This window comes from Strongylocentrotus purpuratus, unplaced genomic scaffold (assembly GCF_000002235.5).
Source record: "Strongylocentrotus purpuratus isolate Spur 01 unplaced genomic scaffold, Spur_5.0 spur5_scaffold_11, whole genome shotgun sequence".
Classification (NCBI taxonomy): Eukaryota; Metazoa; Echinodermata; class Echinoidea; order Camarodonta; family Strongylocentrotidae; genus Strongylocentrotus; species Strongylocentrotus purpuratus.
In genome coordinates this window covers 23,356,593-23,423,320 of record NW_022145596.1, presented here as the reverse complement: position 1 = coordinate 23,423,320, position 66,728 = coordinate 23,356,593, and the positions used below count along the sequence as shown (strand labels likewise).

At 39.0% G+C, this 66,728-nt stretch overlaps 5 protein-coding genes across 5 annotated transcripts; 4 read left to right on the top strand and 1 right to left on the bottom strand.

Moving 5' to 3' along the window:
• Nucleotides 1-8,358: 8,358 nt before the first annotated feature.
• Nucleotides 8,359-19,150, top strand: LOC115922119. The gene is made up of 11 exons (XM_030980203.1): nt 8,359-8,506; nt 9,237-9,371; nt 10,053-10,190; nt 11,243-11,410; nt 12,182-12,892; nt 13,294-13,425; nt 14,932-15,051; nt 15,675-15,854; nt 16,239-16,425; nt 17,442-17,686; nt 18,001-19,150. The coding sequence occupies exons 1-11, from the start codon at nt 8,473-8,475 to the stop codon at nt 18,315-18,317; spliced, it is 2,367 nt and encodes a 788-aa protein (XP_030836063.1). The 5' UTR covers nt 8,359-8,472; the 3' UTR covers nt 18,318-19,150.
• Nucleotides 19,151-22,434: 3,284 nt separating this feature from the next.
• On the top strand, nt 22,435-25,000 carry LOC115922118. The gene is made up of 5 exons (XM_030980202.1): nt 22,435-22,780; nt 23,233-23,364; nt 23,850-23,969; nt 24,509-24,688; nt 24,885-25,000. The coding sequence occupies exons 1-5, from the start codon at nt 22,435-22,437 to the stop codon at nt 24,998-25,000; spliced, it is 894 nt and encodes a 297-aa protein (XP_030836062.1).
• Nucleotides 25,001-25,015: 15 nt separating this feature from the next.
• On the top strand, nt 25,016-29,067 carry LOC115922117 (mucin-6-like). The gene is made up of 7 exons (XM_030980201.1): nt 25,016-25,071; nt 25,620-25,864; nt 26,530-27,102; nt 27,796-27,927; nt 28,239-28,358; nt 28,899-28,981; nt 29,017-29,067. Exons 2-7 carry the CDS (start codon nt 25,696-25,698, stop codon nt 29,065-29,067), a joined length of 1,128 nt encoding a protein of 375 aa, XP_030836061.1. The 5' UTR covers nt 25,016-25,071; nt 25,620-25,695.
• On the top strand, nt 29,022-33,985 carry LOC115922296 (sushi, von Willebrand factor type A, EGF and pentraxin domain-containing protein 1-like). Its single transcript, XM_030980924.1, has 4 exons — nt 29,022-29,078; nt 31,409-31,592; nt 32,073-32,311; nt 33,421-33,985. The coding sequence occupies exons 1-4, from the start codon at nt 29,072-29,074 to the stop codon at nt 33,600-33,602; spliced, it is 612 nt and encodes a 203-aa protein (XP_030836784.1). The 5' UTR covers nt 29,022-29,071; the 3' UTR covers nt 33,603-33,985.
• Nucleotides 33,986-42,982: 8,997 nt separating this feature from the next.
• Nucleotides 42,983-61,517, bottom strand: LOC594830 (carbohydrate sulfotransferase 14). The gene is made up of 2 exons (XM_794252.5): nt 60,115-61,517; nt 42,983-44,941 (listed from the first exon to the last, which is right to left on the bottom strand). Exons 1-2 carry the CDS (start codon nt 60,739-60,741, stop codon nt 44,111-44,113), a joined length of 1,458 nt encoding a protein of 485 aa, XP_799345.2. The 5' UTR covers nt 60,742-61,517; the 3' UTR covers nt 42,983-44,110.
• Nucleotides 61,518-66,728: the final 5,211 nt, after the last annotated feature.

Below are 66,728 nucleotides of genomic sequence, written 5' to 3'. Positions count from 1 at the left end.
GTCTGTTTCAATTTTTTCTTGTCGACGCTTTGCTATGTCATGTAACATAATTTAGATCTGCATTTAATGTGACCTCTAAGTTTGGTGATAAAGCCACTTACAGATAATTACATCTTCACAATATAAAACTTTCAAAGGGTTGTATAAAGTGGTGATAATCATTGGATCTACTTTCCGTAAATGCAGATATAACTGAATTGGAATGTATTGTGCCTTTAAGGTTGTTCATCGCTTAAAGATGAAGTTGAGTTCTGGTCATGCGATTGCATTGTGAAAGAAACGATGTGGAATCGACCAGAAAAGGTTGATCATCTAGCATATAAGAATTTGTGTGTATTGCAAGGTTCTGGAATCATCAAAATGATAAGAAAATCGGCCAAGTCTTGGTAAAGTTACAAACACTGTACACAGAAAGATGTATATGGGACTACACGAACACGTGGCGTAAAAATCCCACCCCGAGTTTTACGATGGTACATGATATATTTCGAATATGAAGGCATTTGAAGAGCCATGCTTTTCAGGGAACATGTCTTATCTGATGTTCTTCCACACTTGCATAATAAGAATGGTAACGCTCACAAAAAAACTTCACCTCTTCCCAGAACTCGACTTTCTCTTTAATGCACGGATTCTAGATTCCATATCCGTCATGGATTCTTATGTTGTTGGCATCGCGAACAAAGCAACCGTGGTGTATCTCAAAGTAAAATGTTACCCCCGGGCACAATCAGACCATGTTCATATCACATGAATGACAGTTATTATGCTATGTACGTCATATTATAAGAATACAATGTATTGTCACAGATCTCATTCACCCGTCCATAGGTGCAGGGACATCATTAGGCCATTGCGGATGGGAGCGGGAACGGTTTTATCGGACCAGACACCCGAACTCAATATTTAACGGGTATTCAGAGTTTAATGATAATTGATAATAATTGGGTCTTACTTAGCAAGGATAACCGCATCATTATTGATACATCTCTTCCTCTTGGCCTTGCAATTATGATTACCCCAGCTATTATTGCCAGGTACTTTTACACCTGGATGGAAAGTGACAAATGTGGATTAATTCCTTGCCAAATGACATTATTTCCGGGCTTGGACTCGAACCCCGAGCCCTTGGATTGATAGTCAAGTGAATAAATCATTATACCACAATACCATGACACCTTTCAAAGTTGCATTTTTTTCTCAATAAGAAAACTTCGGATGTCCGTAATACCTACAATGCATTCAGATAAGCTTAAATTAATTTCAAATCTTCCTGTTTATAAATTTGAAATGGGATCGGGGGAGGGGTGTCACCATAGGTCCATGATGTCACACACTCCCTCCAACTTCCACCACTCCTCCACTCCCCTTCCCCTTTATACATGCAGGTGCAATAGAAAATCCTGCGCGTTTACATTAAAAAAATGGTTCTCTGCTCTCGAATGCTTCACCAGTAAGCGCAGCAGAACACCGATTCTTATTCGTGTGAACACGGTACGAAACGATGCGAAGAGGAAGCCTGCCTTACTGGAGCTATTGAAAGATGGGAGCAATGGATCCATATAGATAGATGGGATACAGAGATAATCCCTTGCTCCTATCAAAACGGTGAGAACGGAGCTTCCCATCTGGATCGTTACGTGATGGAATTTGATTTTTTTTTCTTTCTCTCTCTCTTTAAAGTTTTGGGGTGAATCCTTTCTTTTCTTTCGCCATCCTTGCCATGCTCATGCAATTTTGTTGTGGTCCATGGGATGGATCATGAGTTCAGAGAGCACGTTCTTCCAAAGCAGACTTTTCATCTTTCTATGTGGTCCTATTGAGGGGTTCTTTGATGGGTATCTTACAAATACAATGTAGGTACATATATACTGCTGCCCGTTAAGTTGGAATACATTTTCGTTTACCTATTTTCCTGAAGTGATTGTGAGACTACGATTTAATATTGATGGATACGGTTTAAATCTTCCCAGAACTTTTTCAATCAATATAAAGATGCACAAAGATTGATAAACGGAAGTCATATTATCACAGTCATTTCATGACAAAAAAAAAATCATACGAACTTCACGGGCAACAGATTATTGTATTCATTAATGGACCATTCCACACATACAATTTTGCGTAGAAAAAGGGTGGGATAAGGGGCAAACACTCATATATTTTTCAGAGCTTCTGCAGGCACATTTAGGTTACTGTTCAACGTGTCATAACATTCGATTGGGTACCCTTTATTACTGGGGATAAGCAGGTATAGCAAGGCAATTAGTACATGCGCCAACAATCCAATACAATGATTGCACGGTACATATTGGAATCACTGTTTACACGATGCCAATTTCACATGATGCGTCAAAGATCGCGCCAACTCCTGAACGCAGTCCTGCATTAAAAATTATTGACGCCACATGTGCAACATATGCTAATAAACGCGTCAGTTGATTAACGCAGTTCTACGTCAACAGACGATGCCTCATGTGCATTGTCACCATCTGACCAAGGATTGGGATCCAGGCCAACCTCTGACAATTTTCTGCACGGTTTTTTCTTCTTCTCCTACAAGAAAGAGGAAATGAGGAGCGACCATGCAAGCTGGGAGTAGATTATCATATCCTTCTCCAAAAGTAATGTCTCTCAAGGACCGCGGAGAGAGAGAGAGAGAGAGAGAGAGAGAGGAATGAGGGAGGGAGAGGGAGAGCTGAGAGAGGGACACATGTACACTTATCATCTGAACTTCAGCCAGCTTGAGAACAGTTTTTATATCTTAAAGACAACTTCGATCATATGAAAAATATCATTATCATTGTTATCAAAGAGTGGGTAGGCGTTTATGTTTTCACAGAACATCAAAGCCTGCCTGTGTTGAATATTTCAAAAGTTATTTGCATTGGACTGTTTGAGGGGGCCTTACTATAGGCATATTAGTCAGGTTTCAAAGGGAGTGGAAATAATTTTATGTCAAGAAAGAAATCGAGGAAAGAGTATCGAGAATTCTCTAGTTGTGTTTCCCTCTCTAAAAACGTCCTCGAAATGACACTCACTTAAATCATCTGAATGGCCTTCCTTTTCCTCCGATTACTAATGCTTTCGTTAGAAAACACCCAACCGAAAAAATGAATCCAAGATCTCATACCCATAACGACTATTGATAGCATCTGAGGAGAACACATTTTGAGGTCAACAAACAAATCGAGAAAAGCGCGAACCGATCACGATTCGAACTCTGCGGCCGAAACCGCCGGACGCTTCACGTCTCGACATTCTCAACTCTCTCTTTGGGTCGAGACGTCCTTTTCAATCATGGTGACTTCTTGGGCGGGTCCACTCCTCTGTCTTGAAGTTCTAAGGAATTGCTCCAAAATCTGATCCTAGTTTGAAGGTCTTCGGAGGATGTCTGGATGTCATCTTGGTGATGCTGGCTTTCCGCTCTCACGAGTGACGAGTTGGACGAAGATTAGCGCAGTACGAAATAAGACGCAATCAGAGGTCAGAGGGAAAACCGTTATCACACCCCTCTTGTGATATTATATATTGGGGTTTTCCTATTTTTGTTATTAAAGGAGAGTCTTAAGCTAATGCGTTTCTCTTGTCATAGTCACTTAAAAGTCATGTTCCTATGAATAAGAGGAGGAGGGAGAGAGAGAGAGAGAGAGAGAGAGAGAGAGAGAGAGAGAGAACAAAAGAGGGGAGGAGAACAAGAGAGGGGCCGAAGTGAATTAAGAACCACCATCGTTACCATGGTAGTTTATACCGTCCGTAATAACTAATTATCATCGTTATGACAAGAAGCAACCATTATTCCTCTTCCTATTATTCGTAAAACCACCCTTTACCATAGATTGACTGATTTTTACATTTCTTCTAAAGTTTTTTTCCTTACTCTTTTATATAGTAATCTCGTCTTTCCTCGTCCGCCTCATCCTGTCCTTCCATAGTTTCAGAAGTTAAGCCATCACGTTTTGCGCTCTTTCTGTTCCAAAATAACTTTTATTTCTAAAGCTCGAAGATACGGGAAGAACTGATTTTAAGATTTGACCCAGATTCCATTGTAGCTACCAAGAAATAATGAAAGTACTCGTAGAATTGTATCACAAACAAATTTAATGGGGAGTGGGGGGGGGGGGGGCGCAGCCGCCCCCCTTGAAACCCATTTGCCACAACATTCTTTCCGAAAATCGAGTTATCCCCTCCCTCTTATTTTTGTTGTTGCTTGTCAGAGAATTTCATGTTAAACGGCACCGACAATTTCTGATATTTTTCATTTCAACACATTGTACAAACCTTATCACTGCTTGGTCTCCCATTTCCCCGGCTGTCGTTTGATTTAACATGCTTCACACATTCATACTTTTGGGGCGGGTAGGTAACAATGTAACAATGTCTTCCGCTAAGAACCCAGTGACATTTTCTTTAGGTTTTAGTCATGTCTCCTCTCCCAATAACTTTCAACGCGTCTCAGACTAACACAAATAGCTTGTCTGACATTGCCCTGGGACACAGACAATCAAAATAACAAAAGATGATGTAATCAAGTGCGTGTTTTGTTCTGTTTTTCGGTCAAATTGATTATGCTGGAAAGTTCATTTTTGAGTCATTTTCGATTGCAAAATTAAATCAGAAAGAAGTTATCGAATCTTCATTATGCATAATGTTTTAGGAGAGCAATATGAAAATGAAATTTATTTGGTAATTCAATAGAAAATGTAATCTATTTATTAACCAGAAAAAGAGAATGAAGTGAAAAACATGTTTTCAAACTTCCCAATGCACTTCACATCCCATATTAAAGCACTTTAAGTATTTCAGAGAAGCATGCATGTACGAGTGATGTTTTCTGGAATTGACGGGAAGCCTGCTCAGTAGATGGCGCTCTTCAATGAATGTTGGCACAGTAGTTTTTATTTCTTTAAGGTAACGATATTTTATGAGGTTTCATCAGAGTAACGTTTCATGAGGTAACAACAAGATGTTCTTCATGCACATAATAATATTTTGCGTTTACTTTAACGGTCTCCAATGTTGTGAAATGATAATGTGCATGGTACCAAAACAAACTGGCCCTTAATATAAGTCGTAGTGACGTATAGGCCCTATGGAATTGATTAATATATTATCACGAACTGTACGAACCAAAAAAGAAAAGAAAAACAGGAACAGCAACGCGTTACTAATTTACATGTAAAGGTGAATATGACATAGATTTATCATCCCCTATGATTTATCATTCCACCATCACGTGCGTCATTTTTTAAAAACAAAGTCATTCAAATTGATTAATGCGTTTTGATAAAATAGCTTTCTCTTTTAACCATTTTCCTATACTCCAGGAAATCGACATGACAACATGAGAAACGTGGGCCAATGGCACAACAAAATTCCCCGGTGTAGATAATCAAGTTCTTGCCGGTATAACGTTACGTACCAAATATCATGTACCGAACATTTGTCATCATAAAACGAGTTTATGGATGTCAGAGGGTGAATTCAACCCTGATTTCGAGTTTTGGCACGATATCCCTCCCTTCCGTCCTCCTATCAACATTTGTAAACAAGCCCTCTGAGAATACTTTCACGTAGCCATCCATGACTGTGGCCTATCTCATCTGGAATTCCATCCCATTATTTACCGATTGTCATCCTGTAAAGAGAGACAGAGATGATACGCCTTCTTGGCCCGAGTGTCAATTCTCGTAGATCGCGAGAGCCTTGAGATCTCGTCACAGGTTCAAGGTTTTAAAGTGGGCGTAACCCGACATATTTCGCGGAGAAGTTGTGGAAGGATTTTGGCGCGCGATGAGGAACGTGACACCTCCATTCTATCTTGTTCAGTTGAAATCATGATTTCGTCATCTTTACATTAAAGAGGTTTCCTGCGTTGTTCAAGGTGTTGATTTTCCTCTTGTTAACCATTGGTGTAGCTGCAGGGGCATGGGACTAGTTCCCCAGCAAAACGATGACAAGAAAGGAAAAGGACGAGCAAAATAGAGAGAAAACGAAGAGGGAAAAGGTAGCATGAACAAACAAAACAGACGTTACGACCTCTTCCACATATAATTGAATGTCATTGTTATCAACAAAGTTGTATTTTTGTAATTCAAATATTTTTTGTTTGATTCACTATCAATCAAAACATGCAACCTGTAGAAGGGGAGAATGTATCAAAAGGGAATGTAAAACAACTTTCAATATACAGACCATTTCGAAGATGTGTGCATGAAAGTGCGTCCTGTCCTTATTCTGTTTCAACGAGTTGCATACCTCAAAACCCACGCAGATAAAGACAACTGTTTCTTCTAATTTCCAGGGTTTATTGATACCTTACCCAACTATTATGACAGGATCAATATGGGTGAAGGATCGCTTCTCGTGGTTATAGATCTTCAAATTGGTATGGTCATGGAACAAGAATGCGAATCATTTTCCTCGTTCAACAAACAAACACAAAATCATTTTGCGACAGGGGACAAATGAAATATTGTACTTTGTGAGGCGTAGATTCATGATGAGTAAAAAACGCCCGTCGTAATCTTGTTGAATATAAAAGATATGGTTTGAACCCTATTATTAAACTTTTTTCAATCAGTTGCAGCAATTGTACAAGCTACTACTTGTTCAGAATTAGTTCCAAGGGTGAGAATGTAAAAGAAAGCAAACGAAATCAACTAAACAACTAACCAACCAACAAAACAAACACCGAAAAACAACAACTGCTAAAAAAGAGAGCCTATATTATATAGAGCTATGTATCGAGGCAAAGATAATCACTAATGAGACAACATTGAACCAACTAAATCGTGTGAAGATCAACATCAGGAGAATAATCCGTTTACAAAAAATCATGAAATAAAATTCAAGATAAATTCGGCACATTTGTATATCTAATTGAAACGTTCATGAGTCAAATGACTTATCAATTAGGACTTTCAGAACGATGATGGTGGCAGAGAAGTAGTTGATTTGAAGAGAATTGAGAGAAAGAAGGCAGAACAAAAGATTGTTTCGATGCTCATCATGATTGTCAGCTCATTGAGGGTTGCAAATTATTGCATAGTTTTGTAACCTCTGAGTGATCTCGAATTCCATCGGGAAAACGAATGGTTCTCTCGGCGATATGTGAATAATCAACGAGTTTTAAGAAACTGTATCGACATATATTTCTTTTACAATATAAGCAGACCTGTCTTTGCACAGAAAGAAATATGTCGCCGGCGTCGAAATCGTATCACCCAAATTCGAATAATCAAACGGTAAGCGTTTACATTACTTTTTTGAATACAAATTATCGACTTTCAACTATGTCCTTGTGAACTTTTTTTTCTTTATCTGTCATTTAATTTTCAATTCCAGATGTAAACGAGTGTGCCCAACGACCTTGCCAGCATCGGTGCATGAACGTCCCCGGTAGTTATCGCTGCTATTGCGAGGCTGGGAATACCCTACTCGCGGATAACAGGACGTGTATAGGTAGGTGGTCTCTGCTCTTTCTTCAATGAGAAAGGTGTCAATGTGAACATGAATTAACATAAGCAACACTTTAGAGACGTCTTTGAATATACAATAGTATTTAAAGATCTTAAATATCATACATTTACCACTTGGAAAATCATTTCGTATCGTATCGCTTCTCCTTCCTAATGTGCGGTTAAATACTGTCCCGTCTAATTTCGTAGCATCATCCTATTTTGAAATACTAATTTGTTATGTTTATTCATATTAATGGCGGTTACATAACCTAGTTTACATCTGATACTTAGTTGACATAAAAATGTCAATTTTTTCGCCAGGTTTATAAAAATAGGCCTCCATGTATATGTAGCACCTTTCGTTAGAATATTGATGAATGCAAGTGTAAGAATTTTTTTTCTTCATTGGTATGATAATAGGCCATTTGAGTAATGTGACAACACTTTCATAAATGCCTATGACTTTATGAAGTGCCTCTGTGATACGAATTATTTGATTAACTTGTTCCGAACAATCAAATTTAAGTAGTCAGCATGCAAATCGCCGCGTACATTACTTATTTTGAGACATGACAGGTCATAATGTTTGTCTGACCTAGCAACGACTGGTGTATGTAATTTGCATTCTGACTATTGAGACACAATCAAATGGATCAGGTGGATGTAATAGATAGTGAAACACGTATAAATTTGAATACATTTTGAAAATGGATACATTCAAGTTTTTAGTAAAAGAAAATTCATTTCGCGTTACATGATTGGGGAGTATGAGACGAATCTGCCCAAACGCATTGCACGATTGCCATGTCTGTATATAAGGAATTTATCGAATTTCAGATGGTCATTTACCTTAAAAGGGCTTTCGTTTTGGACATTCTTTTTGAAGTATACTGTACAACCTGTATGTTTATTTCATTGTACAGCTGATCATTCCTGCAGTGCAAGTCGTTGTGTATATGGATGTCAGCGTTACGATCACTACAAAACTAGGTGTCTCTGTCCAGCCGGCATGCGAGTTGCAGCAGATGGCTACAACTGCGAAGGTACGTTTGTATTCACAGCAAATACTTGTAATAACCTAGGAATAACCAAGAGAATATAAGAACTAATTAGTAAAGAAATCTGAAGAGAAAGTTAGTCGTAAAGGAAATCGCTATGTTTATTTTTTTTATTACAATATTGGTACATTGAATTTCACATGTACATAGTTATGTAATTCTCATGTTGGCGTATTCGCCTCACATGAAAAGTAATAACGATGAAGGAAATTAACAAGGTAGTAAATTTATGAAACATTAAAGATTTTTTTTTTATGTTCTTGGTACTTGAATTTTTCAAGTGACAGTACTTTTTTTTAATGCTAGCGTATTTGCTTCACATGTTCCGATTTTTTTTTATGTTGAAATATTAACAAGCATTTGATAAAGCTGAATTTGAATTATACAACTGCTATCTTCTAGGAAGCTATCAAAATATAATATGCAACTATATGTGTCTGTATTTCCGTTCACTGATCATTTCGATTTCACCACTGAGTTTAAGAGAATTGAAATTATCGTACTTATCATTCATTATACTACGATGTTTTTTTTATTTAATCAAGAGTAGAGGGACTTTTCTCGGAGCTTTGGAGAGAAAAACCATTTATGAATGCCTCAGATTTAAAAAGAAGAACAAGATTCTTACATTGTCTAAGCAGATTGTGCCCTGGGTGCAGAAACCTCTGGCTACTTACGTTCGAAGGTTTTATTAATATATTCTGCTTTCTTTCAGATATCAACGAATGCACAGAGGGCCTGGTTTCATGCGGGAGAGACAGACGATGTAAAAACACATACGGGGATTTCATGTGTATCTGTCGCCATGGATACCGATTCAACTATGTCAATGGAAAGTTAAAATGCGTGGGTAAGTATTTGTTACAACAGAAGTAGAAATATAGTTACCTTGTTATTTTTAATAGTCATAGTGAGATGTTGGTTTTATATTGTTCATTTAGGTGTTGATATTACCAACTTGTTACTGCTTTGACACATTTTAGGCTGGCATCAAATATAAGTGGAGGGTACAGAGTAGTTTGTCGTTAATAACAACATGATTTTACAGCGATTATAATGCAGTAGCTTCACGTAATTAATGTGTCCTCAGGGTGCAATGAAGGAAATGAAGAAAATGAAAATGTACAAACAATGGAACAACTTACAACATTAAATTTCTTTGGAAATTATAAACAAAAGAGTTTCAGTGCAATTTAAATATATTATCTACCCCTTGATATCTTGAACATTTTGTGGCAATAGACTTTTACATTTAAAAAAGGTTGAGGTTTTGAAGAGTATTCCGGATCTTGTCATACTTGAATAATGAAATCGTTTAGTTAATTATTGAACAGATCAGTGATGAGACAAGTATTAAAGGTTGTCATTCGATATAATGGCAGAGCCTATACATATAAATACATCTTATCTTTAATAATGCAACATTCAAAACATTTTGTCTCATCTCAGGCAAACTAAGCAATGATTTCGATGGCCCTATACTATCCCCTATTTTGTTCATCATTATTTGTATCCATTGCCCCTTCCCCAGCTGAAGATATTTGTAACAGTGGAGACCATGAGTGTCACCGGCACGCCACCTGCGCCCTGACGAACTCCAAGGACGGAGGCTACAAGTGTACCTGTAAAATGGGTTTTATCGGTGATGGCAATAACTGCATCCGGTTACGTAAGTTTCCTTATTTTCTTTAACTCATCGTTGAGTTTTAGCTTGATCTAATTAAACTCGAGTTTAACCAAGGATAGTTGACCGACTTCTCGCGTCGAGTTTAAGTGAATTCGTAAATTATGGGAAATCGAGTTCTGAAGTTTGATTACACATTTTGTACGTTGTCAAGCTTGATGATTTAAACAATTAGACCCGTTTTCAAATGTATTTTAAAGTATGGTTGCTTCTTTCCCCAAGTGCCTCTGGTAAAGAACTAGTGCAATCATACAGTTATGTAAAAAAAAAAAAAAAAAAAAAAAGATTATGCACCAGTAGTTTATGTTGATGCAGAATGGATACAATATATGTTGCTATGTCCCCCAAAACCTCGGACAAACCTTTGTGTCATCATGAAAGACCATTGTAGAAATTATATTTGTGAGGTTTGAATCTATTTTTGAATTGGTTATTACTGCGTCCATCGAGTTTAAAATCATGATCAGTTCGTTGTCGACTGAAGCATTTGGACTAATGTTTGATTGTGACGTCATTTCGTCACCACGTCGGTACACAATGTAACGCTAACAGTCATTCTTCATATTAGAGATCCAATAGAAAGACTTGTGTACCAAGGTGTGTGCAAAGTTTCAATGCTTCTCTTTCTCGCATTACTTCCGTCACAACAACTGAACATTGTGCATCAGTGCTACTTCCTAAACAATAAATTATTTTATCAGCCACAAAGCAAGCTGTCATATTTTTAAAGTAATTTCCTTGCCAAAAAAGGGGGCACTTAAAATATTAATAACAATAATACCACTTGAGATGTTGGTGCGGTTCGTATCTAATATGTCTATAGTAGAAGACACTCCTATCTTTATATGATGATGTCACTGTCTTCTCTTCTTTAATTATTTCGTCTTTAGCAACATTAACATAGATTGTATGAAACTGGTCGACATTATACACACGGTTCATTGCCATAGAAACGAAGTGGTGTGCATGGTTATACATTTTCGCATCTTATTCGTTCTTTACTTTTAACTATGATATTCTAATGTTCATTTTGGCAGATCCACACACATGTGAGAACCATCCCTGTTTCGAGGGAGTGGCATGTACAGATCTCAACATCCTTCCCAGCACGCAGCTTATGGTGTTCCCCGAGAGTGGAGTGATCTACAAGTATGAATGCGGCCGGTGCCCACCTACACATTACGGCAATGGAGAATCATGTACACGTAAGTCTTCAGTATGAATGCAGCACGAGTAATTAATATGAACATGCGTGGTTGTGTAATGACAGATTGGATATTGTCTTGATATTCAACTACATAACACCAGAAGAAGAAAAAAAGAACAAAACTATCTTCGATATATGGTAAGTTTTCACAGAAACAGTATCCGTAGGTCTGTAGGAGTGTGCTGGTTAGCATTATGGTTAGAATTGTGGATCACAAGGTCCGCGGTTCAAGTCCCGCCGCAGCACTAATGTCCTTTGGCAAGACATTGATCTACATTTGCCACTCTCCACCCAGGTGTTAAATGGGTACCGGGTAGGATGCGAAAGCTAATGTGGTTAGATTAGCAAATGTGCGCTTGTAAGAATGACGCCTGGCTGGAATGCTCCCCAGGGAGTGGAGAATGTGCATACATTGTTTGCGGGTAAGCCTGAATCCAATGACCGGGGTAATAATATACTTATCTGTAAAGCGCTTTGAGAGGGCCTCTGGTCCTGAAAAGCGCTATATAAGAACGAGCTATTATTATTATTATTATTATTAGTTCACTATCTAATAAAAAAAAAGGTGATTTGATTTGGTTTGGAGTCCGAGACATCCATCTATGTCATCTACCCTATCATGCTTGTTTGATGTGTATAAGGTTTTTCTTCCTTATTGAAAGGATGTAATTTTTTGCATTGATGATTTTTTGTCATGGACCCACGTGGGTCATGTTGGTGTTCATTGAAAGTTTCATTCACCTTTAATTTTTGGTTTTTCCCCGAACAGCGTTCCCAACATCGCCACCACCTACCACAACAATACCCACAACAACGCCACCCCCGACAACGACAGTCGCAACAACAACTCCCGAGCCAACCACTACACCTGAACCAACGACAACACATGCACCCACGACCACACCGGAACCTACAACAACACCGGAACCGACAACAACACCGGAACCGACAACGACTCCCGCGCCAACCACTACACCCGAACCTACAACAACACCAGAGCCTACAACTACACCAGAACCGACAACGACTCCCACGCCTACAACTACACCAGAACCTACCACAACACCAGAGCCTACAACTACGCCAGAACCAACGACAACACCAGCGCCAACCACAACACCAGAGCCAACCACAACGCCAGAGCCAACCACAACTCCAGAGCCAACCACAACGCCAGAACCAACAACAACACCTCAACCTACCACAATCATACCCACATCTCCTCCTACCACCCCGGTGCCAACCGGTCTTACTGTGTTGACCATGGACGGTTCGGCCCAACAGGCTCTGCTCCCTGACGTCCAGGTTCGAATAATCAGACCGACCGTCCAGGACTGGCCGGTGACGACGTCAAACTCGTCGACCACCGATGACGGTCTCGTGTGGATGGACATCCCCGAAGGAGAACCCATCATCGTGGTCGCTTCCAAGAAAGGATACATGGAGACGTCCTCAACATACCGCTTCCAACCAGGAGAAAGTGAGTAAGATTGGTTAGTGCTACGGTATTGCAGCATTAATTTGCAGCGACCACATGTCTAGTTATTACTGTACATGGTGCCTCTGGCATAAATAGCCGTGATTAAATGAAACATCTAGGAATTAAACACACTTCATAAAGACGAAAATGTGATCGTTTCAAGATCAAAATTTTGCATCTTTTAGTTTCCCTTATGATTACAACGTATCTCTTGCGCCCATTACCTGCCCGTGGTGTCAAAGTGGGAACTAATGCAAGAAGAATATACATATTCATTCCAAGGACATAGCTATTGAAAGCAAGAACATGAAACAGCTGTAGGTGAATGCGATGAAAATTGAAGTCAACATTTTCTTGTAGAATAATTCTAAAGAACTCTCCATTACCCTTTTATGTTTCAGAAAACGTTTTGCCGATGCTGGTTCACAGGCATCCACTGAGGAAGGAGTTTGTCTGGATGTCTGGGATGGATCGCCTTGTAGAGTTCAGACCTAACAACGTTGGAATACCATACAGTGTCGAGATTCCAGCAGGTAAAACAAACAAAAGGCAACCTGGAACCCGTTTCACGAAGCCTTTTTTTCAATGACAAATGACAAAAATCAGTGACAAAACTGCTGATAACCAATCAAAAGCAAGGATTTCAATAGCTTATAACAAAAACTTGTCATTTGTCACTGATGACAATTGTGGTTAAACGCCCCTTGATTTCATTAATAATGGTCATAAGGATACAAAAACACGATCGAAGAGACTCTCTTAAACAAACTCAAGGCGTTTTCAGCAACCTTGTGCATCTCATATTTAATTCTGCTAACATGGAAATGACATTACGTAATCTGAACATGAAGTCTATAGAAAATGCAATAGGATATAAATGAAATCGCACTGCAGTTTATTTTTGAGAGCCTTGCGTTCATGTTCAAGGTAGATGAGCGATGAACAACATTATTTTAGTTGTTGAGATGATTATATGTAAACTTGGACTTCTGACTTGAAGTCTTATCCCAGGAAAATGCCTTACAAAAGAATGCTACGGTGCACTGACCTGGGCCCCGTTTCACAAAACTTGTCATCAGTGAAAAATGACAGTTTTTGTTATAAGCTACTGAAATACTTGCTTCTGATTGGTTATCAGCAGATTTGTCACCGATTTTTTGTTGTTGTCATTTTCATTGGAAAAAGGCTTTGTGAAACGGGTCCCTGGGCCCGGTCTACAAAGAATTGATTTGCTCCAGATTTATCACAGGCCCTCCAAACATTGTAATATTACAAACTCATATCTCTTTACTACAGAGTTGCGATTGATATCCAACAAGTCGCGACCAGTCGCAGAAATAATAGGACGGAACCCAGGTCTCCTCAAAACCGAGTTAACCTGTTTTAAGCACTATCGCTTGATCATTTCAATTGAAGCCATACATAATGAAAAGACACGCAGTACATTCGTGGCAGGGTCAAATGTTAAAACTTTAAACAAAATGATTCGATAACACTCACATAATGCTTGCCAGATCTTGAACGAAGATATGTATGATAAATAAAGTAAACTGATTAAAGAATACTCGTTTCAGATCCAAACCATGCCGAATCTTTGTCCGGTACTATGGCTAAGTTGAGTGATTATGCCGGTCATGTGTTTCAGGCAATTATGTTTCCAGGTCCTTCCTGCGGACGTTATAAACTAGTTTACACTCGACTCGAAGTTGCTACTTGTGCGATTTCTGTCTCCACCTTAATCAGCAATCAAGACCGACTTTAATAGAAAAGATTGGAGCCAGAAATCAGATCCGGTCTAACCTCATATCAACCACACTAAACATGTCTCAAGACCCACGTAGTAACGTATAGGGTTCATCTCAAATGTTTTCGTTCGTAGCTTCCTCATTAATGTTCCCGATGTCACTCATATGCAAGCCAAAATGACTGGTCAGCTGTCAGCACATTGGCAAATTGACAGTTTAACCATTTTCAAACTTTGAAACATAATTGATCAATACACTGACTAATACCAATTTTTGTGTTCATTCCAATTTTAGGTAGTCTGGATATCCCTGAGGAAAGTATCTTTGAGGTGAGGTTTTCGGGTGTGAACACGAGTAATCCATTGGAATTAAAAGAGGTGCCTGAGCTGATTGGTGCAGTAGAATCTGCAGACGGTAAGTACAATTTTCAAGAAATTATTACGTAACGTTCTTACGACGTGATATTCGTGTAACGATACCTTGACGTAGATGGATTTAGCTGTAGAATAACAGCACGGCTATCACATTAATATTTACAACTACAATTATAGGAGCTCGACGAATTCCCTTCTTTAGTTCTCAAATATTGATCACATATTGTAAAGATAAGATACCAATCTGCAATTTTTGCACTGTTAAAGTGGTTTATGTCAGAGAATTCAAAAGAAGATGGGTTAAGGATACGTGTTAATGTTCGATAAGCAACACATATTTACCATTTTGTTTTACACTTCAGGAATTAAATTAACCGGACTAGAGGCCTTTTCGATGGCCGAAGTGACGGTGGTCAACACGGAGACCAATGATCTTGTCGACGTCATGCTGCCATTCGAAGCCGAATTCCCTCTAAATAGAAAACCTTAAAAATATTGATCACATGTTGTAAAGATAAGAAACTAATTTGCAATTTTTGCAAAACTATGTTTTTCATGCCACGGGAACTAAATTGTTTATGTCAGAGAATTCAGAAGATGAAGGGTTAAGGAATACGTGTTAATGTTCCATAAGCAACACATATTTTCGATTTTGTTTTACAGGAATTAAATTGACCGGACTAGAGGCCTTTTCGATGGCCGAAGTGACGGTAGTCAACACGGAGACCAATGATCTTGTCGACGTCATGCTGCCATTTGAAGCCGAGTTCCCTCTCAATAGAAAACCACGAGGTGCTCGTCATGGAACTCGAATCCCCGCCTGGTACTTCGATAAGGCGACAGGTAAAGATTGAGAAAAAATCTTCCTCTAGCATGACCAAAAATGCATACGAATACTAGCTCTTCTGAATATGTATCAGGTTTGTTTATTTTGTGGTACCTTTTTTGCTTGATCAAATGCATTTCTAGGCCCCTTTTAACCGGTCCCAGGGGCCACGTACAGCAAAGGGGCAACAACAGACGTCCATATTTAGATATATTAGGTTTCTTCCTGAATGTTCCAATAGTTCGTTTGACCAAAGTGCAATGGGATACCGAGCTATTCCGACAAATAACGCACAATCCCTTTAGAGCTTTTAGTATTTGGTTTGGAATCATCAACGGCTTTCCTCAAAAGCACTGTAAAAAAATTGTAATGTATTTGTATGTCTTCTACTTACTCTGCAGGCGTGTGGAAAAAAAGTGGTATTGGTAAAGTGAAACGGAATCAACACGGGGAGCTTGTGTGGAGCTTTCAGGCAAGACATTTCACTTGGTGGAGTGCCATGCAGCCCTGGCCAGAGACATCCTGTATTATCATCAGAACGTGCTACGACAAGAAATGCAAACGGATCGCCAGTTACGTCCCTGTTGAGTAAGTGAACTCTCCAGCTTGTTTAGACAGTTCAAACACCAAGATCCCCCTTCTTAAGCTACAGTCCCATATACGTCCCGGACCGTCCCGGACCATCCCGGACCCCATCCGGGGTGATCCGGGATTCGGTCCGTGTTGACACCGTGTTGGCACCGGGGTGGTCCTGGATGGTCCTGGATGGTCCTGGATGGTCCTGGATGGTCCTGGATGGTCCTGGGCGGTCAATAACTCACTCCCGGACTGCCACGGATCAACACGGACCGCCCCGGCGCCACTACGGATGACCCCGGACCCAGCACGGTGGCTACACGGATCACCCCGGATCAAACTATTGTCCCGGACCGTCCCGGACCACCCCGGCAGTTTTTGACCGTCAAAAACATCCGGGGTCGACTCCCGGACCGCCCAGGACCATCCAGGACCATCCAGGACCATCCAGGACCACCCAGGACCACCCTGGTGCCAACACGGTGTCAACACGGACCGAATCCCGGATCACCCCGGATGGGGTCCGGGATGGTCCGGGACGGTCCGGGACGTATATGGGACTGTAGCTTTACAGAAATACACAAATCATGAGCAATTGCTAGGTACATTCTTCAACAATTGCTCTGGGGGAATTTGGAACGAGTGACGGTTACCTAGTCCAGAGGTTTCCACGCTCGAATGTTTTCATCTTCCAAACTAATTTGAGCCAGAGGCCTTCGAGGTTGTATTATAATGGTCCTTCCGACAACTAGTCAGTAGGTATACAAGAACGAAAATCTTCAATCTTGAGGACACTTGGTCTCACGAACCTTCGAAACCGTGTACCTTGATTAATATTTGGTTCCTTCAACTATCCGATTTCCTAGCCTACCATCCCAAAACGATATCTACCCCGACAATTGTCCTTTTGAAATGTTTATCTTCCAGATAAAAAAAATGTTCTTGGTAGTTTATAGTACATTTTGTGTACACAAGTTTTATTATTGCCAGCTCTTTTAAACGAAGGATTCGCTTTTTCTTATTTCCAGAGTGAACGGTCTTGATTTCTCCTTTTCGTCCTCGAGTGTGACCAGTGCCGAAGGACGGACGTGCGCCCAGTTTAAGATGGGCGGTCAGGTCAGGGTTTCGTCGCCCTGCTCCAAGAAGCCCAAGTTTAGGACAGGCACCCCCGGTGGCCCCTCGTATTGCCCAGCCGAGTATGATACGCAGGTCCTGAGACCGTCCGAAGGGACCGTGACACAGGAGTGTGAAGAGGTCACTATTGTAGTCAGAGGTAAGCTAATCCTCTCATTCTTATGATTCCGCATCCATAGGATTATACAGCTTCTTATCAGGAGGGTGTGCTTCAGGCCTATTATGCCTATACCATATATCAAGGCTTAAAGTAATGTTATTTCATCGTTATTTTTCCATGTGGCATTGAACATGCTGAAGATAGAGAAATATTTTACGTATTAATAACCAGATATATTGGTCATCTGGCCTTAAGATGACTCCTCTTATTTGACTCCTCTAAAATATGCCCAGTAGTCAGTTTAGTTGGAAGATAGTCATGCTAACGCTCCATCCTTCCGTCCTCCCAAACAGATGTAAGGTTGACACACTGTAACGAGCCGGACATCCCTCGCTTCGCGAAGACGTATTCCTCAGACTACAGGATCGGTGGCATGGTATCCTTCGAGTGCACGGGTGGCTACCAACTGGTTGGCGAGTCGCAGAGGGCGTGCTTACCTTGCGGTAGATGGAGCGGTAAAAACCCGGTCTGCAGACGGTCGACCGAAGAGTACACATACGAAGTCCTTAGCACGAACTATGACCCTGCGCGGGGGGTCGCCAGTAGCGTTTTTATTCGAAACCGAGGAAGCAGCAGTAGCAGTATGTATTATTCGAAACCATCGATTTGATCTTGGCTTCATAACGACCTGACTGGATTGCGATATTTCTGTTTGTTTTTCCTGTTTTATTTATTTCAAAACATATCAGTTCGTGACGATTCGACTGCGCTAAGCACATCGATGTCACCATTTATAAACAGAACTGTGATGTCGAAGGTGACACAAAATAGTGTAAGCTATTCTTTGATGTGTAGGCTATGAGGATTCGAGTGGTGGGGACATCGCAATGAAAAGAATTAACGGACGCTAGATGTAAGTGTTGTTTCGCGCTGAATCGAAAAACCCTGTTCAAGAATCTTTGATATTGACATGACTCCGTGGAGAGTGATGTTTCCAGATGTATTTGTATCATCTTGATATCGTCGAAGACAGTTCTTCCTCTGTATATTCGCTGGCTGCCTTGTCATGGACAACAACTGTGTGCTTGATTTGATGACGCAAATTCGGTTGGAACACGTATTATAAAGAACCTGACAATACACACCGAAGATGTGCGACGATCTTAATATTGGAAGGGCAGACTAATGTTAGAACCATTATCTGGTTACCAAAGCGTATTTGATGGAAAACGAAATAGTGGATAGTATGGAAAAAAAGCTGTGCATCTTTTGATTTCAAAACATTTACAGTGGTTGTAACATTTGTTTTTCAGACTTACATATTACCTCTGACAAAAAAAGCTGTCACCAGACGTTTCTTGATTGTATGAGTGTGTTTATTAGTTGATGACGTTCTGTGCATGCCTAAAATGGTGCTTATTTTATACTGCAAAGCCAAGTATTACTATTCTATATACATTCATGTATATTGTGAAATAGACGGACTAGTCTATTAGGTTTAACATTATTATTATTATACAAAATATGTACCCTGTAGCTGCAGTAGTTTTGTAAATTAGTGACCCTTCCAATTCACCTGACACACAAGTTTATTTCCTTTCGTTATATCTTTCACGTTGTCAGTCTGTCTATTCTGGTCTATAATATCTCTTCGAAAGTCTTTACAAGTCCCGTTTGTCCCCTCTTTCTATCTTTTCCAATGTAGTTTTTTTTATGGCTGAAATTAGTATCATATTCTATCCTTAATAATATCAATACAACTGATGGGGAATTTCTCCTCGTTTGGGGGAAATTATATGGTATTTAAAGAAATGTTGCATTTTGTAAATATTGAAATTGCAACGTGGTGTAATATATATATATCTTGCCTGTTTGTCATGATTATAATCTGATGGATGGACTTCTGTGATGATAAAGATGTTGATAAAGTGTTACTGAAATTGAATTATTTTAAATTTTACAAAGTGTTAAATATAAATATAATGTATGTTTTGTGTGAAACTTGTGTATAAGAGTACTCGTAAGTGCATGCTAGGAAATTAAAAAAAAAAATGCTTCTGATATGGCTATTATCGTGAGAATGGCTAACCATGAAGAAAATAATGATTATGATATATCGTCAATATTTTTGTCATTTGATCATTCTGATTTACCAATGTGTCTTAACAAAATTTCATATTTTAAACATATTGCTAAATAATCAATTCTTATAATTAACCATACTTGTCATTTTAAGAAATCATGTTCAGAATCGGTGTATCTGGTTATATTTTCTATTGGTATTCCTTGTGTTGATTTGTAGTACCTCAGTAAAACCATAGAGACCGAAACCAGGGCCCGGTTGCACAAAACTTACCATTGATGGTAACTTTGCCATCAATGGTAACTACCATGGAAACCTTGATTGTGATTGGATGTTGAGCCCTGTAAACATGGTACTTGCCATTGATTGCAAAATTACCATCAATGGTAAGTTGTATGCAACGGGGCCCTGACCGACAAAGACAGAATAAAAATGATCACAATGGCCATTTACGACTGTGGTAAATGAAGGCATTTTGTGTGTAAAACAAAGTGGTAACTTAACAACTTGTATGATAGCAAGTTTATCAATAGACCCTGCAATTGATAATAAGTAGAAATTTAATTTATGCCATGCAGAGAGAAACAATGTCATTCTGTTTCCGCCTGTTTGGAATTGGTCATTACCTATTCAAAAATGAAGAGTTCAGATCCTTTGCGAGTTGTAAAGTATTTTTTGAGAAAACAATTATTTCGAATTCTCCTATTTTGCATATAATTATATCGATTTGAATACGATTTTTATTCACCTAAGTTTGCATTCGGCAGGTTCTACCTTCAAATTAGAGATTCGTATTACACGTTTATCCCCCCAAGTCATAAAATGCAAGCAGTGAATAATTATAATTCACTGGGTATGTATCGATTGTCAAGTCCATGATATTGTATCCTTTATGTCACCGAATACATCACGATTTAAGTATTTCAGAAAATAATGATTATGAATATGATGGCCTTATTAGAGTTTGGATCATTTCAATTCAATTCAATGTATTTATTGTCCACGTCGACGGAAATGTGTTATGTTGTCATGCATAAAACACATTGCATATAAGGTGATCCATATATTTTAAAGGCTCAAGAAAAAAAATACCAATGCTAATTGTAAGATTAAGGAAATGCGAGAGGGGAAAGAAAGAAATAAGGTTGTGATCTAGATATGAATTGTGCATTTATCAAATTGATAAGCAATTAAGTACATAGTAAGAATGCAATTCGAGTTTCGTAAAGTCGAATATCAAATATCTGGTATCGAATACAACATATGAGGTATACAATTTGTTTGTGTTCGATATTCGATGTTTGATATTTTATTTTTTACGAAACTCGATTTTCAGGTGATATCAAGGACAGTGACAGCTTCCATTATTTTTGGTAACGTATGGGATAGCAAACGACCAAATAACCTGGACTTGCCTTCGTCATAAATAAATGAATTCTGTAACAAATGCACTAGTGTCATTCATAATTTGGTATATTTTTGTTGTTGATATAATGATTTGTTTACCACTGTGTCACCCGTGTTACCATACATCTGACTGTAGATTAATTATGATGATGAAATGTTAATATGTTAATCGTGTGTTTAAACTGGAAATCTATGCAATGTCTTTTCAATTGTTTCTTTAAATAAATATTGTGATCAAAATGAAAAACAAGAAAGTCTTATTTTGTCCATTATTTCAAGAGGTTAAAGAGATCTAAAGCGAAAGAAGAGAACGTTGTTGCTACATTATTACCATATATACTATTAAATCAAATGCCGTTCGGAAACATTGCCCATTAGACGAAATTCATTCTACTGGAAGCTGTGATTAATAATCGCGAGTGATGACATATTTTTCTTCTTCTGATTGGCTAATGCTTGATAGTTGATTGCAGCTTATTATTGTTATCAAATTAGAACACAGATGTGTAATGATATTGTGTCATGCTTCCTCAGCTATATGCGGAACTCCGATAAAAACATTTACACAATTTTTTTTTTATATATCTGCCCTTCACAAAAGAACAGCAAAACAAAAAATGTGAATTTTCCTTATTACAAAAACATAACATATAAACAAAAATCATTACAGTTTAACAGAGCGAAGAGGATTTTTATAAAACGATGAGACTGAGGCTTAAAAATCCATTCTTTTTTAATTTTCCAAACGCTTCTTCCCAGTAGCAATGATGATTATATATTTAAATCTCCTTGCTTATACATCTTCATTTATTGATATGATAAGTTGAGTTCTTCTTCTTCTTCAGTTGTAGTACAGGCCACCGTCAGGTGTATTGTCGTACTGTGAGTTGAGTGAAATGATGTCATATTTTTTTGAAAGATATAGGTGCAGGGCAGATGAAAGGAAATGCATGGTTTTACATTCGTGCGATTGGATAGCCATTGGTAATAGTTTAATTCATGGTTATCTATTTTCAAAACAGCATGTCCAACATCAACACAACCTACAACAGCACTGGCGGTTGCAACAACCTCGCTGCCACCTTTGCAACATGCTACAGCAACGTCGACCACGAAATCACCTTTGAAACCAGCTAACATACATGGACTTACTACAAGTAATGAAACACAAACAACCAAAGAGCTTGCATTAACTCCGAAGCCCAGGGCGTCGACAACGGTAACTTCTCAACCTTTTTCTGCAATACTCACAACTCGTTCTATCACACCGGTTCCGATTTGGTTTAATTTGCTCATCATGGACAACTTGGCACAGGACGCTCTGCTGTCTGACGTCAAGGTTCGCAAAGTCCGACAAGCTGCTCAAGAGTGGCCTTTGACGACGATGAACTCGTTGCCCACACCTTTAGGACTTACCGTGTTGACCAGGGATGGTTCGGCCTTTGAAGTCCCATTGGCTGACGTGGAAATTCGGATTATAAGACTAACTGTCCAAGACGGGTCCGTGATGATCGCAAACTCGTCGACCGACGCGAATGGTACGATGTGGGCGGACATCGCGACAGCCGAACAGCTCATCATAGTCGCTTCCAAGAAGGGATACCTGGATACGTCATCGACTTACCGTTTCAAACCTGAAGAGAGTGAGTACAATTTTATTTGCAAAACTGGTTATTCAAACACCTCTTTATTACGTCATACAAAAAGGATGAGTATCACCTTTGTCATGATTAAGGGCATGATGTTTGTATTAATGATATCTTGATGCGGATCGATCATGTTGATACTATTAGAATATAGGAATACACTTTCACTGCATGACTAGGAAAAAGAATGAAAGAAATAAGTTGTACCAAGGGTGTTTGTAAACAGAAGAAGCAGAAGAAGCGTCTTCAGTGAAGATGACTTTATTCATTATTCATTATTCATTCATCATCTTGATATCTACAAACTATACAAAATCGACAATAAAATTTGCATCAGTTTAATATGAAGGGAGGGCAACAGCTTTTACGCTGGCAGATCGTGGCTAGTGAGCCCCAATAAACTAAACCGAAAAATAAAGTTTGATGATTTCCCTGTCTGTTCGTTTCAGGAAACATTCATACCATCTCGATGCAGAAGCACTCGATGAGGAAGGAGATCACTTGGATGTCGGGGCTTGATCGTCTGGTGGAGTTCAGGCCAAGATTTAAAGGCATTCCGTACAGTTTTGAAATTCCAGCAGGTAACGAAGTCATCAAATTCTTGGAAATTCCGTAGTGACGAAATTCTATAGCAAATCTAATGCGATTAAACAAAATGTTCCGTACCACACAAAATGAAATATGGCTCATATGCCAGTCGTAATGCAAAATGTCACACCGCTAGACATATTTGGTTAATACTCAGCAAGATTAGCTCGATATCCTAAGCAGTTTCGAGTAAAGTAGTAAACATAGTTGATCATAAGTAGCCAGTCACATAATTTAGACATTTCAACGTATTTCAACATATTTGTTTATGATGTTAAATGCAGGACATAATTAACGTACGCTCTATATTACTTCAGCATGATCATCTAGAAGCATAATCATCGAGGAGAAGTGGATATGAGAACACTTGTTAGAAATGGTTCAAGTTTGCTAACATCAGTTTAATATACCTTGGTAGCATAATTTTTGTTTGATGTTGGTTTGTTTAGTTTTTTGTTTGTTTTTGTTATATTGTTAGGCAGTCTTGATACTCCGGAGCAGAGCCGTGTTGAGTTTAAGTTCCAGGATGTAGATACGAGTAATCCATCCGAACTGAGGCAGGCTCCTGAGCTCATTGGAGCTGTAGACTCATCGGAAGGTAAGCAACACTTTCACCCGACACAGAGATGGACGTTATTGAAGGACAATGGTTTTCCTTAATTATCGAGATACGTACTGCAGCACTGAACAGACTGATGGGTCCTTTAAATAAATACAGCTTGATTATATAAGACATATTTTTTCTTTCTGGCAGAACTTTTTATGAATGCTTTTTTTAATGAATAATCGTTTGTTTTATGCCGATAACGATCTGTACAGTCATTTGTATATATATATATATATACATATATATGTATTATATATATCATCGCAGGGTAGTTGAGAGGAGTATCTTTTTAATATGAAAAGTTACACTTGTAATATAGAACGGGCTATTGTTGGGGGTTACTCAATGAATGATAATGCTGATTATGATAATAATGTTGATAACAATAATTATGACGATAAAGATATAAGAACTAAAATAATATTAATCATAATAGTAATAACAACAAATAAATACCCCCCGGGGGGGGGGGGTGTTAGTGATCCCGCCCTCAAATGTAGTGACCAATATAAATTGCTCTTCAACTTTAGGAACCACACTAATAGGCTTAGCAGTCTTCTCTATGGCTGAGCTGACAGTGGTCAATATGGACAACGAACAACCAGTCGATCTTATGCTGCCATTCGAAGCCGAGTTCCCTCTTAGCCGAAAACCCCGGGGTACTCGTCAAGGGAGTCGCATACCAGCGTGGTACTTTGATAAAACGACAGGTACGAAATCATTTTTCTTCAAAGAAGGTTGACTGATCCAAATACCAATCAATAACTAGCAAAAGTTGGAAGTTTTGAACTAAATTATGATGTCCCATGCGTGTGCAGACCCATATATCAACATCATTCAAGAATAATTGAGGACTTCTGTACTTTAAAAATGTTATAAAAACAACAACCTTTGCTTGTTTTGCAGGCGTTTGGAGGAAAGGAGGCGTTGGCAAAGTGAGACTTGATCGGTTTAAAGAGCCGGTGTGGAGCTTCGAGGCAAGGCATTTTACCTGGTGGGGTGCTATGCAGCCCTGGGCGTGAACCTCTTGCATCATCGTGAAGACGTGCTACGACCAGAAATGCCTACAAATCGCCAGCTTCACCCCCGTCGAGTAGGACAATCCTCTTTTTCTCTATTTAATAAGATTGTTGAAAGATTTAGAAGAGGAGAAGATGGAATTTCAGCCAATGTCTAGGCCCTAAGTATCATTAATCAAATGTTATTTACCATGATTACTTTGGAATAGTAACATTTCTACCTTATACGTCAAAAATGTTTAATAATTTATTCTTCTCTACCGATTAAGTATTAATGTCTGTTTGTGTGCCCACAATTGCACCTAGACACAATAGGGGAAGTTTAATCATACCGGTTCAGTTAGTCTTATTACATGGCAAAATGTGAAAGAAACTGCATATTTTTGGGGATCGGGCGGCAAACTAATAACCACTCAGAATAAGAACTTTGTTCCACATATTAAAGATACACGTACTATCCTAGAAAGTGACAATGCCATAAAGAAGAACCTGTACAACTGTACTACTGATAAAAAACAAAGTTAGGTCGTCTATCAGAAAAATTATTTTTCCTTGCCAGTGCTACCCTGTGTTTGCAGGAGTAGACGAAATTTCAAGGTTGTCACTATTTCCTCCTCCCCAGGGTCGATGGCGTCGACTTCTCCTATTCGTCCTCAACTGTGTCCAGCGGAGAGGGGCGGACATGTGCCCAATTTAAAATGGGGGGCAACGTCAGGATTTCGTCCCCCTTTTCTCGGAAGACCAAGCTGGTTGCAGGTAACCCCGTAAGTGGCTCGTCCTGCCCTCTGGAGTACGATACGCTGGTGCTCAGACCGCCGGGTCAGGCTCAGATGGGGCAGTGCGAAGAGGTCGTCCTCGTGTTAAGAGGTAAAACTACGCCCAGTTTCAAAAAAGAATAGCGCTATATCTTTATCTACTTAAAACTGATTCATTAGGGCAGGGAGTGGGTGAGGGATCACGAAGTCGATTTTTGTTTATCTCGTGGAGATTTTCATGAGCGGTTGCATAATGGACCCAGAAAAGAAGATTTTAATACACAATATCCTAGGATCATCATGATCGTTGCCGATTCTTACTTAGATCAATGATACAAGAAGATTTAGCAGTTTTGTTAAACTTCCTGTGTTGAATCATAATTTCAGTGTCTGCAATCACCCAGGAATGCAGGGAACTAAATATACCTACGAAGCAAATGCTAATATCAATGTTGATTGTCTTCTTTTCTTCGTTTTGTAGAAAAAAATCACATATAAGAAATGTTAGGGTGATGCAAGAACGTACATGTATGCAATTCGAAACCTTCCATGATTTCACTTAATATTTCCCATGTTCTTCTTTTAATTCTTACTATCCCGCGCACAACATCTCCAACATCTACACCTTTGGTGTCATGTGTGGCTGCTACTACCTCTCTCTCTCGCACATGCCCTGCCTCCTACAACAATTACCTGCAACAACAATAACCCTGACGACCTCCGACCGAACGTTTAATCTTGAACCAACTACTTATCATGAAACTTAAACAACTCCAGATCCCTCGGCCACCACGGAGCCATCCAAAACCTCTAAACCAATGATTACAACACAGCCAGCTCCGACAACAACTTTAGAACCGGCGACAACCATTCCCCAGACCACACCCACCACCCTTCCCCCTACTCCCCCTCCGACCGGACTTACCGTGTTGACCATGGACGGTTCGACCCAGCAGGCTTTGCTCCCTAACGTACAGGTTCGGATAATCAGACCGGCCATCGAAATTTTCCCCGTGACGACAACGACGATCTCCCCGATTACGAATTCCTCAATGACAAACTCGTCGATGGCGAATTCCTCGATGACGATTTCCTCGATGACGAATTCCTCGATGACGAATACCTCGATGACGGACTCGTCAATGACGAATTCCTCGATGACGAACTCGTCGACAGGGAACTCATCCATGACGAACTCCTCGACGGTGAATGACTCGTTGATCACTGCTTACACCACCGGGGACGGCCTTGCTTTGCTGGATATACCCTTAGACGAGCCCGTCATCGTCGTGGCCTCCAAGGCGGGGTATCTGGAGACATCATTCACCTACTGTTTCCAACCAGGAGTGAGTAAGTATGCACTTTGATAATGAATGGAAACAAACCTTGTGTAACACTATCGTGGATTGACAATCAACGTCATTAGGCTGGTTCCACGATCAGCCAGTGCAATGAAATCTCGATTTCCTTCAAACTCTTACTGAGTGAAAATATAGTAACATTGAAGGTAGCAGAGAGTCCAAAAACCTTGTTAACTTCGCGTTGCGTCAACGGCGCTCTGTTGTCCTTATTTGCTCATGGACGGTCATGATGACTGCGTTTATCATCTAACTCTCTCATCAAAATGACGACTAATTTCTAACGGGCTCTAGCTAATACGGCGATTAGTTGTTTTCCCACTGCAGTGTTTCATACGAACACGGAATGAGAATGCACACATTATGTTGCTTTAGGGAGATGATTAGAAGGTTGTGTCGGCTAACTACGCCCCTTTGTGTCGAGGACGCAAAGAGAGTACTGTTAAAGTGATTGAGGTCGCAATAACGTCCTAATGCCAGATCCCTTAAGTGCTCTAAATAAAATACGGTTCAACAATAGGAATAAGGGATTATTATCTTTGTGGCAAGACAAGGGAAATATTTAGAACAAACCAAAACATAAATCAACAACAGGGCTGACAAAATGGAACCAAACTAACATATACGCAGTATGCCATTCCTTTGATATTAAGTCAAATATTCGATTTCATGTTCTTTCTTTCAGAAAATGTTCTTCCAATCTTGATTCATAAGCACTCGTTCACGGAGCAATTCGTCTGGATGTCTGAGGAGGACCATTCTGTAGAGTTCAGACATCCTGAACACAAAATTCCTTACAGACTCGACATCCCAGCAGGTAAAAAAAGATTCACAAACAATGTTCTAATCGAATTCCAGAAGTTGGCAATCAAATGTGTTCGTACGTCCGCTCTAAATGTAGCAATTTTGTAGCAAATTATTGTTATCGATTTTTTTTTTGTATGTTTTTTTTTTAATTTGTAAAATATTTTGTTGTTGATTATGATTGTTTAGAAATATGAAGTTAAAGAAGAAGAAAAAGATTAAAAGGAAAAAAAACAAGAACATCACACGACAAAGTATGGTATCCAGGCGGGCAAAACATATAACCTTAATATTTTTTTATTTCGCAATGTGCATAACTTACAGGGAGTTTGAACGTCACAGATGGGAGTGTCGTCGAGGTTAGATTCTCCGGTGTGCATACAAGTCATCCAACTGAATTGAAAGAAGTTCCTGAGCTGATTGGTGCAACAGAATCACCAGACGGTGAGCCATTTTTTTTTTTTTTTTTTTTTTTTTTTTTTACTGATACTTCTTTCTTTGTTGAGAAACCGAAGCGAGCGAGCATAAACCTTTGACACGATGGGGGAATCAAAGTGGCGGCGTGTTTTTGTCATCTGATTTCAAGATACACAAACAAATAAAATATACCATCTTCCGGCCGGAATATATAAATGGTGGTTGACCGAATATTGGTTATTTCCACGTAATTACGACCTTTCAGTACCCTACCGCCTCGTAAATAGTTATCAACCAATTAATTGTTGATCGTTATTGTGGTACACGAACATCCTTGCAAATTTTCACAAAAGAGGAGTGAAACAGTACAATATTAGCATTCTTCGTTCAACACGCGGTCACACAGACTGTCACAGATTAAACTCGGGGCAATTTCAATACGCATAGAAGTCATTTCAGAGTACGTAATGTGTGATGGACAGTGCTATTCAAATTGTATTTAATAGGTTTATTTTAGGAAAATCTTTTCCTGATATACCAACATATCTTTTTCTTCTCCTAATCAAGGTATGAAATTGACCGGACTAGAGGCCTTTTCGATGGCCGAAGTGACGGTGGTCAACGCGGAGACCGATGATCTCGTCGACGTCGTGCTGCCATTCAATGCCGTATTTCCTCTCGATAGGAAGCCGAGAGGCGCCCATCATGGAACCAAAATCCCAGCCTGGTACTTTGATAAAATGACAGGTAAGAGTTAAGTAGCTCTGAAAATGAAAAGACAACGCTCTCTTTAGGGGGGGGGGGGGGGGGATCTGGAAAAATATTACGTTTAAACATTTTAAATCATAAAGAAATATGTAAGAGCGCTTCTATGATCCCTATGAACAATCTTTTCAAAATTATTCAGTATCAGATTCAATAGCCAGTTATACTTTCTCAGTCTCTTTTTAAACGCATGCAGTGATTTTATCTACGACAGATCAGCATTTTCCATCCTTGTATCTACGACTACGATAGACCGACATTTTTTCTCGCAGACCTGCGCCCGTTTCATAAAACTTGTTATCAATAACAAGATACAATAATTGTTATAAGCTACTGACATCTTTGCCACAGTTAATTGGCTAAGAGCAGATGCGTCATAGAACTGTGGTACTTGTTATTGACGAAATGTTTTATGAAACAGAGCCCAGTCTATTTTAATAATAATAATAATAATAATAATAATAATAATAATGATAATAATAATAATAATAATAATTATAATAATAATAATAATAATAATAATAGCCTAATAGTCCACTCCAAATTTTATTAAACCGAAACGGAAATTCTTTTTGCCCAATTGATCGTGAGCCCGGCAGCCACTGAGCAGCGCCAGATCGACGTTGCTCTATCCCTTATTGTTGAACGCCAAACAAGGTAGCAACAACTCCCATCTTTTAACGTCTTTTGGTATGACGCGGCCGGGGTTCGAACCCATGACCTCATACATTTCTATACAGTGCGTCCCAGAAAAAACGAAACCGAGAATTATTGATGTTTTATCTTAACTTAATCGCAATCATAAATAATAAATGACACATATTTGTAAAACTTAGATCCTCCTCTTTCATTTGATGCAACTCATATGATGCATATTTCACGCATGAGTGATTAAAATCCAACCAAAAAGTCATTTAGCGGGCGGTATCTGAATTTTAAAGGGATCGTTTAACAATGTTAAATCTGAGATACACGGCCCTACGTGTTATAAGTGTCTGTGATATGGTGTAATATTGAATCCCTAAAAAAATTGCGCTTCAAAATGATCAAGAAGTGCCTCAAAAAAGTAAAAATCTTTGAGTGACCGGTTTTACCATACTCGTTTTCCCCAATAGACTGTAGTGTTATGAAAACCGTCGGGCGAACGGTTTTCAAAATTTGTAATTCCAATCATAAATATCTTGATAATCAGACGGGCGATCGGCTTGTAAAAGTCATGGGGTTCCTGACTGACCTAAAGGTTTATAATTATCATTGCATCATGAGCTAAATCCAGAATTTTGTTTCAGAATCTGAGACAAAGTTACCGGATCCCTTTAAAGTGAAAATCACGTTTCTAGAAGTTCGGTTTCTGCCCTTTCATATGACACCTCAACCAGGAAAAATAATTTTAATTAAACGGGTTCGTTTTCACCGGCTGCCTGCTGTAGCAACAAACGGAATTGACAAAAGAATTAACTCCGTTTCGTTGACGATCAGCCATAGACGAAAGACTTCATGCATGGCTGATTGTCAACGAAACGGAGTAAAGTCTTTTGTCAGTTCCGTTTGTTGCTACGACAGGCAGCCAATGAAAACGAATTCGTTTAATCAACAAAAAAAAGTGACGAGTTATTCTATTAACCTGTCATTAATGAATGAATTACAATACCTGGTCTGCATATATTATTTGTTGCTATGTCGGACAAGCTTCGGGAAAACTTTTAGGTTGGCAAGAACAACCTTTGTTTACAAAATTATATGCATACAAATTTGAATATGGGAGCAAACCGGTCCAATGTGATTCCGTTCTTTATAACGTGTTAAAGATGAAGTTGAGTTCTGGTCATGCGATTGCATTGAAATCAACGGTGTGGAACCGATCAGAAAAGGTTGATCATCTAGCATATAAGAATTTGTGTGTATTGCAAGGTTCTGGAATCATCAAAATGATAAGAAATTTGGCCAAGTCTTGGTAAAGTTACAAACACTTGCACAGAAAGATGTATATGGGACTACAGGAACACGTGGCGTAAAAAGCCGGCCCCCGATTTTTACGATGTTACATGCATATTTAGAATATGAAGGCATTTGAAGAGCCATGCTTTTCAGGGAACATGTCTTAACTGATGTTCTCCCATACTTGCATAATAAGAATGAGTAATGCTCACAAATTATTTTTCACCTCTTCCCAGAACTCAACCTTCTCTTTAACGTTCAGACTTTACTTGTACTTCTTGCACGAAGCAACGAATGACAAGTGTTCTTTGTACATGTAATTAAATCTCCTATAATATTTCCTTTTCTCATGTTTATGTATTCTTTGTATGCAGGCACTTGGAAAGAAGATGGCATCGGTAAGTTGAAGAATAAGGCCGGAGAACTGGTGTGGAGCTTCCAGGCCCGCCATTTCACATGGTGGAGCGCCATCCAACCCTGGCCAGAGACATCCTGTCTGATCATCAAGACGTGCTACGAGAAGAACTGCAAACGGGTCGCCAGTTTCGTCCCTGTCGAGTAAGATATGATGTTTATCATGATGATAATAATAATAGTATGACTTGTTTACCAAGGGTAGCTTCATCAGTATTCATACTGTTCTCATCGAGGGTCCTGCAATCATACAATTAGAAATTCTTCCTACCGGTTACCCATTTACCTCACCTGGGTGGAGTATGGCAAATGTAGATTAATGACAGGGAATAGATACCCAAATAATATTGTGCATATCTTCAAAGATATGGTATGTTTCTTTTTAACAACTTTTAACAAAAATATCTTGAAATATTCTTATGTCTATGTTGTGGTGACGACTACTGTTGACCATCAGAGAAGAAAAAGTACATAAAAGGCACCCTTTAATATCTATTTGGAATAAGTTCCTTTGTTTGTTTGTTTGTTTATGTACAATGTATGAATTGTTTAGGCCAATAATAAGAATGATACAAATATTGATGAACGATAATAGTTATGGATTCTCTTTTTCTTCCTTCCAAGGGTTCATGGCGTCGATTTCTCCTACATCTCGACGAGTGTGACCAGCGGGGAGGGGCAAACCTGCACCCATTTTAAGATGGGCGGTCAGGTCAGGGTTTCATCGCCCTGTTCTAAGAAACCAAAGTTCAGGATTGGCGAACTCGGTGGTACCACGTACTGTCCAGAAAATACTCAGGTGTTGAGGCCGCAAGACCAGACCGAGACTGGGCGATGCGAACAGGTTGTCATCGTAGTCAGAGGTAAGGTGATCCTCACATGGATTAGTCCAGGATCAGGTCGATTTCATTTTAAGCCCCTCTGCACTAGTTGGGCATAGACCTCCCTGCAAGGTCACTGACAGGTGGTTATCTCATCAAATCAGCTCTCAATTAACATAAGAAAAAGGGCATCGTGGGGGATTAACGGGTACCGTTTAGGCATTGTTTACTATATAGAGGGCGCAAGTAGCTAAAATTAGTTCAGTGGGGGACTTAAACAAAAATATACACATCACCGCAATCTCCCCGGACGTTCTGCAAGCCGAAGATGAGTCTAGAATCTGGCCTATTTGATTTTAACGATCTCCACCAACGCAATGCGATCTTTAATCATCTCTTCCTACTATACTTACTTGTTGCCAGCCGAAGATGGCGTGATCCTCGAAGTCGGGCGCCCGGTGAAAACAAATCCTGGACCTGGGCGTACGAGTTCGCTCATAACGCCATCTTTGGCTGGTTGCAGAAACGGCCAGATTCTGGACCAGCCGAAGATGTGTTGTGATCCCCGAATCTATACGCCCCGAGTTCTGTTGCTGTTGCTGTAATAAGTTAATTTGCTATGAAAGCAGAAAAAAAAAAAATAAAGTCATGAATGTTTTAAATATGAAATCACTAAGTTTATACGAATTATTAATTGGAAGTTTGATCAAGGGGTCGTGATTTTCATTCAAACTTTCATCGGTCTACTTCTCAGATTGTTCTGCTTTCCTCTAGATAAGTTTGGATTTCCCTTTAAACACATCTGATTGATACACGTATGTAAAATCGTTATAACACCACCCCCGCCCCAAACACGCACATTCTCAAACCACTAGACTAGCAAGAAGAATGTGGCTATTTATGGAACCTTCTGGTAGATTGCGTTCAATTCAATTTTTTAAAAGTATAACGAGTAGGTTATTCAGATAGAGGAAACATAAATCATCATGTATATTTTTTTCATGCGTATTGATCATCAAGGTTATTTGTAATTGATGTCGTGACTGGTGGCGGGTGTTAATTCCAGCTACTTCCATAGTAGCCCTAGTCTTGGTTGAAATGACCGTAATTGATTTTCTTGATGAAATAATTCACACTCGTTTCTCCAATAGAGGACTGGACGATGCGCTGTAGCGAGCCGGACATTCACACAAAGGCCGACTCCACACAGTTCGGGATGGGTAGCACCACGTTCTTCCAGTGCCTTGGGGGATACAACCTGGTTGGTCAGCCGCAGAGGGCGTGCCTAGCCTGTGGGAAGTGGAGCGGACCTGACCCGATCTGCACGCGCTGAATGAAAACAATTGTGTAAGATATGAGAACAAACTGAGACGTCGAATGTATCACTCTTTTTTTCCTGAGGCAATGAATCCTTAGGGTCAAAACATGTAACCAATTCAGTTCAATTCGATTCGATTCAGTTCAATTAAATTCAATTTACTTCGCTTCAAATCAATTTTATTCAAGGAGAAAAGAGTGACAATCAAACAGATCAAATTTAAACCTTGCCTGATTGTAAACTACCGACAGCTGATTACTTAACAGAAGTATTACTTTTTTCCTGTGGTGTTCGTGATGAAGCTTATGTATTGTGTAGAAGTTCGTAATTAAAGTAGATAATGCATGCTTTAAATAATTGTTGAATGTCAAGCAATGAAACTTTAGGGTCAAAACATGTAACCAATTTAGTCCGATTAAAATCAGTTCAGTCCAATTCAATTAAGTTCAGTTCAATTCAAATCAATTCAATTCTATCAAAGCAATTCAATTCAATTCAAATCAACACAATTTAATTTAATTCAATCCAATGTAATTCAATTAACAGAGTTAATAATGATAATAATAACAACATTTATAATGCGCACATATCCACCCCAAGAGATGCTCAAGGCGCCTAATAAGGTAAGTACATTGAACGAAAATAATTTAACATAATTAAATATAATTCAACAACGTTAATTACATCAGATTGTGAAATACACTACGTCTACAATACACTAAGGAGTTCAGACATTAGATAGGTTATAAGTGATTTTCATACTCTCGGTAAAGGAATATCTAGGGCATGACCCGAAAAGAGAGACACTCAAACTGATAAAATTTAAACCTTGCCTGATTGTAAATGACCGACAGCTGATTACTTTACAGAAGTATAACTATTGTTTCCCGTGATGTTCGTGATGAAACTGACTTATGTATTGTGTATACATTTTGAATTGAAGTATTATATAATGCATGCTTAAATCATTGTTAAATGTCGAGTAATGTAGCTGACTGTTCTACATGTATATATACAAAGTCGCAAGACGTTAAATTGATGCTTATTTGTGTGGTGCTGCTTCTCGTTTTCTGCTAGCGACTGATGTTTGTAGTATTTGCAAGTTGGTTATTTTTGTGTGTATTTAGTTCACTGAGGGCGCGTTCATGCTTGATTTTGACGGCCAGAATCAGGCATCTGTTACGCGTTTAGTTTAAAACACGATTGCGTTCATGCTCACTTTTGTAGAATCACCGAAAAACGGCGATCACGATCGCCGATCGTAAACTCACAAAAAGATGCGTTTACAATTTGTAAACGCGTTTAAATGGGGTCAACGCACTGACCTCTAGTGGGTCTACGTAGCATGCGCACACAGGTTTGCGAATCCAGCTGAAGGCCACCCAAGGAGAATTGCCTGGAGAAGTGAGCATGAACAGTGCACCGTGGAACTGCGATTACGATGAGCGTTTACGATGAGCGTTATAAATCGCTCATTCTGCCTTCAAAATCAAGCATGAACGCGCCCTCAGAACTAAAACAAAGTCAATTAAAGAAGGTACTAATCAAAACTATATTCATCACTAAAGTTGCAATCTAACAGTAAGGTTTTTTAAGGGCCCTTGCCCTAATATCAACTTTGCAGTGTCCAACTTCAAAGTGTAGTATTGTGAAAACTATTGTTGCCATGACAATATACTGCATGATATATTAAAGGTACTATGTCCTATTTGCAGGCCCCCAAAATGATAAGGTTAAATTCCAACGGGATTTGAAAGATAATACTAATTTAGAACTTCCCTAAAAAAAAGGGGCTTGAAAATGTCTCTAAGTGGGAAAATAACGACTATTAATTGTCAAATCTGATTTTCAGACCATTGTACCGAATGGTCGTACGTTTTATGCTGCGCAAAGATTCAATCAGTTTAATTTTGGCAATTACAAGAAGTGGGTTATTGATGTAGACAAATGCTCATGTACCCTTTACAGCTCATTATATGTATGTTAAATACCAAAGAAAAAAAAAGCCAGTCAGTCAATCAATAGTGTTTGACAGTGAAGTCTAGCAAGTAGACAGGTTTTCTTGCATAATTTGAATATTAGGACACTGCTAACGTTTAAATTTCACAGCTAGGACATATATGACATATTCTTAATTCCTGCAAAGTTCTACATAATTTGATGTTGGCTGCAAAAGGGGCATAATTTCTTTAAAACAGAGCAACCCCCCTTTCCAAATATGAGTTGACGTTGCCCGAATACCTGTAATTCAATAATTCCCGGGGTGGAGGCTGCATCCATCAGCCTCCCGACTCGTTTGTCTGTGTAGATGTATTCAGCCAAGCTCACCCTCCAAACTGATATTCGATAGACGGGAATGAGTTATCAACCATCAAATTAGTATGCACGTACATGTAGTGAGAGTGGAGGGTTTTTTAAATTGTAATTTTGTGGTGCTTTAAAAGTGAAAACAAATATGGAATGTGTTTTAGTTTTTTTTAGTTTCTCAATTGTTTCTTTGAATAAATATTGTGTGAAAAACAAAACAATATGGTTTTAATTCATTATTTGAAAGAGTTTTTCAGCAGTGTGGAAAGAACTTACAGATGGAGAGAGAGAGAGAGAGAGAAAGAGAGAGAGAGAGAGAGAGAGAGGGAGAGAGAGAGAGAGAGAGAGAGAGAGGGGGGGGGGGTACGTAACATTCATTTTTTGTTTCATGTCTATGTCATCATTAAGCCATGAAAAATTAGGCTATTTTGATAATGATACCTCATACCCGTCACGCAGTAGCATTTTCACTATCCAGGCCGACAGATTGGAAAAGAAACAGACCCGGTTGAAAATAGAATGGAAATGTTTTCATCAGTACATCAGGGTAGGATGTCCTAGTCTTGATAATTTCATCTTCTGGGATGTCAATCTCCTGGGATCATACCTTGGGGAAGGAGGAGGCAGTGAAGAAGGATATTATTCTATAATGATTGACCCAATTTAGTGCTATAAAAACCGTTGGGAAAACGGTTTTTCAAATTTCTAATTCCAATCATAAATATCTTGATAATCAGACAATCAAGTTCACCGCGAAATCATTCAAGCAACGTCACCTAAGCGGGGCACATTCAGTGTTTTGGGGTTGGTGTGATCACCACACCGTTGATTGGGATCAGCAAAATTGTTTGGGACCAGCAACCTCGATAACTTTGGCCAGTATGACGTCACATGTTGCCCCTGTTTAGGCCTAGAATTCATACATGGAATGAAAATGAAAATTTGAAGAGAATGGATACAGTGATCAGTTAGGTTATGAAAGCTAAATGCAAATAAGAGAGCAAAGAAGCAAAGTGAACGTATTTTTGTGCGAAATATAAATGGGAACGGGAAGTCTGGCCTGTTATATAATAGAAGTCTATATAGTCCACATACTTAAACAAAATTTCAAGTCGTTGCTAAGATACCGAATGTGTTAGCAAAGAGATAATACTAAGATGGAAGAATTGTTGAGTACACTTTAATTTTTAGCCTATGTATTGTTTCACTCAATCATTGAGAAATTATTGTAGATGTATTGAAATTATGGAAATAAAAACTTCGCTTGAGGATAAAAGAAACAAAAATAATACAAGTCTATATTTCCTACACTTGATTCAAGTGGCCGAAGATGGCGTTATCAACGAACTCCTACGCCCACCAGCCCTATGACCCAGGATTTTTTTTAGCCGGGCGTCCTAATTTTAGTATCACGCCACCTTCGACTGGCAGTGAGTAAGTAGGGGAGATTGCATCGCGTTGCTGTGGTGGAGATTAAAAAATTAATTCGGTCAGATTCTGGACTAGGGAACAGCCAAACCAACCTACACACCAAATTAAGACACAAGGCAGTCGAATATGTCTGCTAATACCTGCGTTTAACTTGCCAACCGGAAATAAATTGTTTTTTTTGTTTGTTTGATGTTTTTTCCTGCAATTTTCAACATCATAGAACCTTAGTAGGTCCATGATAGAACGCAAGCGCGTAGCTAGGATTTTATTTTAGGGGGCGGTAGTGAGCACGCAAAGCGTGCGAATCACTAGGGTTGGGTGCACGTGTGGGGGGGGGGGGGAGGGCAGAAGTTTTTACGTTTCATTAAATTATTAGAGAAGGAAGACGATTCGTTGTACCGTTCTTGAAACTTAATCCTTGTCTGAATTTTAACGTATATAATAAATCATATCATATAATATAAATCAATTACATAATTATACCTTTCAAAAAACACAGTTGACAAATCATTTCAAAATTGAAAAACGCAGTAGGCCGAGCTTGAACGTGATGACGTCCTCAGGTAAGGAACCTATAATGGGCGACCAATCCTATGACTAATCAAAAATAAATTAAATTATTATTATTAAATCATTATATTAGATAATCGTGTCCATTGAAACGATAACTTATCCATGATCAGACATGAATTATGAAAATGCCTTAATCCATTGCCTACGGGAAACGAGTGATTCATGTTTTTTTCCCTTTAGATAATAATGAAAATGATAATGATAATAATAATACAACTAATAATACTACTACTAATAATCATCATTATCGTCATCATAAACAACATCATCACCATCAAAATCATAATCATCAACATCATCATCATCATCAACTTATATTAATAATAATAAATTAATGATAATAATTATAATAATAATCATCATCATCATCGTTATCATAATCATCACCATTATCATCATAATCAACGCCATCATCGACTTATAATAATAATAATAATAAAATAATACGTTTATTTTGATGTTATCAAAATAAACCCAATTGTAATAGAATGCAATAGTGTAGGCCGGAAATATGCGGCAAGCCGGTGACTACACACGATAGCGCGCCTCTTTTGTAAAATGATATTGAGGTCAATAACCGAATGTTTCCCAGCAGGTCGGCAAATATCAAACATAGGCGCATCTCTTTGTAACCTACATTGAGGTCACAAAGCCGAATCTTTACCACGCGTGTTTTGTAAATATCAATGATAGGCGCGCTTTTGTAATACATATCGGGGTCGCAAGGCAAGTGTTTCCCACGACGTGTATTTTTACTAATCAATGGGTCATTCTCAGCTAATACTCCGTTTGAGTTGGTCGTGTTTTTCCCTCCCTCCCTCCCCTCAATTCCTTGCTGACTTGTGGACGGGCAGGATTAGGCTCATGATTATTGGGTAGGAGGTTGTCAGGGGGAGGGGGCGGTCCTTTATTGAGAGAATGTATATAGGGAGACCGGAGTGGTACTTGCCCGGACTGGTAGTTCTGCGTATGTCATTGCCTTAGAGTTTGGGCTTGAATAAGTGACACGATGGGGCTGTAGTAGTGGACAAGGTTGATGGTTAATTGGGCTTGTTTTATGATATTGACATCATGTTTGTTTGTTTTGTTTTTTTTGTTTTTTTTGTTTTTTTTTCCTTCGGTTTCTACATCAGATTTGCTAGGTTGCTTTTTGTTGTTTTGTTTTTCTTTTTTTTTTTTGGGGGGGGGGGATTGTCAAATTGATTTATGTTTCATTATTGTTCTTTTAATGGTACACAATCTGTTAATCACTGTGTGATTTTGTTCTTTTAAGGCTACAACATTCATGGAAATCTTGCAGATTGTGGAAAGAAAAAAAAAAAAAAAAAAAAAAAAAAAAAAAAAAGAAAGAAAGAAAGAAATTGGGCTTGTTGTATTGACATGGTTGGTTGGTTGGGCTTGATTAATGACATGGATGGTTGGTTGGGCTTGTTATTGACATGGATGGTTGGTTGGGCTTGCTTATTGACATGGATGGTTGGTTGGGCTTGCTTATTGACATGGATGGTTGGTTGGGCTTGCTTATTGACATGGATGGTTGGTTGGGCTTGATTGTTGACATGGTTGGTTGGTTGGGCTTGTTATTGACATGGATGGTTGGTTGGGCTTGCTTATTGACATGGATGGTTGGTTGGGCTTGCTTATTGACATGGATGGTTGGTTGGGCTCGTTTATTGACATGGATGGTTTGTTGGGCTTGATTATTGTGATGGTTGGTTGGACTACATTATTGACAGGGTCGGCCGGTTTTGGCTTATTGGCTGGAGCTTCTGTTCCGGAAGTCTTAGTATTCCGAAATGAGAGGGTTTTGTTCTTTTGTTTCGTTCCTGAACTATAATCATTTCCAGTATGCCTCAAGGAGAGGAATGGCCAAGAGCGCCATGAACCGACGGTGGGGACAGGCTGCGATTACCAGATCTTGTGTAGGGAACCAATGGCCCAGGAAACTGGGCCTGCTGGGTAGAGCACCGTCTTCCCAGCTGGTCACGTGACCCGTGACCCTCGGGTTCCCATATTTGTGGAATCGCAGCCTGTCGCCTTCCGCCATTGCAAACAAATAATTATGGAAATGGTTTTATATGATTTCATATCTATGTTATGTAATAATATGTCAAGTTGGAAATATGCTACCGCAAAAACTCGAACGGAAATATGTAAATGGTTTTTGTATGATTTTATATCTATGTTAATAGTATGTCAAGTTGGAAATATGCTACCGCTAAAACTCGAACGGAATTATAGAAATGTTTCTATATGATTTCTTATCTATGTTGATAATATGTCAAGTTGGAAATAAGCCAACTCAAACGGAAGAATTAAAAGTTGAGAAAAAGGCAATAACAGCATTTTCATTGTATTTCTTATTGCAATAATGTTCATGTACCCGGGGAAGTCTCATTGGCATCTAGCTTCATTCTCCTTCGAGGCTATAATAATTAAGAGAACAGTCAAGGCAATTTTCATTTCATACAATATTTATTAGTTCAAATATCACTTTAGACTTTCAAAATATACCAAGCATATGATTCGCACAGAGGGTTAGCCAATGGACCCAATGGAACATACATGACCAGAACTTCAAAAGGTATACGCAACATAATAGGGCACAATTTAAAAAAAGTAGCATTCCCATTATCGTTAGTGACTCTAGTAATGATAATATTTTAGTTCGAGCTCAGGAGTCTCGGAAGAGAAACTGATTTTTCTTCTTTGCCTCAACTCCTGGGTCCATAGTCTAATAAACTTTAATCCCCGAAACTGGACTAAAGCTATTGTTCAAAATTAGGTTTACCAAAAGTAGGTTAGTCCGAACTCTAAGTTTCTGTTTGTTAATCGTGAAATTCGTTTGTTCGACATACGTATGAATCGATATGAACCCAGTGTCAGGGGTTAATTTCAATAGGTCACTGACCTATAAGTTCATAGAGACATGCAACTTTCAAACAAACATAAAAATCATCATGAACCATTGTCATAGTAAGGTTGTTACCCCATTCGTTCATGTAAACATAGCCATATCGTGATTCTCAAGCATCCACTGGTCAAATTGGGTTTTACATGTACCTCACGAATACTAGTGCTAATTTATGTCGAATATACTTGAAAATAAACATTGTGTAGTTGTGTAGCACATAGTCCAGGATATAGGTAGCCCAAGCCTACCTGAGAAAAGAGGAAATTCTACCTTTGTCGAAGCTCAGTATGTTATAATCTGGACAGTTTCATTCCGGTTACAATAGGGACTTTACGAATTGCGTGGACGTGGACGTGGACGTGGACGTGTGACTTCCTTTTAAGGCACTGGCAGTCACGTGTGACGTCCTTTTAAGGCACTGGCAGTGCCTTAAAAGGATGTCACATGTTGCAGTCCACGTTCTCGTCGTGCAAATCGAAAAGTCCCAATGCTATGAATGTAGACGGTAGCATTTCAACTTGGAATATTTGGGACTGGAATCTGTTTGCGAGTTTAATCCGACAGGGAGCACGATTATGTAGTTTACAATAGCGAAATCAAAGTGTCCAGATTAGATACTGAAATTACGAATAGTGCATGTGTATTCAGTTTAAATACCCCTGCATAAACACAGCTAAATCAACATAAAAGACAAGATAATTGCTCTTGAAAAAGCAAGCATTTCATGTCAATATCAGAATGCAAGTAATATCAGGTATGGAAAAAATATTAGAACACTCCTTTTATATTCAAAATTTTAAACTTAGTATAGTAGTCTAGCATTATCATAACTATACAGTATTGCTCAGTGATGTACGACTGTTCCTATACTAAACTATCACAATTGCTTTCCTCTCTCCTTCCTAGTTATTTTGAAGCACAGGTTGATAAGCCAAAACTGATATCTTTCAAATAATTATAGGAGAAAATTATATAATATTATTCTTAAAATTGGTAATAGACAGGCATCGTTAGAATTATAGACGTGATATCAAACACAACATAGACTTACATATAGATACTGTCAGTACATACCACATCGAATACATAATTTCACTAAAAAATATATGAAAAAACACATCCTCATCACTAAGCAAGTGGTTACACGAGTTACGCAAAACAGAAATGCAAATATTCCTTCCCAATCAAATTCATGTAAATTCAATGAAATGTACAACGGGAAATGACATTTAATAAAACTAGATCGATTGAACATTTCATCGAGTACTGCTAATGCTTAAAATAACAATATATTAGCTCACAACATATTTGCTCATAATGTATTTATAACTGGCCTAAGATCAATACTAATATCATGCTATGTTTACTAAAAAGATTAATCAAAGTAAACCAAAGGGACCAACGAAATTCCATGACCCCAATCTCCCAACAGTAACGTTATAAGCGTGTCATTGCAGTTAGTTGCCCCCAAAATAAACAAAAAATAAATGTAATAAAACAAGAAAGATATAGTTCAATAAGGCGGCGGTGGTGACAAACGTCATTCAGCATTACTTAAATGCACTCGAACAACAAATGGTTTTAAGCAAATGGTCCTCGAAAGTTACGTCTAAGAGTTGTGATTACAAATACAACCTTCAAGAGTAAAAACTCTAGTTTCAATTGATTTTTAACAAAGTTTTACTGTCCTGTTTCTCCCATTTTTCTTTTTTTTAAATTAAATTATCCATCTACAAAAACGTTACACTGAGGTACACTGTATATAAACTACTCAGTAACAGTATTCCACAGTGCCAGTTAAAATCAATACTGCGTAAGATACATATTTTCAAGAATTTTTCATAATCATAGCGCCAATTTCTAAGTGAATAAAAACTAAATACAGTATAATTATTCACTATTCAAACTATGATGATAAAAATTTAAACACACACATGGACATATAAATCAATTTCGTTCGTCAATTTTATTTTTCATTGACCAGTAATAGCCATTTCATAGTGATTCCGGAATGATCACGAACTCGTGTGCCTATACAAGTACACTGTGTACAATCCCAGTTCAGCCTGCATTACACATCATAAGCCATAAGGGCCGTTCACATCACTTACACCGACTCTTCCAAACTCCGCGGATTGTTTGCTTGCGAGAATGCCCCCTATTTCTTTTCTCCATAATCCGTCCTGCGCCTGCGTGAACATTGTCCATTTGCAATATCGGCATCAAGGCCAACTTTTTCAGTCCCACTGATTCCGTTCGTGTTTTAAAGTGCACGATACGAACTACTAATGTGGGAAATATAAATTAACTAGATCCATTATCAGTAAAAACAAAACCCTGTCATTATGTTTTTTCTAGGGCAGGGCATTAAGTCATTAACCTAGATGGTTAATTTCGGATCACTACAACAGTTTGTCAGCAATTTGAACCAACTGGACAGTGTCCATTCCCGTGTATCCCATCAATCACACACAAACACGAATTGAAAACGCTTTGACATCTCCTAGATCGAATGGTCATTAGCGAAAATGATAGACAGGGATACTCCGTCAAACTACACTTGATTCTAAAAGCTCATTGGGTTCGTAGCCGGTAGCGACGTTACATAATTTTAGATGGGGGTTGTCAGATCAAATTTGCAAATACTTATGCAACCTCCGTCCTCCCCCTCCCGAACAAGGCCTAGTAAGCCTGTAGAGAAGGACCAAATATTCCGAAATTCACCGGGGGTATAAGGGGGCGTTATAATTTGAAAAATTTAGGGACGAACACGAATTAAAAAAGTAACCTAGCTTGAGAAAACTGAAGGGATGCCATTCGGCTACTACCCCGACTATACCATCGCTCAGCTGGTAAAGTATGGTAATCAAGATGTATTTCTGTATCTAGGGTCAAATGTCTTGGGAAAAGAGGCGCAAGCATACCAAACATACTTCGGGGGACCCGGGGAACGTCTGCACGTGTACTAGAATCAATGGTGAGGGGCGTTAACCCATTGCTTACTGGAACCTGGTGGTCCCTGTGTTAGTCTATGGGAAATAGATAATTCAGTAGTCAACGGGTTAAGAGAAGTGCTCACGAAAGATGTCAAATCACAAAGACACTTCGTCAAATTCTGCAAACTTGAGGTTACGAGGATTTAACACTGTGGTGTGTTGCAATAACAATGCTATCTTTGGTTTCATATTTAGCTGACCACATATAATGATTTAGAATATCTTTAAATGGATTTCTCATCGATATTTTCATTTGAAACAATGCAAAACATAAATATCAATGAATGTCCCTTAGGTTAAGATCATAAACCTTTTGGCCTTGTAATGTCAGAAATTGGCGGCGGGTATCCAAATAGGATGTAGTCCTTCGCGTACTTATCCACGACCTGTTTCATGTAGGTAGGGTGGACATTGTTCAGCTGTTGATTTTTCTTCTCATCGGTCGTAGGTTTATACCAGCTCTGTCTCGCCGGAAAATAGGCGTCACTGCTTCCACGGACTTTATTGATGATCAACGTAGCATCCTCCGACAACTGCTCAAAGGATCCGACGAAGTCGTATTTCATGGCGCAGGGTTGACACAACTCATGCATGGGTCGCCAGTGAGGATCCATCCGTCGGGTGTCGCTGTCCACCAGGAAACGCAAGAACTCCTCGAAGGTAATCATTGACTGATCCGAACCTTCAATCAACTTACCAGGTTTGCGGTACTTCTCGATGATCTTCGGACCGTACTTGGCGTTGTACGAACCGATATTTTCCCCGAACTTATTCCTGTACGCCGACAGTAACCTCTCGGTCGGGTCCCGGACGAACATGAACTTGTAGTAGGTCTTGAGCCTGAGCTGGATTTCTTCATCGCTGAAATCGTGGAGGAAGACCAAGTCTTTACGGTGGTCCATCTTCATCGGCGTCTCCAAGTCGGGCACCTTGTTGTTCATGTATTTTATGACACGCTTCCAGTTAGAGCACGCTACTTTAGGCACGAAGCAGTACATAAATTTGTGCGCGTCGTCTACGAGTACTTGAGCGTCAAGAGTCCTTCTTTGCTCGCTGTTCAACAGAGAGAAGTGGTTCAGTTCCTCTACCGCGCACAAGGATTTGATGGTTGTGTTACGGACATTGCGAGTGACCTGTAGAAAGACAAAACAGATATGGAATAATTAATTTCACAGACGATGAACCGCCAAAACTTGATTTCATAGTGTGCCATTAATATTTTCAAGAAGAAAAACGAAAAGCAAGAAGGACACATTTCAAAGATGAGGTGATTCATGAAGAAAAGAAAGGAAGTGGTTTACCTTAGTAAACCATGATCTAAATAAACATTATCATCAAACATAACTCTGTATTTCGAGTGTTATAACACTGGGGATAAAGAAAGAAAGAAAAAAAAACACACCCTGATTTATCGCTAAGAACAAACAATCCTCGACGTTGAAGAAGAAAAAAAACAGAAATCCTGAAGACATAACTCTTCCTTTGTGTGGTTGTTCGAGTTAACCACGTCAGCTGGACTGAAATTGCACTCCAGGGCTTCTAAAGTTTACAAAAAGGTCAAGTTGATAACCCTTTTCTGTTCAGTATCACTTCACAGCTTTCGCTACCGGAGGTAAAAAAGTGAATTAAGCTTATATTCCATACAGACAAGATACATTCTGAAGTGCCTTTTGAAAGACGCTTTCGATTCGGAAGTGGAGACTACGTGACCGTGATCAAGGGATCATGGCAACTATGTCCCTGTATGTATAGAGTTCCAAGAGATTAGACTTTTGAATCATCGGGCACCCTGTATGTTTTCTTCAGATTCTAGGACATGTACACCCCACTCCTCAGACTATGGGAGTATGGGTACTATGAAAAATCAGGTGCACACCCATTGGTCCTGTCTTATAAAGAGTTGCGATTGATATCAATTGCGAATATGTACATTATAGATCGGAGACTGCAAACATGCGATTGGTTGGAGGACTCTTTATAATAAGACGGGGCCCTAGCTGGACTATCTCCCGATGTCTAAGACACTAGCCCGGACAACTACCCTTAAGGTCATTACCCCCACACCATCTTAGATTGACTACATCCCAATTTGCGTAGTTTCTCCTGGATAATTGCTCTAGGGGTGATCGTCTTGAGGGGTGGTTGTCCAGAGGTTAGTTGGGATTGGTGTTCGGAAGATAACTGCCCTTGGGACAGTTGTCCGGGGAGGAATTGGCCTCTATCTTCGGACCATGTCGGGAGCATGGGCATTGGGACATTACAACCAATTCATCTGCAAACCGTCTCGGTTTCAATGGTGAAACTCTGAAGCCATGTATGCAGCGCAAATAGGGCTTGAAACCCCGCATATGATTTGAGCAAGGAGTTATTCCTTGATTTGACGCATTTCTTGACATTCTTTATTTCTGTGGCCAAAGCAATCACAATTCGAGAGAAATGTATCGGAATATTCAATTGTCGATACGGCTTTGTCAAAGGTGAGAGAGGAAAAGAGATTACACAATACGGTACATGCTGTCAAAGTTGAGTCGTAGATAAACTAAACAAACTTGTCTGACTAATGGAGAGAGTCCCGTTGAGGTCATGGAGAGATATGCGGAGAAAAATGCAGCGGCTACGCCACATTGGGGCGTTGATCTATTGTCAGAACCAGATGGTTGGGGAGGGGGTAAACAATTAAAAAAAGTGTAGTCGTTACATTGGTTGTAGTTGAACATTTCAAAGATTACACAATCAATTTTCTCGAGGAGAGGGGGATGGGAGGTGGTGGTGGTGGTGGTGGTGGAAGGGGGGAGGGGGGTATGTGCCCCATCCCTATCCTGTATTAACATCACTGGCGCAACGACGAGAAAGAATGCACCAGGAGAGAAAACATGTTTACATTGTACATGTTCATCTCCGTGATGCTATTCAGGCCTTTATCAGTTTCCCTTTCATTTCATAATAAAAGAGAAAATCTGGATTGAAAAAATAATTGTGTAATTTATTAGACCTCTTATTTCCTTTTTTATTTACAAAATGACAAGAAATGCATTCATGATTTCTCTAATTTTTTGGCAAATCTTAACTGTACGTTGTTTCCTTATGCTTGACGAGAAACTGTATTGGCAACAATAGTTGTATACACTGCCTGTACATTGTACGTGGCCTTCACGTAATACACCGCGCATCACGAACTACGATTGCTGACGGAGACGGCATTATAATCAAAGTGTTTACTACCAACACGATAAGATTAAAAACAGACCTGTCATCTAAACGAGTAGACCAGCCAGGACTTATTCTTATTATCAAACAGTGCCAGGTTTAATAATGTCAAAGAAAATGTAATGTGAACCCCTGGGATACTCCCTCTCTCTCTCTCTCTCTCTCTCTCTCTTTCTCTCCTTTTGCCTCCCCTGGGGCGACGCCATTTATTAAAAACGTAATCTGTATTATTCCAGACAGTAAACACGAATGACGAAGCAAATACTTGTCAGTGCTATTGTTCCGCAGGTATGTTAGTGGCTGATCTCTTGAAGTGCATGACGCTGAAAATGAGACATTTTCAACATTGATATTATTTGCATAATGGTTATGGATAGATGCTTTGTTTACACACTGTAGTCTCAACGGCGTCCATATTGTTCTCTCCTTGAGGGCCCTACAAATACAACCATGTTTTGTTTAGCGTTTTGATATTGTATTAAATGTCTTGACAAAAGAGAATATGTGATTCCATCGACTCTACCATACTATTTGAATATTTGTTATGACAATGAACGATACTGTGGTACGTTATTTTATGTAGCGTCACATGGCAATAACATCGTAAAAAAATGATCATCAGTACCGGGTTAAATTATTTTAATAAAGAAAAGTGAACTTGAACCTAGGGCAATACTCTCTCTCTCTCTCTCTCTCTTTCTTCGTCGGCTCTACATAATCATCAAGGAACCATCCCGATTCTCCGTCCAACATATACATGTACGTGTCAACTTGTCAAGATCAAGTTCCCATCTTTTCTGCGTCCCAAATGCCCCCTCCTTCTTCGCAAGACATCTCTGGATACCTCCAGAGACCCTTTCAGCTGTTGGCTGGAATGTTGACGAGAGCAGACATTAGTAAAGTGATATCTGGTCGGAGGGGTCAAAGCTCGATAACTCGCGTATGTTTCATCTCAGCTTATGCCAGCTGTATCTCCGATATATAATCTATGTAGTAGTGATGGATATTCCAATAGTACTCCGATATCTCTTGGAGTCTTGCACATCCATCATTCCTATACCATGTCTCTGATCATTGTCCTCAGCTGCCCGGTTTATATTTCTCAATGAATCATCCCTATTTAGGCAAGCCAAATAGATCGGCTTGTCATCTGTGAGTTCGGGGACATTCTCTGAACGGGTTCTTTACTTTACTTGTCCCATGGACATGCTTGTCCCAGTGGACTTGTTCATCCTGAAATATGGCAATGCTAAGCCATGGTGATTTTAGGGCAAGGCGCCATTAAAGTCAAAGCGGGCGCCACGACGCACGCATTTTACGTACGCGTTGTTAAAAAAAAATACGAACAAACGAATGTAACAACAAAAACAACAACAAAAACACAACAATGATGGTAAGGAAAGCCTACAAAGATAATCTTTCGAATTGGACAGTGGATACGCTTCTGGCTCTTGTATTGTAGGTCGAAAGGAAGACGCAAAAAGGATGCCAAAAGCGGCCCCCAACAAGAAAAATTCCTCTGTGTGGCCATGCCTTGAACAATAATGCATGGCCCTAAAGAGGAATTTTTCCTGTTGGGGGCCGGGGGAAAATGCAATGAATTTTTGACAATTTATTGCATTTTCTTCGTTTTGGGGGATTTGTGGAAGGGGCCGCGTACCCTAGCAAACACTGCGTACAGTCATGATTCAGGGGCTAAGCAATGGCCTCGTTACTGTGAGGCCCCAGGATAAAAATCGTGTCGATCAGCTATATATTAGTGCCCTTTTGTGAGGCATTAATCCTCATTACTGTCAGTTACGACTTAAGGACGTAGGTCCCTTAGCTGATTAGCATAGTAGCACACATATGATTAAGCAGTCACGCAAAACAAACACTCGCAAATTAATTTTCAATAAAATCTGAGAATGTATGCCATTATCTAGATCTATTAGAAATAAATAATTTTTGAAAATCCTTCCCTAAACTGGGGTAAAAATAAATATTCCACCATTATGACCAACAGTGTACATACCAAGGAAAGTGGACCCAATCACAGATTGACAATAACTTTTCTATTAATGCGTGCAATATCAGTCCACCCCCTCCCAAACAAAACAAAAAAGTTCATGGCATGCACTGTTTGGGAGGGGGTGGATTGATATTCAATGGAAAAAAGGGTTAACGCTTAGTTAGCAAGCACAGGCTCTAATTTGGCACTTTGACCACAATTGCTAAATCCTTTAGTGGAGCCTGTATTTGCAGTATCTGGCTGTGTCAAACAAGGGTAAGACAGAGCCTAGTGTAGTCCTATAGTGCAGAAATTGTTTCGCACAACGATTGGCAAGGGGTTGTGCCTGCAAAGTGCAAACTAGTAAACACCCGGGAGTTGTGGAGTTGTGAGGGAGGGGGGGGGGGGGGGGGGAGGGGATTGGAGACGGCCCATAACGACGTGTCATATTCGTGAAATGTAAAGGACAAAAGCACAGCGGTAATACAAGATGACAGACAACATCTCAAACCCAGTATCGCCCTCCACGCTCATAGTCCTAGTAAAGCCATTACACGATGTAGGAACAGTTACAGCCTGATATCAAGTTGGTTGTAATAGAAGCAGAACTATGAGAGAAACGTGTGAATGATAGTTTAAGCAAAAACTGATTAAATATAAAAAAAAAAAAGTTAAGAATTTTTGCACGTGCAATCAATCAAACACGAATTGGCCACTCTGTGACGTATCGTTCGAGCTCCCCTCCCACTTTTCGTGTACACGTCAACGTCTATATTTCGCCTCAGAAAATTTGGCTCAAATTTCACTTAAATATTTGTTTCTTTCATTTTCTTGCTTTAATTGAATTGATTTGGAGTCTTAAAATGATAAGAAATAGACTGAGCCTTGCTAAAATTGAAATGCACTGCATTATACAGCAATGTGTATTATGGGACTGCGCAAACACGTGACATGAATGTTTGGTCCAAAACAGCTATTTCTTGCAAGTTGTCACATTTCGAATAAGAGTGCAGTTCAAGAGCCATCCTTTTCGGGGGTGGGAGGTTTCCCAATCCGGTTCATGGGGAAAACTTCTTGTCGTCCCTTTGAGCGAAAAAAACGCCCTCATCCGCCCCTTTCGGACAATCTTGAATTCGCTTTTGAATGAATTTCGGTCAATGGAACCATATTGAAAGCAGGTTTTTAGGAGCAGATGTTCACGCAATCGAACCGTTTAATGACCCGAATCATGTGTTGTTATCAATCATGAATGCAAACATACAGGTTTATCCCATCTCGGCTTTTCCAGCTGCGAAGCAGCGCCAAAATGCATCAGCCACACCGCCTGACGATTGAATTGACCCGAGAACTATTCTCCGAAAACTGTTCCACAAACACCACCATTAACACGTGGCATTTGAGAAAAATAAAAATACATAGTCTAGTTCAAGGATAGCATGATGTATTATTTTCTTCGCAGACATCATAACGTCATTCGTATGCTGTCTGACGTTTCCCATCTCGAAACAAATTGTGTTGTACCGAGTCTGGATTGTGTAGATTTAAACCACCTCTGACTTTGAGTATGTCTGGGTTGACGATGCCCTCCATTCTACTACTTAAAGAATCAGGCCTCCTAATAAGAGGACAAAAAAAAAAGAAGGGGGGGGGTTTAACCCCAACCCCCCCCCCCCTGCGTACTCGCCTGTGGACAACACATATATACTTTTTATTAAATGAAATTTCATTGATGTTTTTAATGATATTTTATTTGATTTGCATTTGTTTCATTAATTGCTTTCATAGAACGTATCAATGAGAATTTAAAAAAAAGGAGCACATTTTTGTCATTATTCGGCGAATGCTTTCATTTTGATATTCTAGTAACATTAAAAAACTATTATGCCAGTACCTGCTAATCACCTTATTGAGGCTACATGTATGTGAAATTCAGGCGTGTAATACAGGTGTATGTATTGAACACAAGCATGGTTTTAATTTATTTTGCTAGGACTAAATGTCAGTCGCATGCTGTCCGGTGTAAGTCTGTGGCATAGAATATTATGTTTATATGAGATGATTTTAACGTGGAAATTATCAAATGAGTGAGAAAAGAATCATGATGATGGTATGTAGCTCTGTCAAAATAAGTTGGTCTTTTATATATTTTATATATTTCCATTTTGGACGATGTGCACCAGACATGGTTCTTTGTGAATGCTTTTTGTTATCTTTGTGTATGTGTGCTTGTGCGTGTAGGAGCGGGGGTTGGGGCACGGGGGAATTGGAGTTAATTGTGTACTTGTGTCTCGCTTAATAAATTCACTTATAATTTAGTGAAGGGCTTGAAGATCCTTTTTTAGGGGGGAGGGTTGAAGACATGGGGAGGGGTGGTTGAATCCCCAAGCAACACACCCTCCTTCTAGAACCGCTACAGATGTGCCCTTTTCAAGCATCGCGTATCCCAAGGAGCCAGGACAAGAATAACACCAGCTACCAGAGAGTCATTGTCAAGGATAACGAGGCTCTAAAAACGATATTTATCGGGTCACCAGTCCGCCTGGGTATCAAAACACAGTCTTAAATCCTGACATCTGTGTCCAAACAAATATGAAATATCTACATTGTTGATGTTGAGGAATGCTTTTTATTTTAAATTCGCTCGTACGATAGACGCAAAGCATTGTCTTCACATTAAAAACACAAGTATTCAAGGTTATTTTGTTTGTAAAAAATCAGACTTTTTCCTTAAAATGCAATATTTCATTCTCATAGTTCAGCACATGAAGATGATATGCATTAAATGTAACGTAAAAGAAAGAAGCCGCGGAAGTATATGTAAAAGTTAACATGAGTTTAAAAAAGGTTTTATCTTTTATTTTCCCTAAGCAACGAAAGAAGAGAGGGAAGTATATACATGTAGTATGAAAACCAAGAAAAACATAGGGCAAAATCGAGAAGAGAAAAATGTCACTTTCAACTCTATTACGTAGAGATTAAACCCCGATATACATGTATTTTGTAAATATTTTACGAAAGCCAAAAATACCTCCAATACTTGTCTCAAAGTTTTAGCAATTCCGGGACCATGTACTGCAATTACTGAGTATGGAAAATATGCAAATGCGACAATTGTTCTTGATTGGTTTGATTAACTTGCCCAAGAGTTATGTAATACATTTTTTAAAACTGTATTCCCTCCAACGTTTTGTATTTGCTATGACGTTTGGCCTGACGAGGGGATAGCTTAGCGCGAAAGATCAAAAGAACACTAAAATGAACATTCCAAGACACGGGAAAAGCATAACTGCAAGTACTGTTTGTTTCTGAAGGGACTCAGGCCTACTGTAAAGTGTAAGTACTATTACACACCGTTGAAAGCGTTAAGACTGGCCTTCGGCATTCCATTGTCCACGGAACACAAAACAGGTCAGACTTTACAAAGGTCAAGCGTTCTGGAGAAAGGGGTTCATGAATGAAAGGGAGAAGGGGAATGGGTAAACAGACACACCCCTCTCAAGACAGATGAGCACACCATTGGTATAAGACCTAATCATACAACCTGTGCTAAGCACGTCTAAACCAACATAACAATTTACTTAAAGGGGGTTAAGACTTTGAAGAGGGAGTGGCGTGATGGAAGAGGAGGAGGAGGGGTAACAGACATTCGTTAAATTTAACATACATTTAACGAGTAAATACATGTAGGTCTACATGTATAGGCCTTCAGGGTAGTTATGTTCAACTGACCTTTGTACATTATACGTGTACATGTCAACACGAACAATATATAATAAAAGTCATGTTTCCCCAAAGAGGTAAGGGAGAGATGGGTGGAGTACATGAGCAAAAAGGCATTCTTAAATGAATATCTTTGAACGACGTACCGAAAAGTACTCAGCTAGGGGACTAGGTGACAAAACAAACAGAACAATACATATTTCAATATGAGGGTGAGAGGGGGGGGGGGGGGGGGGGGGTCATGGCGATATGTATGGACATGTACATTGGGGGAGGGAGCAAACATACATGTGTTATCTGTAATGTATGACTTCTGAAACAAATCAAAACAAAATCGAGGGACATAGTATAGTAGGTCACAGGGGTGGATTCAGGATTATCAGAAAGTGGGGGCGGAGGGGTTGAGGAGGGGCTCGGGCTCTGAGTGGAAGAGAGGGGATTGTACGGGTCAAACAAATCCTTACATTTGTTTTTTTTGGGGGGTAATCAATTTTTCGTGGATATTAATTGTCACCCCCCTTGGAAAAAACGGTTCGCCTGTGTGGTTTCATGAAATAAAATTCGAATAATCATTAACAAAAAACAAAAAAAGGTCAGGCAATAATTCATATATATTCTAATATATACGCTATAGAGCCGAGCGGTGGCTAACATAATTCATGTTTATTTAAATGACAATTGTCCGCCCTCGACGTGCAGTGTCGTGAAAAAGTCAAGGGCCTTATAACATGTAATTAGAACAGTTTCAGTGGTAGATCCAGGGGGTCACCGGGGTCGAGAAAGGGGCGCTTCGTGCCACTTACTCGTATCATAATAACTAACTAAATAAATAAAAACATATATATATATATATATATATATAACATTATTAAATATACATAGCCTACGTAAGATCCAAAAGATTTATAATCTTATCCTCGTATCACAGATTTTCAGACGCCACCCCCCCCCCCCCCACCGAACCAGAGAATCCTGGACCCGCCACCATGTTTGACCACTTCACGATGGTACACGCCTTCCATGTGGAACCACTTCAGAACAGATGGTAAAAACTTTCCTCATGTCTTTCAACTTGATCGAGGGGTGGTTTGTTTGCCTCGTGTCCTTCGCGACCAATTTGGAACTATAGCCTCTTTTCCAAACGTGAAAGTTAAAAACGTGTCAGCGCATTGTTATCCCGTCGTTCTCAATCAAGCTGTGCCCCAGTCAACACCGACTCCTAACCGACCAATACCCAACACAGTTTTGGTGGTTTGGAGTAACTTAATTTATTTAAAAAAGAAACAAGATGTGAACATTTCAATTCACCCCCTGAGGATCACAATAAGGTGTCCTGGGAGATGTATATATATTCAAGACCGACTCCTAACCGACCTGCAACCGACAAAGTTTTGGTGATCCACGTAACTTAATTGTGTTTTATAGAGATTAAACATTTTTATCCACCCCCTGTGGATTATAACAAGGTGTCCTGGAATATTTTCATTTTCCTTCCAAATGTGGTCAAAACTTTGTCGGAGTTACTGAATTGATCCAGCATGTGCATGTTGGGTTCAATGTGCCTCGCTTTTCTTATTTTTATACACCGATGTTCAAGCACCTCAACATAGACTCCTTACCGGCATAGAAATAGAATATCTTAACATCACGTATTCACTCCTGGGGAGTGTTTACAATATCGAGTTACATGTACATGTAAGTTGGACTTGAACTATGACAGGCCGTTTATGCCACTGGTTGCTCTCACGTCCAACGTCAGTCGATCCTATTCTTTGTGAAACACCCCCGTTCTGAAATGGATAATCGATGAGATACTCATAGTCAATGGGCGTAAAGTCCCGGTGCTCATTATACACAAAGTAATTATATGTGATTAATTTTTTTAAAAAATCTTGTTCCCTTTTGTTGTTGTAATCGAGTAGTTCTAATATCATCATCATATCAATAAATATGGAGTAAATTATCGTTTACAACAGAATGTATTCAATACCGTTTGCACTACATTATACAATACATTGCCATGCTTGCATTTCATACATGTAGAAGGGTCTCTGAAACTGAAATTCGTGTGTAATAATTGTGAGCAATGCCATAACATAATCCAAATACACCCCCTCCTATTCAAGGGAAAGTCCATCCTGATATTAAGTTGGTGTTCGTAAAAGCAGAAATATGAGAGAAACAAATTAGTAATTTTTTAAGCAATATCAGAATAATGGGGAAGTGAAGAAAAGCATCAGCAACGCTGGATGAGCGCAGCGCGAACACCGGCAGCGGTATGAAGGGTGTTGAGTACGAAGTGATCGCGTCGTATAAAACGGAAGTAACGTGGCATTACTGTCTTGGCAATGGGCCTGCAAACACCTGGCGATCGAAGTCATTTTCAATGTAATGCGCTTGTAATGTACTGTAAGCGCAGCTGCTACGTCAGACCTACACATATACATGTATGTCTTTTTTAATACGCTCTTCAGCACCTCCGCGATCTCGCTGCGGAAGTTTTGAATGATATTCAAAATGTTGTGGCGACTAGGGGATAGGTTCAAGAAACGATGGAGAAAGTTTAAAATATCAAGCAAAGATCTACAACAACGCTTTTTCGATTATGGGGATCGCAACAAATCGTCTTACAGTATATTGAGACGGGGGTATTTAAGCCGCCAGTCACGTGAATGCTTACGTACAAGAATACAAGACCTTGCTAAAAAATCAAATCATCAAACCAACCAAACATTCTGACCGGGTTTCTTTTTATTTTACATCACATCACATGTGAGGTAACGAGTGTACATGGTTTACTACTTTGAGCTATTAATACACTGGTGTAGGGATTACACTTTAGGTACAGTTAAAACTTCTTCTATTTCTTCTTTCATAATACCGTACAGTATACTACCGTGTGAAATTGGTGGATCACAACACCATTGTTAATGTTAAAGATAAAGGTGAGTTCTGGTAATGCGATTGCATTGTGAAAAATAAATGGTGTGGAATGGATCAGAAACAGTTGATCATGTGTAGCATGTAAATATTGGTGTGCACTGCAAGGCTCTGGAGTCATCAAAATCATCATAAATTTGGCCGAGTCTTGGTAAAGTAACAAGCACTGTACACAGAAAGCTATATATGGGACAACACACATGGTGTCGGGGCTAGTACTGCCTTGATTTCCTTGTCTTTCTATGCTCATTGCTAAGCCAGTATACATTTTCTGCAAAAATTGTTTGGCACATGTCATTTATTTGTAATCTTGAACATTCAGTGTAAGTTTCGTTTGATTCTGTGAGAATTAATTTTCTTTTTTTTAACCAGAACTGGAGTTTATCTTTAAAGGCACAATTTCTTTGGAACCATCAACCTTGACAGCTTGGGACGCTGGTTTGAGGTCTCTATTGTCCAGAGGAAAGATTGCAGTCTGATTTTTATCCTCAAGATTCTTTTCCAAATTTGCACAAGCGAGGGTCGGTTTATGGTTCACTATTTATATCACGGGGTAGATTACAGCAAGAGTTCCGAGATTTATATCTGAAAATGGATTTATCCATATCCCTGAAAAAACTACATGAATGAGAGAAAATATATATACGTTGGTTATCTTTGGATATATAAATAAAGAGAGGGAAGTGAAATTCAATTTCACATAATAACCTTGTTCTGTATTCCTGAAAAATACAGGGATAACATTACAAGAAATATAACTAAATAAAAAAGTCAATTACTTTTCATAATTAAAGTTGATATCAAGAAAAGAAAATGTAGTCGGTCATTATGGTCAAAATTGACCTATTTCCCTAATTAGCTAACCAACAACGATAGATCCCTAAGAGCCTAGGCCTTGTCTTCATCAGCTCAAGTTTGCCAAATAACCCGCTATTTTCAGACTCGGATATTATCCCGAAGCTCGAAATTGCGTCTTCACCAGACTGATAGGCTCATCACAAACTAGCTCGGACGTGCTCAAATTAACCCGCTATTTCCCAAAAAGTGGGATACATGATTGGGAGTGGGGTATGCATCCTCCAGAATATCTTTGTCATTACTGATTTTATGAACAATTTATTAATCTGTTTAATCACTCATTTAGTTGCTTATCGTATTCATTTGCTCATAATCAATATCATAACGTTAACTTTTAAATCAGATATCAATATAAAGCACTACTGAAATTGATCAATAAAGTTAAAGATAAACTTGAGTTCTGGTAAAAAAAGAAAATGAATTCTCACAGAATCCAACGAAACTTACACTGAATGTTCAAGATTACAAATAAATGTAATGTGCCAAATAATTTTGGAAGAAAATGTATACTGGCTGAGTAATGAGCATAGAAAGACAAGGAAATCAGGGTAGTACTAGCCCCGACACCATGACTATTGTCCCATATACATCTTTCTGTGTAAGTGATTGTTACTTTACCAAGACTCTGCCAAATTTATGATGATTTTGATGACTCCAGAACCTTGCATTACACACCATTACTTACATGCTATATGATCAACTTTTCTAATCCATTCCACACCTTTTCTTTCACAATGCAATCGCATTACCAGAACTCAAGTTTATCTTTAAGGCAGCCGACACCGGCAATTTTTGTTATGTGATTATTGACACTCATCGTCATAATTAGAAAAACAAAACCAAAGATTACTAGTACAACTATAAATGTGAAGGACACTTTTGCTGTCATGTTTACGGAAGTATTGTCAATTGCTGAGAGAAGAGAATGATCATTAGCGTTCTAACTTCACGCACAATAATTTGTAAAAAGCAAACGACTGATTTTGATTCAATAATGAAAATGAAATCATATTTATTTTTCATTTCAGCCCGTACTACAACGTGTAGATTCAGCCAATTAAAACCGCCCATACTTATAGTGGTTGCAACTTTTAACCATTCTTTAGTATTCCTGGTTTGTCCGATTTCGTTCAGACTTTCAATAATCTGCTTCTCTGATTTTTAGAGTAGTTTAATAGCGAGGTTGGCTTTCCCTTTATCTTTTTTTTACCAACGAAACCCATCAATCTTAAAATAATAATGAGATTTCTTGTGCCTTCCAAAACAGCATTTCAATTTTTTTGGTCAACTTCCTCATTCTAATTCTTTCCAGACATACGTCGGAAATACAAAGACACACAAAAAAGAGAAAGCCACTGAGTAAAACCTTTTTACTTGCACCATGTTAATAGCATTGAACCATGGCTCTCGTAAACACACACACTCATCAGTCTGCAAGAACCTTCAACTGTGAAGGAGCTAGACTTAACCCCAAAGAAGAAGATCAAACACCAGACAACATACCCCTTTCCTCCATCTTGATATGCATGCATAGTGGTAACGATGACAAATATTTACCCGTTATCGAAATGTATCGTTAAAGATAGTATGTCCCTTTTGCAGCCAACATCAAATTCTGTAGAAATTTGCAGTAATTATGAATATGTCATGTATGTCCTAGTTATGAAATTTAAACGTTAGCACTGTCCTCATATTCAAATTATGCAAGGAAACCAGCTTACTTGCTAGACTTCACTGTCAGACACTATAGAATGACTGATTGGCTTTTTTCTGCATTGGTAATACATGTAACATTCATAAAAAGGAGCTATAAAGGGTACATGAGCATTTGTCTACATCAACAACCCACTTATTGTAATAGCCAAAATCAAACTAATTGAATCTTTGCGCAGCATAAAACGTACGACCAATCGGTACAATAGTCTGAAAATCAGACTATTACTTACTGGCTCTATAGCTCTTAAGTCGATTTGACAACTAATAGTCTTTATTTTCCCACTTAAAGACATTTTCAAGCCCCCTTTTTTAGTACTATCTTTAAAATGCCGTTGGAATTTATTTCATTTTTTGTTGGCCTGCAAATGGGACATAGTACCTTTTAGTTGAGTTATTGAGAGAAACTCTCTGGAAGCAATTGATTGTCGGTTATCGGTAAACAAGGATTGGAGAATAATGTGAGCTTTGGAATCACCATGAAGCGGCACTTAACTGGAAGAAGAAGAACGGAACTCAAGTCTTCAAATACAGATGCACTGCATACATAAATGGGTATATGGGACTATGGTTTTTTACTAGCTAGTAAACTCCATGATGTGACTAAACAAACGTGTGGCACGAGAGTTCGATCCGAATTTTTCATCTGTTTCTCGTCATATTTCGAATATAATATGAGGACACTATAGAAGGGCAATATTATTCAAGAGAAATTTCTTTTACGAAAGCTTTTCCCAAAATACATTAGAAGAAAAGAAAAAAATCATCACCAATTCTCCCGTTTACAAAAAGTAATTCGACCTTCTATTTAACTTTTGGTGAATTATGTTGATTAAATGCCAGCAGAGTATAGACATTCATAGAGAGTGCACTATGTAATATGGTTACTTCTATTGTATTGGTATAAAACGCAATTAAACGAACTAGGCGTGGCAGTACACATTGCAATTCAACCATGACGACGCATAACAGCTTTAGAATTTATATGTTCCGTGGAAAATAACCATTCATTTTGAGATAACGCAGATTGAATTGTACCTTTTTTTTGGAAAACTTTACTTTAGCTTTTGAAAGTATGATAGAAAGGAGAGGAAGGCTGCAGCAATTATGCTCTTGTGTGAAGAAAATAAGTATAGCTCATTGATGAGATGGTGGTGTAAAGACGGACCGGAAACAAAATATATGACAACCCCATGCATGTACGAGTAGAATAACCCACAAAGAACCAACAACTAAGCCAGATTACTTGACAACACACTAATTATGAGAAGGATGAATATATGAGCTGAAACTGAAAGCCTTACTGCTGAGAACACATCATTCTCCCAGAATCGCGGGTTAAAGGTAAAGACCAGTAATGGTCATGCGATTGCATTGTGAAAGAAACGTTGTGGAATCGATCAGAAAAGGTTGATCATCTAGCATCTAGCATCTGCAAGGTTCTGGAATCATCAAAATGATAAGAAATTTGGCCCATTCTTCGTAAAGTTACAAGCACTATACACAGAAAGATGTATATGGGACTACCCTATCTCTCTCACCAGACCATGAGAGAAATAAATTTACCAAATATATGAATTAGTAGGCGGTTTCCCGGCAAATTTTTTATCATCATGTATTAGTCAAAACATATTCTTTCACATGATTGGTAATGAGAGCTTCCATTTCATTTTTTGAAATTGGGGCGTTGCCAATACTGGTCTTTACCTTTAAGGAAAAGGTTAAGGAAAAAGTCAACGGAATCCATGGATAGGCTCTAGACCGAAAAAGGGGGATAGGAACAAGACCGAAAAGGTGGGTCGTGATCGAGTGAGGTACAAGTGAGAGATAAGTGAAATTTCGTGTAATAGTATAAGGGAGGGGTGGACCCCGTGTTACCTCTTTTTCGTCCATTGTGCAGGCAGCATTGATTTGTCCAGTGGTGTCGCGATCAACATTATAACCACGTCCATAGGGAGAGGGTCTGGCGCATCCCTTCATGCCGTTAGGTAGCTTGATCCTGACGGGAGCTGATTCTACCCGTCGTTCATCTGGTCGGCGAGCCACCTCTTTGGGGGCTTCACGTACAGGGGCCCTCGCAGGCAACCTCGGTTCTTCCCTCTCCACGTATCTCTGCCTATCTCTTTCCCTGTCCCTCTCCGTTTCTCTTACTCTTTCCCTTTCACCGAGCCTTCTCTCGGCATCCTGTCTCGCCTTGGCTTCTTTCGCCGCCCTTTCTCTCATCTTGTCCTCTTCCCGTTTCAGGGCCGCCTCGGCCGGGTCGTACTCCACTAGGACCAAGGGCTCATCCTGGACCTCGATGTCGTGCTCGGAAGACCCCGCCCGCCGATCGACCTCGATGAACGGCGATGACTGGCGAGATTTTTCCAACGAGGGCAAAGCTACGAGAAGAGTGCAAAAAGTGATGGCGAAACAGAGACAGAAAACATGGGCCACCGTCCGACTGACTCTGATAGTGTAATATCTCTTCACCATAGTGCACGATGGTCCTGGTATTTGTTTCATGAGGAAAGACGACACTGCTTCACTTTTATACTAAATATACTTAGAACCACGTTGTGACACGTATGATCGTACTCTAATATATCCTGAAGATCGAAAACATTCGTATATTCCGCCGACAGGACATTGACTATATGCCTTTTTCACGCCGATTTGTTCCCCAAATATACCACAAACGCATACAACCAAGTTCCAGAGAGAGTGAATAATATATGCGTCTATTACGAAGACGAATGCCTTTTGAAAGCCCTTCTTACGACACCCATCGATGAGTAGTGGAGCGTGGTATGTTTGATAAGTTCTTTTGTGTTTGGGGCTAGGCCTTACTCCCATTGGTTCTTCTGCCCGATAATCTCTTCTCATCTATTGTTCCTGGATCGTCGGTGGTGTTCGCCCGGTATAGCTTTTCTTTGAAGAAAAAAGTCTCAAGGATCGCGAAAGTGCGTGAGGAGAAAAAAACAGTGAAAAGAGAGGGGGAGAGAGAGAATAGACAAACAAACAACAGAATTAGAGAGTTTATTGCAGAGAACGAGATTAGGGCTGACTTGTGATGTAAATTGTGAGAGAAAAGAAACCAGTCATGATAATGTCACAACACGGCTCTTCTCCTTCTCTCTCTCTCTCTCTATCTCGAGTCTAATCAATATATTCAATTAAAATATGAGTTAAAGCTGCAATATCTCCCCCATCCAAAAAATTGGAATCCGGACCGGCCATAAAGGTTAGAACAATGATAGAACCAAACGCACGCATTTCAATGACATATTCAACGTCATGCGTCGCATACGGTGTATCTGACGATTCTCGAAATAGTACAGGTAGGGATTTACGAAGGATCTCAAAATGTTGATCCCCACTCGGAAAAAGAAGGTACCAGCTCATAATCTTGAAATAAGAAATACCAGGAAAGGATGATAATCAAAGGGTACCGTAAAATGCATCATGCATTTTATATCGATCTCCTTGAACCGTCGCTTATACATACCTTTACCAATTAATATTCAGAATTGAGGGTACCATGAAAAATCACATTTATACCGTATTCAGTTTCATAGCTCAAATGACCTATTTATCTAGAAAGGGGCCTTCTTGAGAGAAGTTGATTAAGTTCACTGGTTGATAGGTATGGTGGCTTGGTCTAGCAAGATGTAACCTGCTTTACCCGAAAATAGTAGTTGTCATATGAAATTGTTACGAAAAATTGCCTAAAATAAGTGAGAAATTGGTATTTTTTTCTTCTCCATTTTCCATTAACTTGAGCAGATCCAATTGTGAAATGTTAACGATTTTCCTTTATGACAAAAATCATTACTCAAGCTTTCCAATGACGTTGGCGGCATCTAATCGCAGACATCAAAGGTAACAGAAGTTTAATACAGCACACCTGCAGATTCTGCAGAAAACGGCATCTGCTTGAAATGATTTGTTGCCAGTTGGGACTCCAGCTCTTAAAATTCCTTGGTTAGACACACTCCGACGCGCTGTTTTTGTTGGTGTTTGCCTGACAAAGCAACATGCGACGAGGTCCACCCATCCATGTGTACAGACACCGACGCCAATAGCTTGTTCTCAGTGAAAGTGACTCGGTAACATTGTTGAAGGCTGATGAAAAAACTGCGTAATTCTTGTATGAAATGTAACTCAATATGTTCCTTCTACTGTACTAATCCTTTAACATGCAAGAACTCCCGATTTTTTTTCTTCAAACCACACATATATTTATGGTGTTCTTTGGCGTCACTGTGCGATGCGCTCTTTTCCATGAAAATTAAACATAAGACAGGCTTTTAAATGTCTGGAATTGTATATAGAACCGATTCATTGCTTTGTAACGATTTACATTCACCTAAAATGTAATTAAATTGTAGAAATATAGTTGGGAGAATTAAGGAATCAATCAGATCAGTTTCCCCAATTTTTATCGTTTACAGTGGTCTGCTTTCATTCAAACTTCAGATTATCTTTAATTGTACTAACCTAACTTGTACATGTAGCATTGAAGTCACTACCTTAGCACGGCCATTTCCTCTCATCTGAACAAGTCCCTTTAAAAGCATGAACTGTTCAAATTTGAAAGTACAATGCAATAAGCCATTTCGTAGAAACTAGCTGCGCATTGGCAGATATAATGTTTTGTACAATAATTGTAAAACCCATTGGCCCGAATTCACAAAGGAGGTTTGTTGACCTTGGTTTTCGTACATCATGAGCGTTATACACGTTTTTTTTTACAAACCTGGTTTGTAAAGAACAAAAGGAGGTTTGGCGAAACAAAAGGAGGTTTGAGCTCAAACCTTGCTTTGTGATTTCGGGCCGTTGCTATGTAACCATACGTCACTACCGATGGTACATTCTCCTATAATACACATTGGTGGAGTATTCTTTTCAAGAGGCCAACAAAAATGTATTCATGAGGCACTTCCATCACTTTCGCAGAGTCTGCAGTGACGAAAATTCTAAAATTCTAAAATGCACAAAGTGGGACGTCTCCATGTTAAAACAGTATGTGATTATTTGGGGTCGTTATAATTATGTATCGCGTGCCATCTCCAAACTGGTATATTATATTGGTTGAGCTGCACAATATATTTAAAAAGATCGAGAAAAAAAATCATTAAAATGAATACCGTGAACAACAAGAGTAAAGTGGTACATTGTGTAATGTGTACCAATATACCATTTTTTTAAAGGCAACAACCGGCAAAAGGATGGAGAAAGAAGGCGGCAATATATGGGAAATAAAAGTAGATTATATGCAGATATCTTTTGATGGAGGAAAGGATGTGAGTTAACTCGACTTGACCCAGTGGTTGGTTAGTGGTTCTTCTGAAATGTACTTACCGAGTTCGAGACCAAGTTCAAGAAGATGCCATACAGCTTATGAAATACTGTACGTGTTATTGTTCTTTATTTTAACGTGTGCGACATGGGTGAGCCCCCTCATCCCCGTTCAGCACTGCTTAAAACGAAGACTTGGCACAAAATGTAATCGGCCTATTTGGCCCACAGACAATTGCCCCTTAGCTCATTAATGTTCTCAAATAGAATTTAACTTCATATATGACACAAACATATCTTGTTTGTTTTGGTATGTTGCATCCTATGTGGCTTGGGACTTTGCAAACAATGCTTTGAGCCACTATGTGATATAACCATTGAAGAATTGTATTCTCAAGTACCTGATCATTCAATATAAGAAATGGGGCGAGGCGGAATTTTAGTCACGTGTCTCACATCATTATTTTTGTTCCAGACTACACTGTTAAAGGATACTACACTACATATTTTCTCCAAGATAGAAACATTCATGTGGAGGGCCTCATGTTATCATTTCAGCGATTAAATCACATCCTTCACAAGCGATGAATAAGAATGTTTCCTTTATTTACATTCGCTGTAAAGCGAGTTCTATTCCCTGCCTAAAAACATAGAATTCTCAGTCAAAAGTTGAGATCGAATTTCGGGAAATGCAAAGATTTGTTTTTCTTTCCGTTGGCACAATTTCTAATCTTGTTGAGCCTAAAGGCTAAGGAGTGTCCTCAAATCCTTTCTCCCCTAAGTTTCCTCAGCAATGACTTAAAGATGAAGTTGAGTTCTGGTCATGCGATTGCATTGTGAAAGAAAAGGTGTGAAAGGATCAGAAACAGTTGATCATGGAGCATGTAAGTATTGGTGTGCACTGCAAGGTTCTGGAATCATCAAAATCATAATAAATTTGACCGAGTCTTGGTAAAGTAACAAACACTCACATAGAAAGCTACATATGGGACAACACACATGCTGTCGGGGATGGTACTACCTTGGTTTCCTTGTCTTTCTATGCTCATTACTCAGCCAGTATACATTTCCTTCCAAAATTGTTTGGCACATGTCATTTATTTGTAATCTTGAACATTCAGTGTAAGTTTCGTTTGATTCTGTGAGATTTTTTTTTTTTTTTTACCAGTACTGGAGTTTATCTTTAATGTTGCTGAGTTGAATAGTAGAACAGTAGAACTACTATATCATTATCGATGTAGGGTAAAATGTTATGCTGAATACTAGTATTGCTATTGTATTGCGAAGGAAACTTCTGAATTTAAACGTTGATTGTGGGATATAGTATACAGGGGGGAGTGTGTGTGATACGAATTGTCAAATTGACCAGGAATTTTACTGAATATCATACCATTGAAAATTACTGTACACAGTTATAAATGTATGGGACTACAATGACATGTTTGGGGAAGGCTTTGGACTATTACTAGTCATAATTTTGGTCATGAGGGTATTTCAAAGGCGATCCTATTCATGTGACATAGCTACTGCTTTATTCTTTAACGTGAACAAAAATAAAATGGGGGAAAAGAGGAAAGTTTGCCTTAAAGGTAATACAAAGTTTTGGGAAATTTTGGAAATTGGGTGGATAGTGGTTCTTTACAATTTTGATATATTTGGATGCCCCTGTGGATGTATAATAAGCACTAGAAAATTTAGCCCCTAAAACACTACTGCTTTCGAGAAAAATTGAATATAAAAATTTACCGGTGCTCCGGGTAAATTTTGATAAATTTCAAATAGCGCCTACGGCCGTACAATGGTAGCTGCGACCATGACAATTTCAGAATATGTAGTTGTGATATATAATTTCCAAACGGGAATAGATAATCGGTTGATTTTAGTCAAGTTGTTGTTGTAGGTAATAGTTTAATGGCGTTCATTCAGTATTGAATATATACGCCATATCTTTAATTTTATAAGAAAATCATAAGAAAACTGTTATACAAAAGAAAACTGAGGATAAAGATTTGTAATGATATAATTAATTAATCAGTAACGCAATTTATTAGGAGTCTCTGGAATCTGGATGGTTTGCAACTTCGTGTTTCTGCTTTTTTTAAAGTTTAATCTGGTCAGCCCGGTTCCGATTGCATGGAAAACTAGCTTTGCCCGATTTGAAACAGGCTTCTCGGCTATTCGGCGTGCGTGCGCAGTGATCTTTTAATTTTGTAACGCACGGTGCCTAGATCACTCAGAAACAAAGAAACACTAAATTGAGACATATCGTACAGGGGCGCTCCTGAAACCGAATTTCCAATCCATTCAAGTAAATTGTTATACAAATCTTATCACATTATCACTATTTGTAAGAACATTGTTTTATAGCTTAATTAATATCTTGACATTGAGAGGGAGCTGTACAACATAACGAGTTTATTATTAACAATTTCATAACTTTAGACTCGCGTTCAACCGCGACAATGATCAATGAATATTGTAGGATGGCATATGCTTCCAATATATTCATTTGAACCAAATTCATGACCCCATACCAAAACTTTGTATTACCTTTAATTGACTGTAACATCAATATTATTGTGAAGCTGGAAAGGAATGCTTTAAAAATTATCGAATAACATTTAACGATACTATGTCCCTTTTGCAGCCAACTTCAAATTCTGTAGAACTTTGCATGAATTATGAATATGTCAGGTATGACATTTAAAGTTAGCAGTGTCCTAATATTCAAATTATGCAAAGAAACTCGTTTACTTGCTAGACTTCACTGTCAGACATTATTGAGTGACTGACTGACTTTTTTCTTCTTTGGTAATAACATACATAAAATGAGTTGTACATGGTACATGAGCATTTGTCTACATCAATAACCCACTTCTTGTAATGGCCAACATTAAACTGATTGAATCTTTGTGCAGCATAAAACTTACGACCATTCGGTACAATGGTCTGAAAATCAGACTATCACTTACTGGTTCTACAGCTCTTAAGTCGATTTGACAACTGATAGTCGTTATTTTCCCACTTAAAGACATTTTCAAGCCCCCCCCCCTCTTATTTTAGGGAAGTTCTAAATTAGTATTATCTTTCAAATGCCGTTGGAATTTAACCTTTTCATTTGTTTGGCACAGGTGCGGATCCACGGGGGGGGGAAGGGGCCCGACCCCCCCCCCCCCCCAGGCCTTTTTTTTTTAATTATTAAAAAAAAAAAA

What these genes read in the sequence shown, in the direction of transcription:
- LOC115922119 (XM_030980203.1), top strand. Translation starts at nt 8,473, where the DNA reads ATGCGAGTTGCAGCAGATGGCTACAACTGCGAAG. An exon ending in CCGCTTCCAACCAGGAGAAA is followed by an intron (nt 12,893 to 13,293) that starts GTGAGTAAGATT and finishes TTTATGTTTCAG; the next exon opens with AAAACGTTTTGCCGATGCTG. An exon ending in CAGTGTCGAGATTCCAGCAG is followed by an intron (nt 13,426 to 14,931) that starts GTAAAACAAACA and finishes TTCCAATTTTAG; the next exon opens with GTAGTCTGGATATCCCTGAG.
- LOC115922118 (XM_030980202.1), top strand. Translation starts at nt 22,435, where the DNA reads ATGGACAACTTGGCACAGGACGCTCTGCTGTCTGACGTCAAGGTTCGC. An exon ending in CCGTTTCAAACCTGAAGAGA is followed by an intron (nt 22,781 to 23,232) that starts GTGAGTACAATT and finishes TGTTCGTTTCAG; the next exon opens with GAAACATTCATACCATCTCG. An exon ending in AGCTGTAGACTCATCGGAAG is followed by an intron (nt 23,970 to 24,508) that starts GTAAGCAACACT and finishes CTTCAACTTTAG; the next exon opens with GAACCACACTAATAGGCTTA.
- LOC115922117 (XM_030980201.1), top strand. Translation starts at nt 25,696, where the DNA reads ATGGGGGGCAACGTCAGGATTTCGTCCCCCTTTTCTCGGAAGACCAAG. An exon ending in CAGACTCGACATCCCAGCAG is followed by an intron (nt 27,928 to 28,238) that starts GTAAAAAAAGAT and finishes CATAACTTACAG; the next exon opens with GGAGTTTGAACGTCACAGAT. An exon ending in CCGATGATCTCGTCGACGTC is followed by an intron (nt 28,982 to 29,016) that starts GTGCTGCCATTC and finishes TCCTCTCGATAG; the next exon opens with GAAGCCGAGAGGCGCCCATC.
- LOC115922296 (XM_030980924.1), top strand. An exon ending in GCCAGTTTCGTCCCTGTCGA is followed by an intron (nt 31,593 to 32,072) that starts GTAAGATATGAT and finishes CTTCCTTCCAAG; the next exon opens with GGTTCATGGCGTCGATTTCT. An exon ending in GGTTGTCATCGTAGTCAGAG is followed by an intron (nt 32,312 to 33,420) that starts GTAAGGTGATCC and finishes TTTCTCCAATAG; the next exon opens with AGGACTGGACGATGCGCTGT.
- LOC594830 (XM_794252.5), bottom strand. Translation starts at nt 60,741, where the DNA reads ATGAAACAAATACCAGGACCATCGTGCACTATGGTGAAGAGATATTAC. An exon ending in GCACAATGGACGAAAAAGAG is followed by an intron (nt 44,942 to 60,114) that starts GTAACACGGGGT and finishes GTCTTTCTACAG; the next exon opens with GTCACTCGCAATGTCCGTAA.